General features: G+C 46.3%; 1 protein-coding gene, 1 long non-coding RNA gene and 1 other non-coding gene across 4 annotated transcripts; 2 read left to right on the top strand and 1 right to left on the bottom strand.

Annotated features, from left to right (window-relative positions):
- Positions 1 to 30,517: 30,517 nt before the first annotated feature.
- trnan-guu (transfer RNA asparagine (anticodon GUU)) lies at positions 30,518 to 30,591 on the bottom strand. The gene has a single exon. It is a non-coding gene; the product is annotated as a tRNA-Asn (tRNA).
- A 28,818-nt stretch (positions 30,592 to 59,409) lies between these two features.
- On the top strand, positions 59,410 to 67,575 carry LOC132808155 (uncharacterized). Of its 2 annotated transcripts, none has more exons than XR_009642043.1 (3): positions 59,410 to 59,494; positions 65,313 to 65,470; positions 67,526 to 67,575. It is a non-coding gene; the product is annotated as an uncharacterized LOC132808155 (long non-coding RNA). The 2 variants fall into 2 exon arrangements; XR_009642042.1 differs by lacking the exon at positions 59,410 to 59,494 and adding an exon at positions 64,177 to 64,255.
- Positions 67,576 to 67,850: 275 nt separating this feature from the next.
- Positions 67,851 to 68,747, top strand: LOC132808157 (zinc finger protein 239-like). Its single transcript, XM_060822025.1, has 2 exons — positions 67,851 to 67,887; positions 67,921 to 68,747. The coding sequence occupies exons 1-2, from the start codon at positions 67,851 to 67,853 to the stop codon at positions 68,745 to 68,747; spliced, it is 864 nt and encodes a 287-aa protein (XP_060678008.1).
- Positions 68,748 to 72,089: the final 3,342 nt, after the last annotated feature.

The following is a 72,089-nucleotide window of genomic DNA, read 5'->3' as shown; positions in this document are numbered from 1 at the left end:
TGGGAGCACAGAAGCAGAGTAGTGCTGCATGAGTATGCTGGGCAGATAACCTTGAGGTCGATGGGTCAAAATCATGTGATGTCTCTGTAAGCTGCTTTCATTTGCAAAGGTGCTCCGTTCTGTATCTTGCCTTTGCATCTGTTTCCCAAAAGCTTCTTCAATGGAGGAGTGGCAGCTGGAGCCCAGGGGTTCAACAACCCCCTGGAACTGGAGGAAGGTCCAAGCACCAAGAAGCGGGGGGTAAGGCTGGAGGCTGGATTTGCTCAAGGCTTGCATTTTTTACTCATTTAAATGGTACCTACTGTATGGGGCTATGGTTTACATTAAAACTGGAGGATCATATCAGAATGTTTATATTTAGCCGTGGTAGTTGGTAAAATACATTCTCTGGAGGAGCACCTTCTATGATGCTGCATTTCTTGCCTTCTGCCCTTCCTCCATTTCTTATCTCCCATCTTGATTTTAGATTTGTTTGGTCAAATTTAATTTCATATTAATCAGACTTGGTATTCACTGTGTGCTATTAATTTGTTTGTTCGAATATTGTAAGTCAAAATTAATGGTGTAATTTCATTTCTGATGTCAGAGTTTGACATTGAATGTGCAGGTGTGAATCCCAGTAAGTTGTGAAAATAAATCAAGAACTTGTGGTTTTTAACAAAAAGAGCAGTTCACTGATATTCATGGCATTGTCTCATTTGGGAGTGATGATTCAAATCTGACCATCAAACCGTTTCATGCAGTCACACAATTTAATTAAATTTTTCTTTAATTTAATGAAAGAAAATAACTCTGGCAGGCTAAGATTTATGCAATCTATTCATAAGTTAATGGCCATTGCTCGCAATATGGTCTCATCCACATTGGGGACACTGGATGCCAACAAGCGTAACGTTTCAGGGAACAGCTCTGGGTCACTGACACTAAACGACCAACGGCCCTGTGGCTGAACACTTAAACTCCCCCTCACATTCCACCGAGGACATTCAAGTCCTGGGCCTCCTCCACTGCCAAGCTCTTGCTCCCCGACGCTTGTAGGAAAAACACCTCATCTTCTGCCTTCGGAACCTCCAACCACATGGGATCAATGTAGATTTCATCACTTTCCTCATTTCCTCTCTCGTACCTTGTCTCAGATCCAACCTTCCAATTCGACACCAATCTCTTGACATGTCAAACCTGTCCACCTTGCTTCTCACCTATTTGCTCCACCCTCATCTCTGACTTATCGCCATCAATTGCTGCCTCCATCTATCTATTGCACTCCCAGCTACCTTCCCTCCAGCCCCACTTCCTTCCCATTTATCTCTCAGTCCCCTTGGGCCACCCTTTATTCCTGATCAAGAGCTTATGCTCTAAACCAAGACTGTGATGAAGCAACATCCTCAATAAATAGGAAATAGCTCCCAAGTCAGATTTCATCCCCTCTTCTGTTTCCCAGTTCTTTCAGAAATAAGAAAATTATTTTTCTTCCACTAGAAAATGGTCTTCCACTTTGCGCTGTCTGAAGTGTTATGCCACACCATTACTTCAGCCACCTTTTAAGAATCCTTTCAACCTGTTTTTCTAACAATTGTGGAGGTGACCAAAAGCAAGCATTTCACTCCTCCTTAATGCCCCATTTCGCCTCCTATCAGCCATTTTGTCATGTTGTCTATGTTACAAGCAGCCGAGTGCACTTGGTTTCTGAATTGAAATTGGCCATTGAAGTGAACAGGATTAATATTTATCGATGGCTAACTGTGTTTGCACTAACTGTAATTATCACCAATACCATGTCTTTTGTTCCACCAAAACTGGAAATAATGATCTGTATTTATATTGCAGTTGGGTGTAGAAAATCATTCCAGCGATCTTCACATTATTATAGTTTACCGAGGCCATAACAGCATTGCGCGGCAGTTTGATGTGACTAAAACTTGCATGGAAAGAATGTAGGTTGATGAGAAGTCAAAATGGCCGAGTCTCTGGCCACAATCGATCTGTCTGGCTTGGTTATATGAGTGGCGGCTCTTCAAGAGCAATTTCCACTCCATCACTTCAACCAGCAAGAGGAGATAAGTGTGAACACAACATTCCAACTGTGACATATACGCATTACTTCGATGTTATTGATCAAAATCCTGGAACTCGCTCCTGAACCTTCATTATAGACCACATCATATTTGTGAAGCAATTTAAGAGGCAGCTCACCACCACTTTTTCAAGGACAGTTTGGGAAGACTTGCTGGCCTAGCCAATGATATTCACATGATATTGGAGACAGTCTAACCGTATGGATACATGATTGGCTAACCAATGATGCAGCAGGGATAAGAGGCATGTTCAGGATCGCAACTTGTAACTAGCAATGTGGCACAGGGATCAGTGTTTTACAATTATTATTTACAAAAATTATTTACAATATGTATATGAATTACTTGGATAAGTGAAGTGAAAGTACTATTGCCAAGACTGCAGTAGAGACAGTTGATGGGAATGCAGGTGGTGAGGATGACATGGAGAGGGATATCGACAGGTTAAGCAAAAGGTTTGGGCCTTTTAGCTAAGGGAAGATATACTGGCATTGGAGGCAGACTAAAGAAGGTTGACCAGGACGATATCAGGAATGGAAATAATGTCTTATAAGGAGAAATGAATAGATTGGGCTCGTGGTTATTAGAAGTTAGAAGATTTCGAGGTAACATTATTGTCACAAACAAGATTCTGAGGAGACGTGACAGGCTAGATGTGGGAAAGGTTACCCTTGTGGGTGAGTTTAGAACCTGAGGGAATAACTTGCAAATAAGGGATTGCATATTTAGGACAGTTGTTGAGCCTGGATTGTTAAGTGCATTCAAAACTAACATTTTTTTTAATCAGAAAGGGAATTGAGGATTATGGGGAAACAGCAGGAAAGTGAAGTTGATGTTTCCCAGAATAATATTGGGAGACAAAGTGCGACATCCCATGAATAAATAAAGGAAAATATTGAGGAGAACACTTTCATTTAAGGGAAGACTGGGATCCAGTGATAATGATTGAGCAACCCAGAGATCAAGGTCTTCTGAGAACACAAATTGAAATCCTATCATGGCTTCTGGTAGAATTTATGTTCAACTAATTAAAAGATCTGGAAGTGAGAGTTTCTCTCGGTCTTGACAAACAGGAAACAGTTATTCGCTAAAATAATTAATTGCAGATGTTGGAGATCAGCAACAAAAGGCAAAATTGCTTGGGAAACTCAGCAGGTTTGGCAGAATCTTTGGAGAGATGTTTTGAATCCAGTCAAGTTTTGAAGGACCACTGGACTCAAAGCAGTAACACTGTTGTCTCTTCATAGATGCTACCAGAACTGTTGTGTTTCTCCAGAAACTTTTTTTAAGGCAGGAAACCTACCATTCATGAACCCTGCATGCATGTATGCATGTGCGTGCACACACACACACACACACACCCCTTGTGACTCCAGACCGACTATAATGTGGTTGACTCTCAACTGCCTTCTAGCATGTAGTCACAATTACTCTGTCCAAGGGCCATGAGGGTTAATGAGCAAATGTTGGATGTGCTCACAATTATCACATCCTACAAAATATTTTCTCATAACTGAAGAAAAACATAGATTCATGAAGGACAGCCAAAACAAACTGCTATGTGAAAGTCATGCCCAACTAACCTGATTTGCTTGTAGTTGTATTTTTTTTAAATCCTCTTCAGAGAGGACATTGATTACACCACTGTTGGAATACTGCATGCAATTCTGGGCTCTCTGCTACAGGAAGGACGTTGTGAAACTTGAAAGGATTCAGAAAACATTTACAAGGATGCTGACAGGGTTGGAGGGTTTGAGCTACAGGAAGAGGCTGAATCGACTGGGGTCATTTTCCCAGAATTTTTGTAGGATGAGGGGTGACTTTATAGATGTTTATAAAATCATGAGGGCATGGATAGGGTAAATTGAAAAGGTCTTTTCCCTGGGGAGGGCGAGTCCAGAACTAGATTGCATAAGTTTAAAGTTATTGGCAAATGGAGTTTAATATAGCTAAGTATGAGGTCTTACATTTTGTATAGTCAAACCAAGGTCGGATTTACATGGTGAATGGTAGGATCTTGAGTGTCGTTGAACAGAGAGATTTTGAAGTTCAGGTTTTGGCACACTGGACTTCATCAGTGATGGCATTCAGTATAAGATACCAAATTAGAGGAGAGACATGCACCAAATATTAACATCTACCAACAAGCAGCAAATCTTTTTCATATGCAGCATTTTGAACCAAGAGATCTCGGGTTACGGGTTTTTAGTTCCTAGAAAATGGAGTCGTGGGTAGACAGGGTGGTGTAGAACGCTTTTGGCATGCTTGTTTTCATTGGTCAGAACATTGAGCACAGGAGTTGGGACATCTTGTTGCAGCTGTCACACATGCCACACAACAACGAATCGCATGGCCCTGTTCCCCCCTCTGACTGGTTGTCACTTTGAATATCTGGGGCAAGATTAGACCCACACTCCTGTGTTTGGCTCATATGTACTTATCCAAATAATTTTAAACATTGTAACATTACCTGCATCCACCACTTCCTCTGACAGTTCATTCCATACCTTCAATGTAAAAGAGGTTCCCCCGCCCTCGTCCATTTTAAATCTTCTCCCTCTCATCTTAAAAATATACTCCCAAATTTTGAACTCCCTGGTTATTCAATTTATCTTTGTCCCTTATGATGTAACAAACCTCCATAACCTCCACCCACAACCTTCTACACTCCAGTGAAAAAAAAAGTCCCAGCCTATGCCGTCTATAAATCATTCTGGCAACATCATAGTTAAAAAAGGTGAGCTTTAAGAATTGACTGAAAGGGCAGTGAAGATTCAACCAGCTGACAGCGGATCTGAGATCACATGTAGATTAGATCAGATCAGATCAGGTTTGGACAGCAGGAAACCAGATAAGATTTTTACAACAAACCACAACAGTTTCATCATTAGACTTTTAATTCCAGATTTCTATTGAATTCAGATTCCACCATCTGCCGTGGCAGGTTATGAACCCAGGTCCCCAGAACATTACTTGGGTGAATAGTCTGCTGACAATAAAGGCGGCCATTGCCTCCCCTGAACACATTGGCATATTGTGTTATTGTGTTTAGAGGTAACAGAGGAGCAAGAGGTTTCAGCAGCTGCTAAGTTGTTGATATTACACAAGGGAACATCAGCGCTCTCAGTAATGGCACATACTGAAGCCAGGACACTGTATCAGAGTTGTGGGCTCGGGAACCATAAGCAAAAGGAATAGGAAAATGCCATTCAACCCCTTGAGCCGACTTCTCCATTCAATAGAATTGTGGCTGATTTGACATTCCCCACATGCACTCTCCTGCCCTTTTCCTGTAACTATTCATCCCCCAACTGATCATGAATCTATCGATCCTAGTTTTAAATGTAACATGAAGGCTGTCAACAGAGTTACTGGGATGGAGGAAGGGTGGCCTCAGGTCGAACTTGGGGACGAACACAATGCCTTCACACTTCACAATATATAACTAAGGGAATTTTTATAGTTTATAGTTAAAAATTCCTGAAGAAGGGCTCATGCCCGAAATGTCGATTCTCCTGCTCCTTGGATGCTGCCTGACCTGCTGCGCTTTTCCAGCAACACATTTTCAACTCTGATCTCCAACACCTGCAGTCCTCACTTTCTCCTCGTAAATTACAAAAGAAACCTAGCACAAAATACCAAAGCTTCCATCAACACCCTCTGTCTTCTACCTTCTATCAAGTTCTGTATCCAAATGGCTAGTTGTCCCTGCATTCCATGCGATTAAACCTTGCTCACCAGTCTCCCATGAGGACCCTTGATGAACGCCTTCCTGAAGTCCATATAGATCACGTCCATCGCTCTGCCCTCATCAATCCACTTTGTACTTCTTCAAAAACTCAATCATGTTCGTGAGACATGATTTCCCAAGCATAAAGCCATGCTGGCTATCCCTAATCAATTTTTGCCTTTCCAAATACATGTAAATCCTATCTCTCAGGATTCTCTCCAAAACCTTGCCCTTCACTGATGTCTGGCTCACCGGTCTATAGTTCCCTGGCTTTTCCTTACCACCTTTCTTAAATAGTGGCACCATGTTAGCCACCCTCTAGCCTTCTGGCACCTCACCTGTGACTATTGATGATACAAATGCCTCAGTGAGAGGCCCAGCAATCACTTCCCCAGTTTCCCACCGAGTTTTAGTGCACTCCTGATCAGGTCCTTAGGATTTATCCGCTTCAATGCTTTTCAAGATATGCAGCAATTTCCCATCTGTAATATGGACACTTTTTCAAGATGTCACCATCTACTTTCTCACATTCTATATCTTCCATGCCCTTGTCCATAGCAAACACTGATGCACAATATCCGTTCAGCATCCACCGCCACCCCCCCCCCCCCCCCCCCCGCCAATCTCCTGCAGCTCCAAACAAAGGCCGTGTGTGGAAGGGCCCTATTCTCTCTCTTGTTATCCTTTTGTCCTCAACGTATATATATAAAAAAACCCTTTGGGTTACCCTTAACTCTATTTTCCAAAGCTATCTCATGTCTCCTTTTTGCCCTCATGATTTCCCTCTTATGTATGCTTGTACTGCCTTCATACTCTAAGGATTCACTCGATCGCTCTGTCGATACCTGACGTATGCATCCTTCTTTATCTTAACCAAAATCTCAATTTCTCTAGTCATCCAGCATTCCCTACACCTACCAGCCTTTCCTTTCACCCTAACAGGAACATACTGTGTCTGGACTCTTGTTATCTCATATTTGAAGGCTTCCCATTTTCCAGCAGTCCTTTAACCTGCTAACAACTGCCCCCAATCAGCTTTTGAAAGATCTTGTCTAATACCTGAGTCTTCATCCAATTTAGAACTTCAACTTTTAGATCAGATATATTATTTTCAATCACGATTCTAACGTTAATAGAATTATGGTTGCTGACACTTAGGTTTTGTGCCCTCGCCAGTCTGTACATCCACATTTAGAATTAGAAAATTTCCTTGTACAGACTTAACAAATTCCTCTATTTGGCGGATAATTAAATGGGCAGGAGTTATACCTGGGGTCAACTCTTCCTTCATTCCCATCAACCCAACCCCATTCCCACCCCAATAGTCCAACGGCACTTTCCACTGCAACCACCGAATGTGTGACACCAGCCCATTTATCTGCACCCTCCTCACTCTCCAAAGGCCCAAACGTACCTTCCAGGTGAAGCGGCACTTTACCTGCACTACCCACAACCCAGTCTACTGCATTTGCTGCTCACCTTGTGGTCTCATCTACAATGGGGAAAACGAAGCCTAAACTGGGTGACTGCTGCACAGAACATCTACGTTCTGCCTGCAAAAAGGACCCTGAGATTCCAGTTGCCTGCTAATTCCACACCCCACCCTGTTCCCTGGCCGACATCTCTGTCTCAGGTTTTCTGTAGTGTCCCAGCGAAGCTCAGCACCAGCAGAACGAAGAGCACCGAATATTACACTTGGAGACAATCCATCCCTCCGGTCCCAATATCGAATTCAGTAATTCTAGGGCCTGAACTCCATAGTGTCCTCGTCCCTTCCATACAAACCACGCCTTGTTATCACATAGTCTGTCATTACACACTACTTATTCCTAGCCACGAACAGTCTCCATTCACCCTCCCACGTGGATCGTTATCAACTCCCTTTCCTGTTCAACAGTTCTTCCCTCGCTTTAGGGTCTGTCCTAATTTATGATTTACTGCATCCGCCTTCCTCCCACAATATCTCCTGCATATAAACCAACGTTTTCCCAATCACCATCAATTCTATGGAAGGGTCATCGGCAAATACTGTTTATTTTTTGTTTCTGATCTACAGCATCCACAGTTCCTTCAGCTTTTTATTGACGTCGAGTTGGAAATTGTTTCGAGAGACAGAATGGGAGGGAGGAGAGACAGAACAGACATGAACTGTTGATCTCCGTTGTTACTCATAACATAAAATCATTGTAGTGCGATCAATTCCCTTAAGCATGAATAGAGTTCCTGAGCTGTCTGTGAGTTTGTGGCACAATGGTAGCGCATCTAACTCCAGACCAGAAAATTGCGTGTTCAAATCGCATCAAGCTGATTGAAGCTGAAAATTTGTTGCTGGTTAAAGCACAGCAGGTGAGGCAGCATCCAAGGAACAGGAAATTTGACGTTTCTGGGCGGCACGGTGGCACAGTGGTTAGCACTACTGCCTCACAGCGCCAGAGACCTGGGTTCAATTCCCACCTCAGGTGACTGACTGTGTGGAGTTTGCACGTTCTCCCCGTGTCTGCGTGGGTTTCGTCCGGGTGCTCCGGTTTCCTCCCACAGTCCAAAGATGTGCGAGTCAGGTGAATTGGCCATGCTAAATTGCCCGTAGTGTTAGGTAAGGGGTAAATGTAGGGGTATGGGTGGGTTGCGCTTTGGCGGGTCGGTGTGGACTTGTTGGGCCGAAGGGCCTGTTTCCACACTGTAAGTAATCTAATCTAATCTAGTTTCGGGCCAGAGCCCTTCAGGAATGAGGAGAGTGTGCCAGGCAGGCTAACATAAAAGGTAGGGGGGAGGGGCGATGGAGATGTGATAGGAGGTCAAGGTGAGGGTGATAGGCCGGAGTGGAGTGGGGGCGGAGAGGTCAGCAAGAAGATTGCAGGTGAGGAGGGCGGTGCTGAGTTCGAGGGAATTGACTGAGACAAGGTGGGGGGAGGGGAAATGAGGAAACTGGAGAAATCTGAGTTCATCCCTTGTGGTTGGAGGGTTCCCAGGCAGAAGATGAGGCGCTCTTCCTCCAACCATCGTGTTGTTATGTTCTGGCGATGGAGGAGTCCAAGGACCTGCATGTCTTCGGTGGAGTGGGAGGGAGAGTTAAAGTGTTGAGCCACGGGGTGGTTGGGTTGGTTGTTCCGGGCGTCCCAGAGGTGTTCCCTGAAGCATTCCGCAAGTAGGCGGAATATAGAGGAGGCCACATCGGGTGCAGGGGAGCGCAATAGATGATGTGTGTGGAGGTGCAGGTGAATTTGTGGAGGATATGGAAGGATCCCTTGGGGCCTTGGAGAGAAGTAAGGGAGGAGGTGTGGGCGCAAGTTTTGCATTTCCTGCTGGACGTTGGGTTGGTGGGGGGTGTGGACCTGACGAGGGAGTCGCAAAGGGAGTGGTCTTTGTGGAACGCTGATAGGGGAGGGGAGGGAAATATATCCCTGGTGGTGGGGTCCGTTTGGAGGTGGCGGAAATGACGGCGGATGATACACTATATACGGAGGTTGGTGGGGTGGTAGGTGAGAACCAGTGGGGTTCTGTCTTGGTGGCGGTTAGAGGGGCGGGGCTCAAGGGCGGAGGAGCGGGAAGTGGAGGACATCGTCGATCACGTCTGGGGGGAATTTGCTGTCCTTGAAGAAGGAGGCCATCTGGGCTGTACGGTATTGGAACTTGTCCTCCTGGGAGCAGATGCGGTGGAGACGAAGGAATTGGGAATATGGGATGGCGTTTTTACAGGGGGCAGGGTGGGAGGAGGTGTAGTCCAGGTAGCTGTGGGAGTCAGTCGGTTTATAGTAGATATCTGTGTTGAGTCGGTCGCCCGAGATAGAAATGGAAAGGTCTAGGAAGGGGAGGGAGGAGTCTGAGACAGTCCAGGTGAATTTGAGGTCGGGATGGAAGGTGTTGGTAAAGTTGATGAACTGTTCAACCTCCTCGTGGGAGCACGAGGCAGCGCCGATACAGTCATCGATGTAGCGGAGGAAAAGGTGGGGTGTGGTGCCAGTGTAGTTGCGGAAGATGGGTGACTGTCTGTGAGGAGTTTGCACATTCTCCCAGTGTCTGCGTGGGCTTTCTCTGGGTGGTCCTGTCCAAAGATATGCAGGTCTGAGGTTTGATGAAGGCCTTCCTGCACTGAGAGCAACTGAACAACCTCTCCCCCATGTGGACCCACCAGTGGGCCAGCAGGTCAGAAGAAAGAGCAAAGCCCTTCCTGCACTCGGGGCAGAAGAACCGCCTCTCCTCGGTATGGACTCACTGGTGTCTCAGCAGGTGGGAAGAACTGCTGAAAGCCATCTCACACTCAGGGCATGAGAACAGCCGTCCCGGGTGTGGACCAACTGGTGTGTCCGCATGGCAGAGGAATCACTAAAGGCCTTCCCGCACTCAGGGCAGCAGAAGGGCCTTTCCTTTCTGTGGACACATTGGTGCTTCAGAACCCTTTCTAATTTCACAATATCCTTCTGAGAGGAGGGAATCCAGAATTGCACACAATATTCCAAAAGTATTCCACAATATTCCAGTGTCCTGTCCAGCCACAACGTAACTTCCCAACTCCAATACTCAAGTCAGAAGATTGCAGAAGTTTTTAAAACTCACAAAATCAAACATGAAAAAAATGGAAGGACAAACCGAATTTTTGAAGTCAACTTGGAAGCATCATTGAGAAATCGGCGGACTGGGTTTATTAGGTACCTGTTCTCCTTAAATACACTATATACATCTTTCTCATCGGCTCTTCGTTGTTCACAAAACCAAGCTGAGTATCCTTGATCACATTATTCCTATCCAGATGTTAATAAATCCTATCCCTTACAATTCTCTCTGAGACTTTGTCCATAACAGAAGTGAGACTCACCGGCCTATTGTTACTAGGGTTATCCCTACTCCCGTTCTTGAACAAGGGAACCACATTTGCTATCCTCCAGTCTTCTGGCACTATTCCTGTAGACAACGAAGTCATAAAAATCAAGGCCTATGGCTCTGCAATCTCCTCCCTTGCTTCCCAGAGAATCCTAGGATATATGCCATCAGGCCCAGGGGACTTAACTATTTTCACCCTTTCCAGAATTTCTAATACCTCTTCCCTGCATACCTCATAGCCATCCACTTTAATTAGTTGTGACTCAATATTCACATCCGCAACAATGTCCTGTTCCTGAGTGAATACTGATGAAAAGTATTCATTCAGTGTCTCCCCAATCTCTTCGGCCTCCTTGCGCAACTTCCCACTACTATCCTTGACTGGACTTATTCCTACCCGAGTCATTCTTTTATTCCTGACATACCTATAGAAAGCCTTTGGGTTTTCCCTAAACCTACCAACCAAGGACTTTTCATGTCCCCTCCTTGTTGCTCTTAGCTCTCTCTTTAGATCCTCCCTGGCTACCTTATAACTCTCAATCGCCCCAATTGAACCTTTCACGCCTCATCTTTACATAGGCCGCCCTCTTCGCTTTAACAAGGGATTCCAATTCATTATTAAACCACGGGTCCCTCACACGACCCTTTCCTCCCTGCCTGACAGGTACAAACTTATCAAGGACACTCAATAGTTGATCCTTGAACAAGCTCCACATATCGATTGTGCCCTTCCCTTGAAGCCTACTTTTCCAAGCCACGCATCCTAAGTTATGCCTCACCGCATCATAATTTCCCTGCCCCCCGCTATAACTCTTGCCCTACAGTGCACACGTAACCTTCTTCATCACCAGAGTAAAAGTCACCGAATTGTGGTCACTGTCCCCAAATTGCTCACCTACCTCCAATTCTAACACCTGGCCTGATTCGTTACCCAGAACCAAATCCAGTACGGCCTCACCTCTTGTTGGCCTGTCAACATATTGTGTCAGGAAACCCTCCTGCACACATTAGACAAACACCGACCCATCTAAAGTACTCAAGCTATAGCTTTCCTAGTCAATATCTGGAAAGTTAAAGTCCACCATAAAAACCACCCTATTACTTTCGCTCTTCTCCTGAATCACCCTCACAATCCTTTCTTCTACGTCTCTAGGACTATTAGGCCTGCAGAAAACTCCTAACAGGGTGACCTCACTTTTCCTATTTCTAACCTCAGCCCAAACTACCTCAGATGGCGAGTTTTCATCCATCGTCTTTCCACCGCTTAATACTATCCTTGACAAGCAGTGCCACACCTCCCCCTCTTTTACCCCCACCTCTGACACTACTAAAACATTTAAACACTGGAACCTGCAACAGCCAGTCCTGTCCCTGTTCTACCCATGTCTCCGTAATAGCCACAACATCGAAATCCCAGGTCCCAACCCACGCTGCAAGTTCACCTATCTTATTTCGTATACTTCTCGCATTGAAGTATATACACTTCAAGTCACGTTCCTGTTTAGAGGCACCCTCCTTCGAGATTGATGCCATGTTCCTAACCTCCCTACACTCAAGGTCCTGCACCCTAAAGCTACAGTCTGGGTTCCCATGCCCCTGCAGAATTAGTTTAACCACCCCCCACAAAGAGCACTAGCAAACGTCCCACCAAGGATACTGGTGCCCCTCAGGTTAAGGTGTAGACTATCCTGTTTATAGAGGTCCCACGTTCCCCAGAAAGAACCACAGTTATCCAGATACCGGAATCCCTCCCTCCTGCACCATCCCTGTAGCCACACATTTATCTGTTCTCTCTCACTATTCCTCAACTCTCGATCAAGTGGCACGGGTAACAAACCAGAGACAACAACTCTGTTTGTTCTAACTCTGCGCTTCCAACCTAACTCCCTGAAAGTATGCATAACATCCTCATCCCTCTTCCTACCTATGTCGTTGGTGCCAATGTGGACCACGACTTCGGGCTGCTCTCCGACCCCCTTAAGGATCCGGAAAACACGATCAGAGACATCACGTACCCTTGCACCTGGAGGCAACATACCAATCGTGAGTCTCTCTCGCCCCCACAAAACCACATATCTGTGCCCCAAACTATCGAGTCCCCAATAACTATTGCTCTGCTCTTTTCCAACCTTCCCTTCTGAGCATTGGGAACAGGCTTCGTGCCAGAGGCCTGAACCCCACTGCTTACCCCTGGTAAGTCGTCCCCCCTACAAGTATGCAAAATGATACACTTGTTCTTCAGGGGAACGACTGCAAGGGGTCGCTGCACGGGCTGCTATCTCCAAGTACCCCTCACTATCACCCAGCTGTCTGCAATCTTTGGAGTTGCTACTTCCCTAAAGCTCCGATCCATGACCCCCTCTGTCTCCTGAATGATTCTAATTTCATCCAACTCCAGCTCCCGTTCCCGAAGACGGTCTTGGAGGAGCTGGAGATGGGTGCACTTATGGCAAGTGTAATCAGCAGTGACGACCATGCCATCCCTCAACTCAAACATGTTACAAGAGGAACATTGCACTGTCTTCACTGCCATCCCTCTAAAAGTAACCTTTAAAGAAAACTAGGTCTGAAGAATAGAACAAGCAAAATGCAGCACTTACCTGCTTACCATAACGGATCTTATTATAAGGTTAGAGGAGGAGGGCGGATGGGAGGGACTACCCCTGTAGTGCCTCGGGTTACTCTCCTGCGCGTATAGGAAGAGAAACCTACCCAGGTTAGCTTGCGCTACACCAGCTTCCGGGTCCACTCCGCGCTTTTTTCCAATAAAGGCGCGCAGGAGAGTCCCGGAGATGTGACATGACTCTCCAGTCTCCCCAATGTTATAGAGCTCGCATCGGGAGCCATGGACACAAAAAAATTACATCGATGGATGTACCGGTGAAAGTCTTCTTCCTGCCGCAGCCCGGGTTTGATTCCCGTGCAGCGAGGCAATTTTCAGCAGAGCTACAAGGACGGACCCATGTCTCCCTGGTGGTCTAGTGGTTAGGATTTGGCGCTTTCACCACCGCGGCCCGCGTTCGATTCCCGGTCAGGGAAGCAGATTTCAGCTGGCCTACGGGCTGTTCATTCTTCTGAAATGCGCTGTACGGTTGTTTATTGATTTTCGTCGTTCCTGGGTGCTGCAAGTCACATCTCCGCGACTCTCCTGCGCACCTTTACAGGGAAAAAAGCGCGGAGCGGACCCAGAAGCTGGTGTAGCGCAAGCTTACCCGGGTAGGTTTTTTTTCCCTGCAGAGGCGCGCAGGAGAGGAACCCCAGGCAGTACATGGGTAGTGCCTCCCACCCGCCCTCCTCCTCTAACCTGATAATAAGACCCGTTGTGGTAAGCAGGTAAGTGCTGCGTTTTGCTGGTTCTATTCTTTAGAACTAGCATTTTTTAAAAGTTACTTTTAGTGGGATGGCCGTGAATGCAGTGCAATGTTCCTCTTGCGACATGTTTGAGGTGAGGGATGCCATGGTCGTCCCTGCTGATTACACTTGCAGGAAGAGCTCCTCCAAGACTGTGTTCGAGAACTGGAGCCTGGAGTTGGATGAACTTCGAATCATTCGGGGGCGGAGGGGGTCATAGATCAGAACTTTAGGGAACCAGTAATTCCAAAGATTGCAGACAGATGGGTGACAGTGAGGGGAACTTGGAGAAAGCAGCCAGTGTAGCGACCCCCTGCGGTCGTTCCACTCATGAACAAGTATACCATTTTGGATAATTGTGGTCGCGGGGGGTGACTTACCAGGGGTAAGCAATGGGGTTCAGGCCTCTGGCACGGAGCCTGTTCCTGTTGCTCAGAAGGGAAGTTTGGAGAAGAGCAGACCAATAGTTATTGGGGACTCGATAGTTTGGTGCACAGATAGGCGGTTTTGTGGGGGCGAGAGAGACTCACGATTGGTATGTTGCCTCCCAGGTGCAAGGGTAAGTGGCGTCTCTGATCGTGTTTTCCGGGTCCTTAAGGGGGTGGGGGAGCAGCCCGAAGTCGTGGTCCACGTTGGCCCCAAAGACATAGGTAGGAAGAAGGATGAGGATGTTAGGCAGGCTTTCAGGGAGCTAGGTTGGAAGCTCAGAGTTAGAACAAACAGAGTTGTTGTCTCTGGTTTGTTACCCGTGCCACGTGATAGCGAGTCGAGGAATAGTGAGAGAGAACAGTTAAATGCTTGGCTACAGGGATGGTGCAGGAGGGAGGGATTCCGGTATCTGGATAACTGGGGTTCTTTCTGGGGAAGGTGGGAACTATATAAACAGGATAGTCTACACCTGAACCTGAGGGGCACCAGTATCCTTGGGGGGACGTTTGCTAGTGCTCTTTGGGGGAGTTTAAACTAACTCTGCAGGGGTATGGGTACCTAGACTGTAGCTTTAGGGTGCAGGACCTTGAATGTAGGGAGGTTAGGAACATGGCATCAATCTCGAAGGAGGGTGCCTCTAAACAGGAACGTGACTTGAAGTGTATATACTTCAATGCGAGAAGTATACAAAATAAGGTAGGTGAACTTGCAGCGTGGGTTGGTACCTGGGAGTTCGATGTTGTGGCTATTACGGAGACATGGGTAGAACAGGGACAGGACTGGCTGTTGCAGGTTCCATGGTTTAAATGTTTTAGTAGGGTCAGACGTGGGGGTAAAAGAGGGGGAGGTGTGGCATTGCTTGTCAAGGATAGTATTACAGCGGTAAAAGGACGATGGATGAAGACTCGCCATTTGAGGTAGTTTGGGCTGAGGTTAGAAATAGTAAAGGTGAGGTCACCCTGTTAGGAGTTTTCTACAGGCCTACTATAAGTCCGAGAGACATAGAAGAAAGGATTGCGAGGATGATTCAGGAGAAGAGTGATAGTAATAGGGTGGTTGTTATGGGAGACTTTAACTTTCCAGATATTGACTGGGAAAGCTATAGCTCGAGTACGTTAGCTAGGTCGGTGTTTGTCTAATGTGTGCAGGAGGGTTTCCTGACATAATATGTTGACAGGCCAACAAGAGGTGAGGCCGTACTGGATTTGGTTCTGGGTAACGAATCAGGCCAGGTATTAGAATTGGAGGTAGGTGGGCACTTTGGGGACAGTGACCACAATTCGGTGATTTTTACTCTGGTGATGGAGAGGGATACGTGTGCACTGCAGGGCAAGAGTTATAGCTGGGGGCAGGAAAATTATGATGCGGTGAGGCATGACTTAGGATGCGTGGCTTGGAAAAGTAGACTTCAAGGGAAGGGCACAATCGATATGTGGAGCTTGTTCAAGAAGCAACTATTGAGTGTCCTTGATAAGTATGTACCTGTCAGGCAGGGAGTAAAGGGTCGTGTAAGGGAGCTGTAGTTTAATAATGAATTGGAATCCCTTGTTAAAGTGAAGAGGGTGGCCTTTGTAAAGATGAGGTGTGAAGGTACAATTGGGGTGATTGAGGTTTATAAGGTAGCCAGGGAGGATCTAAAGAGAGAGTTAAGAGCAGCAAGGAGGGGACATGAAAAGTCCTTGGTTGGTAGGATTAGGGAAAACCCAAAGGCTTTCTATAGGTATGTTAGGAATAAAAGAATGACTAGGGTAGGAATAGGTCCAGTTATGCATAGATGTGGGTAGTTGCGCGTGGAGGCTGAAGAGATTGGGGAGACACTGAATGAATACTTTTCATCAGTATTCACTGAGGAACAGGACATTGTTGCGGATGTGAATATTGAGTCACAATTAATTAGAATGGATAGCTTTGAAGTATGTAGGGAAGAGGTATTGGAAATTCTGGAAAGGGTGAAAATAGATAGGTCCCCTGGGCCTGATGGCATTTATCCTAGGATTCTCTGGAAAGCAAGGGAGGAGATTGCAGAGCCATTGGCCTTGATTTTTATGTCCTTGTTGTCTACAGGAATAGTGCCAGAAGACTGGAGGATAGCAAATGTGGTTCCCTTGTCCAACCCTGGTCTTTCAATTGATATCCTTCAGAAAAATTAACAAAGTAAGTGTGCTGTTAAATGAACATAGCCTAGGCACCAAATTCCTGTAACTGCCAGATGCCTTCTGATCACACGTTATCCAGGACACCAAAACTGAAAACTGTCATGCAGTCAGCCAGCCTTAAGAATCACCTAAGTGAAGCTTTCCTCCATACACAATGGCATAGAACAAAATGCTGTCAAAGATGCTGCAAATGGAGCTGAATCAAGGACATGAAAATGAAATATCAAGGCCGCTTGAGAAAAGAAAGCCATTTAAGTTCCTAAATGACTTCCTTCTATTCTATTAAATGAAAAAGATGACAAGAAATATAGAGTGTTATTAGAAGGTGAAACATATTAGTCATTAAACTTTTACAACAGTGAATAATATTAGATATACTCAAAGTGAAGCAACACGTATGTACTGTTTATAACAATGTGCTAATCCCTTAAATGCTGCTCAGTTCCATGAGAAACTACCCTTTTAATTGTATACGTGAGGAAAGAAGCTATCCATTTCCAGGGTGCAAATTGTATTCAAATGAATGTGTCAAATTAAGGAAAAAAGTGAAAATACATTTAAGAGGGACAGAGAGCATCTGAGCACCTTTGCAGAGTCTTGTACCTCCCTGGATTCACTGCAGTTGCAATAAGTGAACAGTTTTCCCCCCTCTCTCCCTCCCAAGATGAAGAATGGAAAAGGGGAGACATTGCTTTGCTCCTCGGTGTTGTCTAGAGGAGGGAGTTTTACTCTGAAATTGAATGAAGATAGAGCTTCATTCCGGACTGCAACTTCCTTCCATTGTCCAACATGTGAGTACGGCACTTTCTGAGGAGGAGAGGCTTGTCAGGATAGATGCCAATAAAATGCTTCCTTGTCAGAGAATCTAGAACTCGATGACACAGATTATAAATAAGGGCTTTCCCATATCAGGCAGAGTGAGGAATTTATTCTCTCTTCTTTATTGCAATGCTCCCACACAGAGAGTAATAGCGACAGGCTCTTTGAATGTATTCAAGGCTGAATTGAACTGAATTTTGAGTGACAGGGAATGAAAGGTTATTGAGTGCAGGTAGCAAATGAAGTTAACACTACAGCAGGACATGCATGATCTTCTTAATTGGAAAGTAAGCCTGATGAATGGCAGTGGCAAGAGATTTAACACGTTCCATGTGTGAGTGGTCCTTCAAACAGTTGTCGAAGCTGGACACATCATAGAGAAACCGTGGAAATGTGAGGACTGTGGGAAGGAATTCAAAATTCCATCTTTGCTTGAACGTCATTGCCATGGTCACACCGGGGAGCAGCCATTTGCCTGTTCCATGTGCAGCAAGGGCTTCATTCATTTATCCACCCTGGTGATCCACTGGTAGAGTTTCACAAGGAAAAGACCTTTCATCTGCTTCGTGTGTGGGAAGGAGTTCATTTATTTATCACCCTGGTGACCCACCAGCCGGCTCACACTGGAGAGAGGCCGTTCGCCTGCTCTAAGTGCATGAACGGATTAACCCAGTCATCCGCCTTGCTGATCCACCAATAGGTCCATACCAGGGAAAAGACCATCCTCCTGCTGTGTCTGCATGAAAGTATTCATTAATTTGAAGGTATTCAAACTGTGGTGGGCTGAATGTGGTCCGGAGTCCATGTGAGATCAGATGGTTCCATTGGCAGTTCTGAGGAATAGCTGATCCTGATGAAGGGCTTCTGCTGGAACATCGATCCTGATGAAGGGCCTATGCCCAAAACACCGATTCTCCTGCTCCTGGGATGCTGCCTGACATGCTGTCCTTTTCCAGCAACACACTCTCGACTATTAATGCTCAAGAGTGCTGACATTCACTGGTCAGTTGAGCACCTATTAAGACACACTTACTGATTTGGAACATGCAGTGGAGTCGGGAGATGTAGACCTGTCATGTTTGACTCTGTGAAGAAATCTATCCCATGGAAAGATTGGCTCCAGTTTGTCCCTTCCCCAGGAGGCTGTCAGGACGATAACATGGTAAACAGAGAATGCTTGTCCATTACTGAAGGTTGAACAAATTGGAAAAATGAGAGTTTCTGATAATGTCTTACAATCCTGGTGGCTTTTGGAGGTATTTTTGAAATTGTCATGGTCTGTGTGACCCACTGATGTTCCCAGAGTCTGAGCCAAACCACAAATGGTAGGATGGAGAAGAGAATGCAGACATGGGTTATATCCCTACCATAGAGTCACAGAACCTAATCACATGGAAACGGATCTTTCCGTCCAACTCATCCATGCTGACCAGTTATCCCAAATTGGTGAGGCCACTTCTGAAATATTGTGTTCAATTCTGGCCTTCTTGCTATCAGAAGGATGTTAGAGTTGAAAGGGCTCAGAAAAGATGTGCAAGGATGTTGCCAGGCTTGGAGGGTTTGAGCTCTAGGGAGAGGCATAGAGCCTTAGAATCATGGAGATGTACATACGGAAACAGACCATTCATTCCAAATTGTCCATGCTGACTAGACATCCAAACCTAAACTAGTCCCATTTGCCAGCACTTGGCCCATATCTCTCGAACCCTTCCTATTCATATACCCATCCAGATGCCATTTTGAATGTTGTCATTGTAGCAGCCTCCACCACATCCTTTAATAGCGCATTCCATACATGCACCACCCTCTGCGTGAAAAAGTTACCCCTTAGGTCCCTTTTCTCACCGTAAACTTATGTCTGCTAGTTCTGGATTCCCCCATCCAGGGGAAAAAAACCTTGTCTATTTCCCCTATCCATGCCCCTCATGATTTTATAAACCTGCATAATGTCACCCCTCACCCTCTGACACTCCAGAGAAAGTAGCCCTATATTGGTCAGAGCATTGAGTATATGAATTGGGAGGTCTCTGTCCAATGGTCACTTACTGTTCCCTTCAATAATTCTATAATTGGAAGTATATGACATAGCTAAAGGACAAAAATACAACAGATAATTGCATTTGAATCTCAGAGGCTAGCACATTGAATATATCACCATTTAATAACTCTTGATAGATCTCTGTCCCTTCTCAAGTTCCAGTCCTGATAAATGCCTTGCGGATCTGAAAGCCTTGAGAGACTGAGAGAATCTGAAACCCCTTCTATTTGATTCACTTCCTCTTTTTCCAACTGCTATATTGAATAGTTTTACACCTCCCTGTCTCCAAGCCAGGATGACGAATGCAAAGGGGAGACATTGATTTGTTCGTAGATGTTTCCCAGAGGGAGGGAGTTTCCCTCTGAAACTGGCCTCGACCCACGTTGTGACGTTCACGATGGAGGGCGGGGCGTCCTGAAGGAGCCAATAGGAATCGCAGCTCCGACTGGTGATGTCGCTGTGTTCTAGGTCCTTTTGGCCAACGGCCCGTACGTCGCACAAAGACATGAACCATACTTGTCGACTGACCAATTGCAAACCCTGGAGAACCAGAAAGGAGTCTGGTCCTCCTGCCAATCAGAGCTCACCTATTGTCTAAATGAGCTCGGGAAGCTGCTACTACTTCTCTAAATGAAGACAGAGCTTCACCCCAGACTGCAACTTCCTTCCTCTGTCCAACATCTGTGAGTACGGCACTTTCTTTCTACACCCTTCGCATCCTTTTCAATTTCTTTTCTCATTCTGGGGTTAAACTGATATCTCTGCCCTACCTCAGCTCCTCAGAGCACATCTCTGTTATGCTAATCCCAGTATACAGGCGTGTCAGACCGGTTCTGAAGCAGGTAAAACCAGGCCAGGTGGAGCCATTTCTGCTCTTCAAGACTGTTTTGAGCGCACTGACTGGTGTGTGTTCAGGGAGATGACAAATGATAGCGATTCCATCAATTTAGAGGAGTACATGGTGTCGGCTATTTCCTACGTTAGCAAGTGTACTGACGGTGTCATTTTGTCCAAGACCATCACTTCTTGCCCAACTGGAAGCCATGAATGACTGCAAAGGTGTGTGCAGTGCTGAGGGCCTGTGATTCTACCTTCATAGCAGATGACAAGGCGGGCCTGACAACAGTGAGGGCCAACCTGACCCGGGCATCAAAGAGTCAAAATGTGCATACACACAAAAAATACACAGCCACTTCCAGGACAGCAGTGATAAACTGAGCGTGTGGAAGGCCATCCAGGCCATCATGACCCACCGAACAGCATTGTCTGGTTGTGCTGGTGGTGCATCCCCACTGCTGGATGAGTTGAACAACTTTTTATGCATAGTTTGAGGCACACAATTATGTGGCAGCGAGGAACTCCAACTTCCCCGCCCCCCCCCCCAACCCACCTCCCAATTCAGTCTCTCACGACCAGATTGTGCAACAGTTTCTTCCCCCAAACCATCTGACTCCTTAACACTGTATGATTGGACTCTTTTTCTATCTGAAATTTTTTGCACAACTTCGAATTGCTGCTAAAAAAATGTCTATTCTTTATCATTATTTTATTATGCTGTAACTTGTGTGTTTTCTACTTCTGGTCCCTCGAAGTAGAGGAGATGACCGAAACATTGGAAGCTGGTGAGAGAGCGTTCTCAAAATTAATCCTGGGAATTGACGTGTTTGCAAATGATGCAATGTTGAGAAGCTTAGTTGAGCATTCGTTCGAGTTTGGAAGAATGAGAGGAGATCTTGAATAAATATCAGAATCTTAGTGGGCCTGAAAGGTTAGTTGCCAAAAAGGTAGTGTTCATTTGTGGGAGAGTCTCAGACCAGAAGGAATAGCCTCTAATCTTAAGTGTCTGCATACATATGATGGAGATGAGGTGGATATCTTCTCTCAGAGGGCAATGAATGACAGGGCTATTGAATTTCTATCACTAAGTATAGTCAAGGCAGATGGTGGGCAGAATTTTAGCCAATAAGTGAATCAATAATAAGGCATGAATGTGGATTTTTGGATTATAATATTAGACATTATGGTAATAAATGGTGGAGCAGATTCAATGGGCTGAATTGTCTATTTTGAATTTCTATCCTGTGCAGATGGTGATGCTTCCTGTAATCTCCTTTTACAGGATATGAGAAAGGGAAGGAGTTGCAGCCAGAAATATCAAAACAAGATCTGATAGAGACAATCATCATCAGCCTTTGAATCTCTCAGGATTTATTATTTCTCTGCTGCCCTGTCTGCTTCAAAAGGTTTCAAACATCAGTGAGACTGAGGCACACAGACCTGAGTGAGAGTGTCCCAGTGAACTGACTGTGGGAAGAGCTCTAAGCGGATACACAGCCTGAAATAGCAACATCCCATTTGCAGTGACAAGAGACAGAACACATTCCGTGTGTGAGTGGTCTTTCAACTGATTGTCAAACCTGGAGAGAGACCAGGACTTCCACATGATGGAGAAACCATGGAAATGTGAGGATTGCAGGAAAGAATTCAAATTCCTGTGTCTGCTTGATTCCCATCATCGTGGTCACACCGGGGAGAGGCCATTCACCTGCTGAGTGTATTGGGAAGGCATTCGTTCACCTATCCACCTAGTGACTCACCGGTGGGTTCACACCGGGGAGAAGCCATTCATTTGCTCAATGTGTGAGAAGGACTTCACCCATTCGACTTCTCTGCTAACTCACCAGTACATTCACATCAGCGAGAAACCGTTCTCCTGCTCCACCTGCAGGGAGCACAGATTCCTCTGCCCCGCAGATACACCAGTGTGTTCACACCGGGGAAAAACCATTTACCTGCTCAGTGTGTGGGAAGGCCTTCAGTCGGCCGTCCGATCTGATGAGACACCTCTTCAGCCACACTGAGTAGAGAGATTTTAAACTCTTTATGTAGATGTGACGTGTATTAGTATTCAAGATAGCACACATTCACTGGTCAGTTGAGCATCTATTAAGAGACTCTTAACAATTTGGAACATGCAGTGACATCAGGAGGTATATACCCGAAATGTTTGACTCTTTGAAGAAATCTGAGTTGGAAAGTGTGGCACTATAAGAAGTACAGCAGGTCACGCAGCATCCGAGTGGCAGGAGAGTTGATGTTTCGAGCATAAGCCCTACATCACATTCCAGTGCCATACTTTTTGACACTGACTTTCTAGTATCTGCAGTCCCTCGCCTCCTCTGAGTCTGTGACAAAATCTGCCTCGTGTAAAGATTGGCTCCACTTTCTCCCTTCCCAGTGAGGCTGTCAGGATGATTACATGGGTAAAAGAGAGAGCTCTTCCAGTTCTGAAGTTTGGACAATTAAAATTAGGAAAAATAAAGTTTCTTACTGCGGCTACAATCCTGGTAGCGTATGTGAGAAATGCCTCAAGATATTTGGACATTGTCAGAGTCTGGTGACCAACTGAGATCCATGGTTTGAACCACACAACAAGTGGCAGGATGGAGGGGGGAATGTAGACATGGGTTATGTCCCTACCATAGAGCCATAAAACTCCACTGCATAGAAACAGACCTTTCAGACCAACACGTCCATGCTGACCAGATATCCCAAATTGATGAGGCCATTTCTGGAACACTATGTTCAGCTCCAGTCTCTCTGCTTTGGGAAGGATTTAACACTTAAACGATTCAGAAAAAGTTTACAAGGCTGTTGCCAGGGTTGAAGGGTTTGAGGTAAAGAGAGAGGATGAATAGGCTGGGACTGGTTTTCTCTGAAGCATCAAAAGTTGAGGAGTGACCTTATAGAGGTTAATAAATCATGAATGGTATGGATAGGGTGAATATGATGTTGTTTCCCCAGTGTGGGCAAGTCCAAACCCACCCCACACCCCCGCCCCCAGATAAGGAATGGAAAGAGGGAGACATTGCTTTGTTCCCAGATCTTGCCCAGAGGGAGGGAGTCTCCCTTTGAAACAGGTAGATAAGATAGGGAAGAACACGTTTGGTATGCCTTCCTTTATTGGTCAGAGCATTCAGTGTAGGTGTCGGGAGGTCGTGTTGCGGCTGTTAAGGACGTTGGTTAGGCCACTTTTGGAATATTGCATGCAATTCTGGTCTCCTTCCTATTGGAAGAATGTTATAAAACTTGAAAGGGTGCAGAAAAGGTTTACAAGAATGTTGCCAAGGTTGGAGGATTTGAGCTATATTGAAAGGCTGAAATGTCTGGGGCTGTTTTCTCTGGAGCGTAGGAGGCTGTGGGGTGACCTTATAGGGGATTATAAAATAAGGGGCACGGGTAGGATAGAAATATTGGAACACAGACTTTAACCTCATACTTTCAATGCATTATTCTGAGCTGAGATGGCACCTATTGCTAAAGCTATCTTGAGAATGTAACTTTTAAAAAGTTGTGGGATTTACATATGAAGGAACCAAAACTAAATGTGATATTTTGAATTGGTGGAGGTAAAAGACATCTGATTCACTCATATCCTTTTTAGGGAAGGAAATTGCCGTTGTGGGAAAGGATTCACTCAGTTGTCCTAGCTGCATTCTTTACCCAGTCTGGCCTACATGTGACTTCAGACCCACAGCAGTATGGTTGACTCTTGATTGTCCCTCCTCCTCCTGGGGAGAAATCTTCCGTCTTCAGATCTTCAAATAATCTGTAAAAAGAGATTACAAAAATCATCACTGTCAGTCCAGGTTAGAAATTCCAAACAAGCAATTCTACTTTCCGCAAAAGATTCTTTTCTTTTTCCAAAAAATTTAAAGCATCATCCCACCCTCTCTCAACCCTCTATTCTCACTCCGCTCAAACTAATTCTCCTGACGGTACTGATTCAGGAACTTACAGAGACCGAAAAGTGAAAACATCAAGATAGACACCTCTGAATTTTGGCTACATCTACCTGAAAGCTAGCATCTTTCACGACATCTAGGAGTGAGTAAGTCTGCTTTTGGGAAGCAAAAAAAAATGTCAATTCAGGATGAACATTCAATGCAGCTTCTTGAGAAACCCCCAGACATGAAATGGTTAACATCTGGGGAGGTGGACGTGGGGAGCTGGAGGAAATGAGATATCAAGGCATTGGCACCGACACCAGACAGAAACTGAACATATAGGCATGGCAAACATTACGAGCAAGCCAGAGTCATAGAGATACACAGCACAAAAACAGGTCCTTCGGTCTAACTCATCTGTGCCGACCAGATAGCCTAAATTAATCTCGTCTCATTTACCAGTACTTGGCCCATATCCCTCTGAACTCTTCCTATTCATATACCCATCCAACTGCCTTTTAAATGTTATAATTGGAACTACACCCATCACTTCCTCCGGCAGATCATTCCTTACACTTGCCTCCCTCACACCAAACATATTAGCCTCCTGTTCTGGACTTCTCCCATTCCCGGGAAATGACCTTGTCTATTTACCCTATGCTTACCTCTCATGATTCGATAAACATCTGTAAGGTCAACCCCAGCCTCTGGTATACCGGGGAAACAGCTCAAGTAATGCACTACGTTTAGTTGTAGCTTCACACTCACCGAACCTTCCTCCCGTGTAAAACACTGTTTCCCTCCCCCCACACTATCCATGGGAAAAGCCAAGAGCTCTGAGATTCTGGAGTTGGGGGAATGCCACGTAGAATTCCTACAATGTGGAAATACGCCATTCAGCCCAACAAGTCCACACTGCCTGTCCAAAGTGTAACCCATCCAGACACATTCCTCTATCCCATTATTCCACATTTACTCCTGACTAATGCACACTGAGGGCCCGTTTAGTTCGGCCAACTCTCCAGAACATTTTTAGATTTTGGGAGTAAACCAGAGCACCCGGAGGAAACCCACGCAGACACGGCTGGGAGAACGTGCGGACTCCAAACAGACAGTCGCCCCAAACCTGGAATCGAACACGGGTCCTTGGTACTATGAGGCAGTGCTAATCACTGAGCTATCGTGCTACTACCGTGGGCAGAACGAGATGGGGACAGGGGCCTCTGTTAATTGTACCACACAATGGATTGTTGAGTAAGGATAAATCTCACGGGATCTCGGGAGAGCTAACCAACTGGGTACAAAATTTAGAAGCGCGTTGTTGTAGATGCTGGAATGCTTCTTGAAAACAACCAATGCTGGAGATCACAGTTGGTCAGGCAGCGCTGTGCTACTCTATGACTGGATAGTGTGGATGTGGAGATGATGTTTCCACTCGGAGAAGGGATGCCAAGTCATTGAGGGCATTTAATACAGAGATAGGTTCTTGATTAGGAAGGGGTCAAGGGTTATGAGGAGACGGCAGCAGAATGGGATGGAGAAACATATCAGCCGTGATCGACTGATGCAGCAGACTCGATGGGCCAAATGGCCTCATCCTGCTCCTGTATATTATGGTCTTAAAGCTGGGCAGATGACTTAAGGGGTTCTCACAAACTATTTCAGAATCCTGAAGAGGAGTTGTTGGACTCGAAACTTTAACTCTGCTTTCTCTCCACAGATGCTTCCAGTCCTGCTGAGTTTTTCCAGTGTTCTCAATTTTTGTTTCAGATTTCCATCATCCACAGTTCTTTGTCTTATTTATCACAGTCATTTCTTGCCCTTCCCAAGTGTTTGGAACTTCATCTCCCTGATCTACAAACTGTTCACTTACCGTAGAAATGACCACTACCTCCTTATCAGAGTAGATCACTTTGTTGCAAAATGATTGCCCAATTCTGTGACCAAAATAATTGCATTCGTAATTACTTACACCAGGGACTCTCAATATCTCAGGCAAGAACACAGCCAGATTGGTTCAGACAGTACATTTATGTGATTTGATACAATTCCTTATTCCCTACTTTACCAGGATGTTGCTGGGAATGGAGGGTTTGAGTTAAGAAGAAGCTGGGACATTTTTCCAACGGAGCCTAGCAAGTTGACAGATAACTTTATAGAGGTTTTTTAAATCAGGAGAGGTATAGATAAGGTGTCATTTTCAGGAGGCTCAGAATATTTTATTGCCCCAGAAGGTGTAAAAGGGGGTCAAAGCTTCAGCAGAAATCAAGCAGAGCTGAGAACAGACAACATCCAGCTCTGTGGGAACAGGGAGATCAGCTGACAGAGAAATCAGGACCTGAAATCCGAGTTGACATCAGACTACCGTGTTATCAGTGCTTTGATTAGCAGTGCCCATCCTCTACCGTTACTGAGCTTCCCACTCGTCTTGAATGCCACGTATCCCCTCGATATTCCGGATCCAATCCTTATCATTCTGAAGCTATATCTCTGTAAGAAGTCTCAGATCAGAATTATTCTCTTCAACATGTGCAGTCAATTAATTCGCTTTTGTTACAATGCAGCACACATTCACATACTGAGCTTTTAGTTTTAATTTTTGTGATGGTTAGAATCCAGTTTTGATTGCTAGGACATTTATTCTCCTTATCCCTTTCTCTCATTCTCTGATGTTTATTTTCCACATCACTCCATTTCTCACCGGCCTTGATTTGGATTGGCCATGTTAAATTGCCCAGTGTCCAGGGTTGTGCAGGTTAGGTGGGTTAGACATGGGAAACGCAGGGTTATCGTTTCAAAGTAATAGAAACAGTAGGCCATTTGGCCCATCGACCCTGCTCCGCCATTCATTAAAATCATGGCTGATCTATCAATCACCTCAGCTCCTCCTACTTGCATTATCCCAACTACACTTAATTCCCCTACCACGCAAAAACCCATGCAACAGTGTCTTAATGAAGCTGCTTTTACTGCTTCCTTGGGCACAGAATTCCATAGATGCGCCGACCTCTTGGAAAACCAGCTCCTCCTCATTTCTGTCCGAATTCTACTCCCCCCTAATCTTGCAGCCTAGTCTCAACCGCCAGCAGAAAAGACCTGATGGGATGGTGATGGTGGAATAGTTGGGAGGTGTGTCTGGTTGGTGTATTTTTGGAGGGCTCCGTGTGGACTCGATGGCCTGAATGGCCTGCTTCCACACTGTAGGGATTCAATGGTATACTGCAGCTATGTTTGCCCCAGATCACAGCACCCAGAATGCCCCATCTTCCACAAAGCGAAAAACAATTCCCACCCAGCCGTCTTGTATGTGTACTATCTAAATGCTTAATCATTTCTAGTGAATACAGCCCACACCTCCCACTGCTGCCAGCGACCTTTACAATGCTGATGAAACAATGCAATACCTGCAGTACTGAAAATAGTAAGGCTTCTAACGATACCAGTTACTGATTCACTGCACCTTCTGATTGACAGCATTGGAAATACAATGTTGGAGCCTGACAGAAATGAACAGTTTAAACAAAAACCGACCTAACCCTTCACTAGGCTCCCCGCTCAGCATACTGTACTTACTGCCGGTAAACCTTAAAACACTACATCCCCACAGTGCAATGAATTCCCGCTTTCTAACAAAGTCCTGGATGTCACTCACTCAGCTGCTATCTTACAAAAAAAATGAAGATTTATGCTCCTCGTAAGGGCAAAACATCTTTGAAAGCTGCTTCTGAAAGTCCACTCTTCACAGCGACATCTTTGCTTTCACCAAAGATCATTAGAGTCATGCAGTACGAAAACAGACCCTTCGTCCAACTCGTCTGTGCCAACCAGATATCCAAACTTAATCTCGTCCCATTTGCCAGCATTTGGCCCATAACCCTCTAAACCCTTCTTATTCATATACTCATCCAGATGCCTTTAAATATTGTAATTGTACCAGCCTCCACCATTTCCTCTGGCAGCTCATTCCATGCACACACCATCCTCTGCACGAAAATGCTACCCCTCAGGTCCATTTAAAATCTTCCACCCCCCCTCCCCTCACCTCAAACTTATACTCTCGACTTTAGGACTCCCAAATCCTGGGGAAAAGATCTCCGTTATTCACCATATACATGCCCCTTATTAACTTCGAATGGTCACAGACGCTCCAGGGAATACAGCCCCAGCCGATTCAGCCTCTCCCTGTAGATCAAACCCTCTAACTCTGGCAACAACTTCCTAAATCTTTTCCGAACCCTTTCACGTTTTATAACACCTTTCCGACGTCATAACACCTTTCCGACAGCAGGGAAACCAGAACTGATGCGGTATTCCAAAAGTGGCCTTTCCAGTGTCCTGTGCATCCACAACGTTACCTCCAAACTCCTATAACTCAGTGTTCTGACCAAGAAAGGAAAGCGTACCAACGCCTTCCTTGCTTTCATATCTGCTTGCAACTCCACTTTCAAGGAACTATGAACCTGCTTTGCAAGGTTTCTTTGTTCATCAACACTCCCCAGGAATTTACCATTAACCACATAGGTCCTGCCCTGATTTGCTTCATCAAAATGCAACAGCTCATATTTGTCTAAATTAAACTCCATCCGCCACTCCTTGGCCCATCGGCTCATCTGATCAATTACAATTTATGTCAAACTTTCTTTCCTCTCTTATTCCCTCAAAGCTGAAAATCTCCATCCTACACACTCTCCCTCCATTCTCACTTTGTTGAACCTAATCCCTGCTGTCCTCATCCTGAAGGGTCTGGTTCATGCTGAGTAACAGGCCCACACTCGGGGGGGGGGGGGATCTAACTGAAACGTACAGAATATTGAACATCCTGGACAGAGTGGGCATTGGGAAGATGTTTTCATTGGGAGGAGAGACTAATACCCATGGGCATAGCCTCAGCATAAAGGGAGAATGGGGATTAGGAGAAAATTTCTTTAGCCAGAGAGTGGTGAATCTATGGAATTCATTGTCACAGAAAACTGTGGAGGCCAGGTCACTGAGTATGTTTAACACTGGGATGGAGTATCAGAGGTTGAGAGTTGTGGGGAGAAATTGGGAGAATGGGGCTGAGAAACGCAACAGCCAGGATTAATTGGGAGCAGGAGTAAACCACATGATCTTTCCAGCCTGCACCAGCATTGAACACGTCATAACTGGATATGAATATACCTCCATATAAAGTGGATAGGCTGGAACTTTTCTCACTGGAACATAGGAGATTGAGAGGTGACCTTGTCGAGGATTATAAAATCATGAGGGATACGGATGAGGTGAACAACAGGTGTCCTTTCCCTCAGCTGGGGGTTTCAGGATCAGGGAAGCAAATATTTTGAGGTGAGTAGAGAAAGATTTTATGAAGGCAGGACAAGGATCTTTTTTTAAAGAGAGTGGTCTGACTGCAGAATGAATGTTCTGAGAAAGTCATAGAGTCATAAAGATGTACAGCACAGAAACAAACTGTTTGGTCCAACTTGTCCATGCCGACCAACTATCCCTACTCAATCTTGTCCCACCTGACAGCACACGGTCCCATATCCCTCCAAATATTTTCTTTTCATATACCTAACCAAATGCCTTTTAAATGTTGCAATCGTACTAGACTTCACCACTTCCCCTGGCAGTTCATTCAAAAAAGGCACCATCCTCTGCGTGAAAAAGATGCCCCTTAGATCTCTTTTGCATCTTTCCCCTCTAACGCTAAACCCATGCTCTCTCGTTCTGGATTCCCCAACCCCAGGGAAAAGACTTTGTCTATTTATCATATCCATGCCCTTCATGATTTTATACATGCACAGTTACAACGTTTAAAAGACATTTGGATAAGTACATGAATATGAAAAGTTCGAAGGTTTATGGGTCAAACACTGGTAGGTGGGACGAGTTTAGTTTGAGGATATACTCAGCATGGAGTTTAGTTTGAGGATATACTCAGCATGGATGAAGGGTCTGTTCAGTGCTGTCTGACTCTGTGACTGTCCTGTACTAGCCTTAGAACCATTTTCTTACCTCCCCCCAAAACCATCCACTTCTTTGTTGTTCAAAACTCAGATGAACTTAGCCTTGAATATGTTCAATGACCCCACTTCTGAACTCAATTCCTCTTCGTAATATATCACTTGCCTTGCTCATTGCCTGCTGCATCTGCCCGACAACTGGCATTGACTGGAGGGTCTCTGAGACCCCTTTGTACATCCTGACATTATTCCTGGTGAAAGGCTTGTGCCCAAAACTAACTGTCCTGCTCCTCAGATGCTGCCTGATCTATTGCGCTTTTCCTGTGCCACATTTTCCGACTTTCACCTCTTGTCCTCACTTTCTCCACATTCCAATATATCACCATTTAAACAATTCACTGATTTTGTTTTAAGAAAATCCAAACACTCCGCCCCTGGGTGGTCTCGAACCACCAACCTTTCGGTTAACAGCCGAACGCGCTGACCAATTGCGCCACAGAGACAGGTACCAGCGCCTTCAAAGGGCTTATGCTCGAAACGTCGAATTTCCTATTCCTTAGATGCTGCCTAACCTGCTGTGCTTTAACCAGCAACACATTTTCAGCTCTGATATTCTCAGGACATGAACTGATCTGAGACATTGAAAGAATTCTCTGCATATCAGGAATTCAAACCCCTTCACGGCTGGGGATCAATGAGAAAATTCGTAAGAGGCAAAACACTGAAACGCTCGGAGGGTGGTGGCCCCGGTGTAGGAGGGCTAGTTCCTTGTGACATAGATGTGCCTGCAGGTGGTGGGATCAGACTATCCCCGGTGTCTCCACAGTGAATGTCCAAGGCTTTATTATGGAAAAGTAAAACTGATAGAAGACAATGGTAATTCTGGGCGGGGCAGGCTGAATTATGAATTGAACAGTAGCTTCCTCAAAGAGACAGCGGGGGTGGGGTGGCCAATCCTGTCTCTGTGGCTCAATAAATCAGTGCGTTCGGCTATCACTCAAAAGGCTGGTGGTTCCAGACCAGCGAGGGATAGGGTGTTGTTTGTTTCTCGCTCCGACCGCAGCGAATTTCGCGTTTTTACTGGTGTCAGGAAAATGTTTCCCAAACGGAAATCTTCTCCACTGAGGAAGTACAAAGGAGTTTCTGAATTGATTGAATTTCTAACGGAAAGGACTACGGATGCTGAGAATCCAAGACAGAAAGAGAAACTGCTGGAGAAACTCAGCGGGTTTGGCTGTACCTGGAGAAGGAAAAAAAAGTTCTGAAATGTTGTCTCTGATTCTCTTTCCACGGATGCTGCCTGACCTGCTGAGTTGCTCCTGCAACTTCTGTTGTTGTTTTTAACTGAATGTCCATTTCATCTTTCGGGATGAAACACACAGACTCGCCATTTGCAGATATTTAATCCTTTCGAAACCTGTGAAGTGACTGGATTCAAACAAACTCTGCTTTGATTCACTCGTCTCAGCTCCACAGGCAGACAGACTTGGGAAGTGAAGCTGTCAGTGTGGTTCTGTATTGGTGGGCCGAGTGGTTAATGCGATGGACATGAAACCCATTGCGGTTTCCCCACGCAGGTGTGAACCCTGCCGACTACAGTTGAGAAACGTCGTCAAAAAGAAAGGGAGATTGCTCCACGTTTTTTTTAAAGATGCAAATCAGTGGAGGGGTTGAAATATTTCAATCACATTGGGACTGGTCGGGAATCTGCAACCCACCGCCTGTCAGGGTGGAACAAGCAGATACCCACAGAGCTTCTTTTGAGGCAATGAGTCAAGTGTTTGGAAATGAGACTAGAACAGTGAGGGACATGAAATCGTGATCGAAATGAAGCAGGCACCTGAGGACAAGGGTGTTTTATTTGCTAGTGAAAGATACTGCTTCACAAAGTTGGGACTATGGAAAGCATTCGGTTTGAAGCCAGCATTAGGTCTGAATTCCTGATCTGCAGGAACGAGACTCTTCACTGTCTCGCTTCAGTAAGTGTCCCTGAGAACATCGGAGTCAAGTCACAGCGCTGTCAGAGGAGAGGAAGCTGAAATAGCCCCACACGCTGCTCACGAGCACATTTGACTCTCCTTAACTCACCGCCCCAACCACTGTGGTTCCTGGGAGTGGAAAGGGAACAATCACCAAAACCCAGTCTCAGCTTTGTAAATCTTCAGAAAATAAGAAAACCGTACATCCCTTTGGATCTTCTATCGTGACATGACAGCGTTGATTTTAAATGGCTGTCCAGTCAGTGCCGATTCGTTTTGGCTGAAAAAATGTTCCTTATCTCATCCCAGCATTTCTTGGCACAGGGAACTGTGTGGCAGAGTTCATGTACATATTTTCTTGTATGGTATAATAGAAGGAAATATCCCAACAATTAAAGGGAGTCAGGGGGCTGAGTTGAGTATGGTTGCCATTACAAAAGAGATAGTGCTAGAAAAGTTAAAAGGTCTTAAAATTGATAAATCTCCTGGTCCCGATGGGATACATCCTAGAGTTATGAGAGAGGTGGCTGAGGAAATAGCGGAGGCATTGGTTGAGATCTTTCAAGAGTCACTGGAGTCAGGAAAGGTCCCGGATGATTGCAAGATGGCTGTTGTAATCCCCTTATTCAAGAAAGGATCAAGACAAAAGATGGAAAATTATAGGCTAATTAGCTTAACCTCGGCTGTTGGTAAAATTCTAGAATCCATCATTAAGGATGAGGTTTCTAAATTCTTAGAAGAGCAGAGACTGATTAGAACAAGTCAACATGGATTTAGTAAGGGAAGTTCATGCCTGACAAACCTGCTGGAATTCTTTGAACAGGTGACAAGTAGGTTAGACCAGGGAAACCCAGTGGATCTCGTCTATCTAGACTTTCAAAAGGCCTTTGATAAGATGCCTCACGGGAGGCTGCTGAGCAAGGTGAGGGGCCCATGGTGTTCGAGGTGAGCTGCTGGGATGGATTGAGGATTGGCTGTCTGACAGAAGACAGAGAGTTGGGATAAAAGGTTCTTTTTCGGAATAGCAGCTGGTGATGAGTGGTGTCGCGCAGGGTTCGGTGTTGGGGCCACAGCTGTTCCCATTATATGATTTGGATGAAGGGACTGGGGGCATTCTAGCGAAGTTTGCAGATGATACGAAGTTAGGTGGACAGGCAGGTAGCACGGAAGAGGGGAGGCTACAGAAGGATCTAGACATTTTGGGAGAGTGGTCCAGGAAATGGTTGATGGAATTCAACGTGAGCAAATGCGAGGTCTTGCACTTTGGCAAAAACAATAAAAGCATAGACTACTTTCTAAATGGTAAGAAAATTAGTAAAGCCAAAGTACAAAGGGATCTGGGAGTGCTAGTCGAGGATTCTCTAAAGGTAAACATGCAGGTTGAATCCGTGATTAAGAAAGCGAATGCAATGTTGTCACTTATCTCAAGAGGGTTGAAATATAAAAGCAGAGATGTGCTACTAAGACTTTATAAAGCTCTGGTTAGGCCCCATTTGGAGTACTGTGTCCAGGTTTGGTCCCCACACCTCAGGAAGGACATACTGGCACTGGAACGTGTCCAGCGGAGATTCACACGGATGATCCCTGGAATGGTAGGTCTAACATATGAGGAACGGCTGAGGATCCTGGGATTGTATTCATTGGAGTTTAGAAGATTAAGTGGAGACTTAATAGAGACGTACAAGATAATACATGGCTTGGAAAGGGTGGACACTAGGAAATTGTTTCCATTAGGCGAGGAGAGTAGGACCCGTGGACGCAGCCTTAGAATTAGAGGGGGTCAATTCAGAACAGAAATGCGGAGACATTTCTTCAACCAGAGGGTGGTGGGCCTGTGGAATTCATTGCCACGGAGTGCAGTGGGGGCAGGGACGCTAAATGTCTTCAAGGCAGGGATTGATAGATTCTTGTTGTCTCGAGGAATTAAGGGCTACGGGGAGAACGCTGGTAAGTGGAATTGAAATGCCCATCAGCCATGATTGAATGGCGGAGTGGACTCGATGGGCCGAATGGCCTTACTTCCACTCCTATGTCTTATGGTCTTATGGTATGTTGTAAATAACATACGTTTGCTGGTTGTTTGTACTGGGTATTTCTGGTTCATTAGCCACTGTTTAATGCTGAGAGGGTTGAGTTGTCTGGACATCATTTCACAGATGTCTTTAATGTAAAGTAATGTGGCTAGCGTTTCTGCAGATGTTGTGTCTGCTTGTGTCAGTTTGTTGATGTGAAATTGGCACACTGGGTTTATTGGGTAGGCAAAATTGAGGACTGCAGATGCTGAAAACCAGAGTTTAGATCAGAGTGGTGCTGGAAAAGCGCAGCAGATCAGACAGCTTCCGAGGAACAGGAAAATCGACGTTTCGGGCTAAAGCCCTTCATCAGGAATAGAGGCAGGACGCTTCCAGGGGTGGCGAGATAAATTGGGGGGTGCTGGGCCGAAAGTAGCAAAGAGCACAATAGGTGAATGGTGGTGGGATGGAGGTGACAGATCAGAGAAGAGGGTGGAGCGGATAGGTGGGAAGGGAGATTGGCAGGTAGGACAGTTCATGAGGACAGCGCTGAGCTGGAAGGTTGGAACTGAGGTAAGGTGAGGGAGGGAAAATAAGGAAACAGATGCCCTGGGGTTGAATTCATCCCTGACGGAAGATGGGGCGTTCTTCCTCCAGGCATCGGGTGGGGAGGGAGCGGCGATGGAGGAGGCCCAGGACCTGTATATCCTCAGCAGAGTGGGACGGGGCGGGGGAGGTTGAAATTTTGGGCCATAGGACGATGGGGTTGATTGGTGCGGGTGCCCTGGAGATGCTCCCTCAAGCGCTGTGACTTGACTCTGCGAGGAGTCTCCAGTCTCCCCAATGTGGAGGAGACCGCATCGGGAGCAATGGATACAAGAAATGACATTGGTGGAAGCCTTCTCACAACCGTGGCGTGGGTTCGATTTCCGGGCAGGAAAGCAATCTTTAGTAGAGCTGTTGACGTACATGGACATATCCCTGGTGGTCTAGTGGTTAGGATTCGGCGCTTTCACCGCTGCGGCCTGCGTTCGATTCCCGGTCATGCAAGCAAGTTTCAGTGGATATTTTGGCTACCCACTCTCAGTTACATCTTGGTCTTGGTAGTTACTGGGTGCTGCAGTGTGTAATGGCTCGTTGAAATAGTGTCCTGATTCAGTTTGTTTGTATGTGTAGGGGTGATTGCTTCTGTAGCTAAGTACTTAGTTCGCGTGCGCTGTTTTCCTGTTAAGGCTGTTTTGAATTTACCATTGACTGCTCGCTCGACTGTGACATCTAGAAATCGCACTTTGGTGTTGTTCTCCTCTTTTGTGAATTTTATGCCAGTAAGGATATTGTTGATGGTGTTGTAGGTTTCCTCTAATTTGTTTCATTTTTTCATGACAAAAGTGTCATCACTGTGGCGGACACAAAGTTTGGGTTGGGTCGTTGGAAGAGCTGTTTGTTCGAGTGTCTGCATTATTGCTTCTGCTAGGAATCCTGATACTGGTGGTTTATTGGTTATTTCCTTTATTTGTTTGTAGGGCTTGTTACTGAATATGAAGTAGGTGGTAAGGCACAGTTCCACGAGGTTGACAGTGCTATCTTTGCTGATGAAGTTGGTGCTGTGTTTGTGTCTTTGGTTCTTCGAGTAGTGTCTTCAGTTTTCTTTGGCCACGTTGATGTTAATGGATGTGAACCGGGCTCTATGTCAAAGGACAGCATTATTCCATCCTCTTCTATCTTAGTGTCTTTGGTGTTCAAGAATTCTTGGATGGAGTAAATGGAGTGCCGTGAATCTTCGACTTGGTGTTTTAGTCTTCAGTAGATGCCTTTGAATAGTCTGTGTATTGGTGTTCCAAGTAGTGAGACTATGGCCTGAGGGGGGCTCCTGGTTTGAAGAGGAGCAGAACAACAACAAAGTGCCATTCTTAGTTGTCACAGTAGAGCGAACAGTCAATGGGGAACTTCAAACTAGCGTCTACAGAAAAACAACACACACAAACCAGATACTTAACTACAGAAACAATCATCCCAACACCCACAAACGAAGCTGCATCAGGACATTATTTCAACAAGCCACTACACACTGCAGCACAGAGAAACTACAAAGAGTACAAGAGAAATACGTATATAGAGTATTTAAGGAGAACAGGTACCCAATAAACCCAGTCCGCCGATTTCTCAGTGATGCTTCCAAGCTGACTCTCAAAACTTCGGTTTGTCCTTCCATTCTTTCATGTTTGTTTTTTGTGGGTTTTGAGAGGTTTCCCAATCCTCTGACTGTGTATTGGAGTTGGAAAGTTATGTTCTGGCTGTACAGGACATTGGTTAGACCACTTTGGGAATATTGTGTGCAATTCTGGTCTTCCTCCTATCAGAAGGATATTGTGGAAATTGAAAGGGTTCTAAAGAATCAATGGGTCCACAGAGGGGAAGAAGCCCTTCTGCTGCCCTGAGTGTGGGAAGGCCTTCAGTGATTCCTCTGCCCTGCTGACGCACCGGTTGGTCCACACCGGGGAAGGCTGTTCTCCGGCCACAAGTGCAAGATGGCCTTCAGCTGTTCTTCCCACCTGCTGAGACACCAGTGGGTCCACACCGAGGAGAGGCCGCTCTTCTGCCCCGAGTGCAGGAAGGGCTTTGCTCTTTCCTCCGACCTATTGACCCATTGGTCAGATGTCGTTCAGTTGCCCTCAGTGCAGGAAGGCTTTCAGCAATTCCATGGCCCTGCTGAGGCACCAGTCCGTCCACACTAGGGAGAAGCTGTTCTCCTGCCCCGAATGTGGGAAGGTCTTTACCCGCTCCTCCACACTGCCGAAGCACCAGCTAGTCCACACATGGGGGGAGGGAGGCGGGGGAGGGTGGGGTTTGGGGAGGCCATTCTGCTGCCCTAAGTGCGGGAAGGCCTTCAGCAATTCCTCCGCCCTACTGAAGCACCAATGTGTCCACACCGGGGAGATGCCCTTCTGTTGGCCCGAGTATGGGAAGAGGTTCATGTTTTCCTGCAACTTGCAGAAGCACCAGCGGGGGCACCAGCGCTCCCAGCAATCAGATCCTACCGGTGATGCTGCCTTGGGAACCCCCCAGGACTGAATCTCCTGCCAGCTCTGACAGTGGGTGCAGTGGGAGAGTAGGCGGGCTGTTTTTGTTTCTGATGGACTGCAATTGCCTCCCCCACCCCCCACAACCACAACCCCATGGTGGCTCAGGGTGTGCACTGCTGCCTCATGGCACCAGGAACCCAGGAATAATTTCAGCCTTGGGGGTCTGTGTGCAATTTAAGGATTTGTAGGAAAATGGATCAGAGTGGGTTAGTCTTTGGAAGATCAGTGCAGATGTGTTGGGCTGAAGGACCTGTTTCCACATTGTAGGAGTTCTTCGAACCTCTGAGCTTTGCTTTCAGTGGACACTGCTGCTCATTGAGCCAGGGACTGTACATTGCCAATGAAATGATCCAGAGAATCCTAAGACTGCAAGACCATTGGAGCAGAAGTTAGGCCATTTGGCCCGTTGAGTCAACTCTGCCATTCGTTAGTGACAAAAGTAGTGCAGATGAGATTAACTACAGTCTGGAAACAGGCCGTTCGTCCCAACAAGTCCACACCAACCCTCCGAAGAGTAACCCATCCAGACCCATTTCCCTCTGACTAATGTACCTAACTCTATGGGCAATTAAGCATGGCCCATCCACATGACCTGCACATCTTTGGTTTATGAAAGAAAACAGGTCCACCTAAAGAAAACCCACGCAGACACTGGGAGAATGTGCGAACTCCTCACAGACGGCCACCCAAGGCTGGAATCAAACCTGGGTCGCCGGTGCTGTGAGGCTGCAGTGGTAACCACTGAGCCAGTACATATTGCAAACCGATGTAGGCAAGCAGGAGGTTGGGAGAATACAGCAAGCCAGGCAACACCAGGATGTGGAGTAGTCAGCGTTTTGGGTATTAACCCTTTTTCAGGACTGAAAGGTTGACTTCTCGATGAGAAACGACTTACGGGAATGTTGCTGGGGGTTGGAGGGTTTGAGCTACAGGGAGAGGCTGAATAGGCTGGGGCTGTTTTCATTGGAGCATCGGAGGCAGAGGAGTGACCTAATAGAGGTTACAAAATTATGAGGGGCATGGACAGTGTAATAAACAAGGTCCTTTCCCTGGGATGGGGGAGTCCAGAACCAGAGAGCAGACATTTAGGGTGAAAGGCGAAATTAAAGGGACAACTTCTTCATGCAGAGGGTGGTACACATATGAAATGAGCTGCCAGAGTATATGGGTCAGGTGCTGTCAAATGGGACTAGATTAATTTAGGGTATTCAGGTCAGTATGGACAAGTTGGACCAAAGGGTTTGTTTCAATGCTGTACATGTCTCTGACTACTGGTCCTGATGTAAGTTTAAAATAGAGTCCAAGTAACATTGAATTTTTCAGTCTTGTTGAGCTCACCTCCTGAAAAGTTTTAAATGAATCCCTCCGAACGATACTGTTTAAAAATGCTGAGTTGGGCAAAGTATCCCATCAAGTTCAACACGAACCCAGAGTTGAAGAAGTCAGAAGTCAGAACATCAAGGGGACCAAACCTGATCACAATATTCCAGGTGCAGCCTCATCCACGTCCTGTATGACTACAACTTAACTTGCCAACATCTGTACTCAATTCCCTAACTGATGAAGGCCAGTGTGCTGAAACCTTTCCTCACTGCCTTGTGTACCGATGTAATCAGAGTTTAGGACCTACTTTAATCTGATCCACAATCCAGCTGTTGGGTGCCCAGAAGCAGAGTAGTGCAGCGGGAGTGTGCTGGGCACATGACCCAGAGGTCGATGGGTCAAAACCCTGTGATGCTGTTGCTCAATGTCTCTGTAAGCTGCTTTCATTTGCAAAGGTGCTCTGTTCTGTATCTTGCCTTTACACCTGCTTCCCAAGGCTTCTTCAGTGGCGGAGTGGCAGTGGCAGCAATCCCCCGGAGCTGGAGCAAGGCCCGAGCTCCAAGAAGCGGGGGGTCCGGCTGGAGGCTGGATTTACTCAAGGCTTGTATCTATTAACTAATTTAAATGGAACCTACTGTATGGGGCTATGGTTTACATTAAAACCGGAGGATCATGTCAGAGTGTTTGTTTATATTGAGCAGCTGTAGTTGGTAAAATACACTCTCTGGAGGAGCACCTTCTATGATGCTGCATTTCTTACCTTCTGCCCTTCCCCCATTTCTTATCTCCCAGCTTGATTTTATGTTTTTTTGGTCAAATTAATTTCATATTAATCAGACTTGGTATTCACTGTGTGCTATTAATTTGTTTGTTCGAATATTGTAAGTCAAAATTAATGCTGTAATTTCATTTCTGATGTCAGAGTTTGACATTGAATGTGCAGGTGTGAATACCAGTAAGTTGTGAAAATAAATCAAGAACTTGTGGTTTTTAACAAAAAGAGCAGTTCACTGATATTCATTGCATTGTCTCATTTGGGTGAGATGATTCAAATCTGACCATCAAACCGTTTCATGCAGTCACCCAATTTAATTAAAGTTTTCTTTAACTTAGTAAAAGAAAATAACTCCAGCAGGCTAAGATTTATGCAATCTATTTATAAGATTATGTCCATTGCTCGCAATATGGTCTCATCCACATTTAGGAAACTGGACGCCAACTAGCGGAATGTTTGAGGGAACAGCTCTGGGTCACAGAAACTAAACGCCTGTGCTGAACACTTTATCTCCCCCTCCCCTTCCATCAAGGACATGCAAGTCCTGGGCCTCCTCCACTGCCAAACTCTTGCTACCCGACGCTTGTCGGAAAAATATCATCTTCTGCCTTGGGACCCTCCAATTACATGGGATCAATGTACATTTCATCACTTTCCTCATTTCCTCTCCCGTACTTTGTCTCAGATCCAACCTTCCAATTCGACATCAACCTCTTGACCTGTCATACCTGTCCACCTTGCTTCTCACTTATTTGCTTCACCCTCATCTCTGACCTATCACCATCAATCCCTACCTCCATCTACCTATTACACTCCCAGCTGCCTTTCCCCCAGCCCTACGTCCTTCCCATTTATCTGTCAGCCCCTTTGGGCCACCCTTTATTCCTGATGAAGAGCTTAGGCTCTAAACCAAGACTGTGATGAAGCAACATCCTCAACAAATAGGAAATAGCTCCCAAGTCAGATTTCATCCCCTCTTCTGTTTCCCAGTTCTTTCAGAAATAAGAAATGTCTTTTTCTTCCACTAGAAAGTGGTCTTCCACTTTGCGCTGTCTGAAGTGTAAAGCCACACCATTACTTCAGCCACCTTTTAAGAATCCTTTCAACCTGTTTTTCTAACAATTGTGGAGGTGACCAAAAGCAAACATTTCACTCCTCCTCAATGCCCCGTTTCTCCTCCTATCAGCCATTTTGTCATGTTGTCTATGTTACATGCAGCCGAGTGCACTTGGTTTCTGAATTGAAATTGGCCATTGAAGTGAACAGGATTAATATTTATCGATGGCTAGCTGTGTTTGCACTAACTGTAATTATCCACCAATACAATGTCTTTTGTTCCACCAAAACTGGAAACAATGATCTGTATTTATATTGCAGTCGGATGTAGAAAAATCATTCGTGCCAGAGGCCTGAACCCCATTGCTTACCCCTGGTAAGTGATCCCCCCAACAAGTATCCAAAATGGTATACGTGTTCTTGAGGGGAACGACCGCAGGGGGTCGCTGCACTGGCTGCTTTCGCCAAGTCCCCCTCACTGTCACCCATCTGTCTGCAATCTTTGGAGTTCCTACTTCCCTAAAGCTCCGATCTGTGACCACTCTGCCTCCCGAATGATTCTAAGTTCATCCAACTCCAGGTCCAGTTCCCGAACACGGTCTTGGAGGAGCTGGAGATGGGTGCACTTCCGGCAAGCGTAATCAGTAGGGACGACAAGCAATGCCACACCTCCCCTTCTTTTACCCCCACCTCTGACCCTACTAAAACATTTAAATACTGGAACCTGCAACAACCAATCCTGTCCCTGTTCTACCCATGTCTCCGTAATAGCCACAACATTGAAATCCCAGGTACCAACCCACGCTGCACGTTCACCTATCTTATTTCATACACTTCTCACATTGAAGTACATACACTTCAAGTCACATTCCTGTTTAGAGGCACCGTCCTTCGAGATTGATGCCATGTTCCTAACCTCCCTACACTCAAGTTCCTGGGCTTTATTGGCAGAGGAATTGAGTTCCGGAGTCCTGAGGTCATGTTGCAGTTGTATAAGACTCTGGTGAGGCCTCATCTGGAGTATTGTGTGCAGTTTTGGTCGCCATACTATAGGAAGGATGTGGAAGCTTTAGAACGAGTGCAGAGGAGGTTTACCAGGATGTTGCCTGGAATGGTAGGAAAATCTTATGAGGGAAGGCTGAGGCACTTGGGGCTGTTCTCATTGGAGAAGAGAAGGTTCAGGGGAGATCTGATAGAAGTGTATAAGATGATTAGGGGTTTAGATAGGGTAGATACTAAGAACCTCTTACCGCTAATGGAGTCAGGTGTTACTAGGGGACATAGCTTTAAATTAAGGGGTGGTAGGTATAGGACAGATGTTAGGGGTAGATTCTTCACACAGCGGGTTGTGAGTTCATGGAATGCCCTGCCCGTATCAGTGGTGAACTCTCCTTCTTTATGGTCATTTAAGCGGGCATTGGATAGGCATTTGGAAGTTATTGGGCTAGTATAGGTTAGGTAGGATTCGGTCGGCGCAACATCGAGGGCCGAAGGGCCTGTACTGCGCTGTATCCTTCTATGTTCTATGTTCTAAGTTCCTGCACCCTAAAGCTACGGTCTCGGTTCCCATGCCCCTGCAGAATTAGTTTAAACTCCCCCCCCACCCCCAAAGAGCACTAGCAAACGTCCCACCAAGGATACTCGTGCCCCTCAGGTTCAGGTGTAGACCATCCTGTTTATAGAGGTCCAACCTTCCCCAGAAAGAACCCCAGTTATCCAGATACCGGAATCCCTTCCTCCTGCACCATCACTGTAGCCACGCATTTATCTGTTCTCTCCCACTATTCCTCAACTCGCGATCAAGTGGCATGGGTAACAAACCAGAGACAACAACTCTGTTTGTTCCAACTCTGCGCTTCCAACCTAACTCCCTGAAAGTATGCATAACATCCTCATCCCTCTTCCTACCTATGTCGTTGGTGCCAATGTGGACCATGACTTCGGGCTGCTCTCCGACCCCCTTAAGGACCCGGAAAACACGATCAGAGACATCACGTACCCTTGCACCTGGAGGCAACATACCAATCGTGAGTCTCTCTCGCCCACACAAAACCACATATCTGCGCCCCAAACTATCGAGTCCCCAATAACTCTTGCTCTGCCCTTTTCCAACCTTCCCTTCTGAGCATTGGGAACAGGCTCCGTGCCAGAGGCCTGAACCCCACTGCTTACCCCTGGTAAATCGTCCCCCCTACAAGTATCCAAAATGATACACTTGTTCTTCAGGGGAACGACCGCAAGGGGTCGCTGCACGGGCTGCTATCTCCAAGTACCCCTCACTATCACCCATCTGTCTGCAATCTTTGGAGTTGCTACTTCCCTCAAGCTGCGATCTATGACCCCCTCTGCCTCCCGAATGATTCTAATTTCATCCAACTCCAGCTCCCGTTCCCGAAGACGGACTTGGAGGAGCTGGAGATGGGTGCACTTATGGCAAGTGTAATCAGCAGGAACGACCATGGCATCCCTCACCTCAAACATGTTGCAGTGGAACATTGCACTGTCTTCGCTGCCATCCCTCCAAAAGTAACCTTTAAAAAAGACTAGATCTGAAGAATAGAACAAGCAAAATGCAGAACTTACCTGCTTACCATAACGGATCTTATTATAAGGTTAGAGGAGGAGTGCGGGTGGGAGGGACTACCCCTGTAGTGCCTCGGGTTACTCACCTGCGCGCATTTATAGGAAGAGAAACCTACCCAGGTTAGCTTGCGCTACACCAGCTTCCAGGTCCACTCCGCGCTTTTTTGCAATAAAGGCGCGCAGGAGAGTCCCGGAGATGTGACTTGACTCTAAGTCTCCCCAATGTTATAGAGATCGCATCGGGAGCAATGGACACAAAAAAAGTTACATTGCTGGATGCACCGGTGAAAGTCTTCTTACTGCTGCAGCCCGGGTTCGATTCCCGGGCAGCGAGGCCATTTTCAGCAGAGCTACAAGGGCGGCTTTATGTCTCCCTGGTGGTCTAGTGGTTAGGATTTGGCGCTTTCGCGGCCCGGGTTCGATTCCCGGTCAGGGAAGCTGTTTTTAGCTGGCCTACGGGCTGTCCATTCTTCTGAAATGCGCTTTACCGGTTAGTCGGGATAGTGCAGTTTGGTGGAGCTGTGATCTTAATGAATGACGAAGTAGGCTTGCCCAAATGGTCTACTCCTGCTTCTGTTAATTTGAATCTGTAGCACTGTATTTCCAGCGGCGGGAGTTTTCCCATGGCACAAAGGTGGTTTCCTAAAATAAATTTAAACCCCTTGCTTTGCTTGAACTCAAACTGCATTGACTTGGAGGAGAGTGGGATTTGCAAAGTGCCCTCCCCTCCACACGTGCCTCAACTGCAGGACAGCTGTCCGGCCCGCCTCCATTGTTGACGTCACAATGCGGATGCAGCCCTGTCAGTTTCAGAGTGAAACTTCCTCCCTCTGGGCAATATCTGGGAGCAAAGCAATGTCTCTCTCTTTCCATATACCATCCTCCAGCAGCGAGGGGGGAGGGGAGGTACGGGTGGGTGAAACACTATTCATTTGTAGCAACTGGAGTGAACCCAGGGAGGGAGCAGACACTCCAAAGGTGCTCAAATACTTTCCATCTCTCTTAAAGCTATTTTCCTCGTGTATTCCCTCAGTTTGGCACGTATACAGTTTGCACCCTCGAAAAGGATTGCTCCTTTACTCATGTTCACAACTAAAAAGTTAGATTCCCAAGGAACTGGGCAGCATTTAAGGGATTGGCATATTATTAAAAAAAGTGTAGGACACCGACTGCATGTGGCTCGTTCGTCTAGCGGTGGGATTCTCACTTCGGGCCTCTTGATGCGTGGTCGTGTGCCAGATCCCGCGTTCAAATACTGGACGAGTCCTAGCTTCTTACATTATCTTGTGCGAAAACGGATAATCAATTTTCTCAAAAAGCAGCTTCGTTAAACGAGATCCGACTTCCTGAATCAGGGATTGGGCAGAACTACCATTACAATGAACGTGGCAATGGCAGCACTTATTCAAAGCGAAAACAAGTTTTAGTTCACACAGAGGATGGTGGGCGTTTGGAACGCGTTGTCAGCAGAGTGGTAGAGGCAGGCACGGTAGATTCATTCAAGATGCGTCTGGATAAATGCATGAGTGGGTGGGGAATAGAGGGATACAATACTTAGGAATTGACCAACTGGTTTAGACAGTACATTTGGATCGGCTCAGGCTTGAAGGGCCTGTTCCTGGGCTGTAAATTTTCTTTGTTCTTTATTCTATATGGTGTATATCTGATATTGTTGGCTGTTGTAAAAGTTTGTTTGAAATTATTATTCACCTTCTAATGTAATAATGGAGTTACGTCCTTTTTTGTAATTATTTTTTATTTAATAGGCCAGCAGGAAGTCATTCAGCAATTTTACTGCCTTTCTTTTCTCAAGCAGTCTTAACATTTCATTTTCATATCCTTGATTCAGCTCCATTTCCAGCATCTTTGGAAATGGAGTTTATTCCATGTTATTGTCACTGAAATGAAGTTTTCCTCCATACATACCGAACCCTATCTGGCTGCATGAGAGTTTTCAGGTTTCTGTGGCCTGGATAATATGTGATCAGCAGGCATCTGGCAATCTACAGGAATTGCCACCTATGTTATGTTCATTTAACTGTACTGACAGTGATCACTTATTTTGTGATTTTTCTTTGCAGGAAGACGTGCAGAAAGAAATCTGAAAGCAAATGATACATCAACTTCTGACAGAGCCACTTGATTCATTGGGCCTTGAATATCAGCAGCCATTCCAATCAAGAAGACATGTTTGCGTGAAAGATTTTGGACACTGGTGTGGCAGGAAGAATACTGAGACACCCGAGTGAGGGAGATTCAGTGCGCTGACTGTGAAAAGTGCTTCAAACCATTTACTCAGCTTAGGGGAATCAAATTCTCACCCCTCACGGTGGGGATAGACTGGTAATTTCAAACCCAGAGTAACACAAGGAAAGCTCCTTCAATGGGGAAACCGTGGAGATGTGGGGACCGTGGGAAAGGATTCCCTTCCCCATCCGTGCTGAAAACCCACAGACTCATTCACACAGGGGAGAGGCCATTCACCTGCTCAGTGTGCAGGAAGGGCTTCAGTCGGATCAGCCATCTGCAGGCGCACGAGTGAGTCCACAAGGGAGAGAAGCCATTCACGTGCCCCATGTGCGGGAGAGGGGTCACTCAGACAGCTGCACTGCTGTCCCACCAGCGGGTCCACACCGGAGAGAGGCCATTCACCTGCTGTAAGTGCCGGAAAGGATTCACCTGCTCCTCCCACCTGCGGAGGCACCAGTGAGTTCACGCGCCATCGCAGGGGGATTGAACGAACGATGGCCGAGTGCCAAGTGCTTATGCACGAAACGCGATTCTCCTGCCCCTTGGATGCTGCCTGACCTGCTGAGCTTTTCCAACACCACGCTCTCGACTCTGATCTCCAGCATCTGCAGTTTTCACTTTCTCCTCGAGGGCAAGGTTGGACTTGTCTTTTATTCACTCATTCACTCCTTACAGCCTCTCCTTTGTTGTGGCCTAACTGCACATACATCAATGCAAGTTTCAGAAAGATTTTTGCAGCTTTCTTTTTGAAAAAATAACATTCTTCCCGACTTTAATGACGTTTCTGAATATACAGTTTTAGTTATTCTCAATTTTAAATATCAACTATTTCCCACATGCCGTGTTTCCCAGGTAAAGTCATCACCATCCATTCTCTCTCTCCCCTGAGAAACACTTCATACAGCGATCAAAGAGGGCTGAGGCACGAGAAAGGACGATTGTAGGGGGGGGGGATAAGGGGTTCGCTGGTGATGGTGGAGAAAGGAGGGAAATGGACAGGGGAATAGACTGTGGTTCAGAGGGTTGGGGAAGAATAGAGGTGCAGTGTGAGGAGAGAGAATGGGCAGGGGGCAGTGAATGGGGAGAAAATGGACAGGGGGCAGAATATGAAGAGAGAGACGGCACAAATGCCACCTTCTCCAGGCCTGGTGTCAATGTCCAACGAACTGGAACCCACTCCTCCCACATTTCTCAATATACACGTGGCTAAGGCAATGGTACCATATCATCATTCCAGGCCATTCACACCGACCTTCCCAACAGCATCCCACTTCGACTCACTCGATTACGCTACAGCCCTGCAGTTCCCCATGGCTATTTCCTGATGAAGGGTTTTGCCCGAAACGTCAATTCTCCTGGTCCTCAGATGCTGCCTGACCGGCTGTGCTTTTCCAGCTCCACACTCTCGACTCTAATCTCCAGCATCTGCAGTCCTCACTTTCGCCCAGTAAGGGGTGAATGTTCTATTCCTAGTCTTTTAGATCTTTCAAAATCTTTCTCCCACACCCTAAGCCTTTACCCTCTAGTTTTGGAATACCTCTACCCTGGGGAAAGGACAGAAACGTTGAGCAGCCAGACAAAATGCAAAAGAAATAAAATGTAGAGGCACAGGGAAAAAAATCGGCAAAATAAAATAGCGTCGGCATTTGTCTCCCGTATTCGCATTTGGACGCTTAATATTTGTTGTGATCGGGAGGTGCCCGTGTTGGACTAAGGTGTACGTGCTCAACGTTGGACTGCTGTGCTGTATCAGAGTTGAATATTGTGGCGCTGGAAAACCACAGTAGGTCAGACAGCAACTGAGGAGGAGGAGGGTTGACGTTTCGGGCACGAGACCTTCATCAGGAATGATGTGTGGATCGACAAAGGGGCCTCAGTGTCCTTCTACACCAGTCACTGCCAGTTGTCAGAAAGTGCAGCAAGCAATGAACAAAGCAAGTGGTATATCAGCGAGAGGAATTGAGTTCAGAAGTGAGGATGTCTTCCTACAGTTAGGTCGGTTATTGAATTTATTCAAGGCTGAGTTCATGTGACTTTGAAGAACAAAGAAGTTATGGGAGGAGGCAAGAAAATGGTTTTAAGACCAGTACAGAGCAGTTACAGAGTCATACAGCACAGAAACAGACCATTCAGTCGAACACGTCATGCTGATGGTGTTCTGAAACTAACCTGGTCCCACCTGCCAATGATTGGCCCATATCCCTCCGAACTTTCCCTATTCATGTACTTATCCAAATGCCTTTTAAACTTTGTAACTGCACCTGCATCCAGCAACTCCTCTGGACATTGATTCCTCACACAATCTACTCTTTATCTTTTAGAAAAAAGGTGCCCCTCATGTCTTTTTAAAATATTTCTTTCTTCACCTTCAAAATTTGCTCCCTAATCTTGAAACATCCACACTAGGGAAAGAATACTTGCCGTTCACCTCATTTATACCTCTCATGATTTTATAATCCTCTCTAAGGTCACCTCTCAATCTCTGATGCTCCAGTGAAAAAAGTCTCAGCCTATCCATCTAGATGCAGGTATGTTTATATCCAGTTATGAACTGTTCAATGCTGGTGCCAGCTGGAAATATAAATGACCTATTCCTGCTTCCAATTCTCTCACTGTGTCCAGGACAGCAGGAGACCATACAACATAGGTGCAGAAATTAAGCCATTTAGTCCATCAGATCTGCTCCACCATTCAATCACGGCTGATATGTTTCTCAACCCCGTTTTGAAATATGGATTTTGGAAAGGCAGATCAGGGCAGGATCTACACTTTTAATGGGGAGTGTTGTTGAATAAACATACCTTGGAGTGCTGGTTCATAGTGGAGTCGCAGGTAGACAGGATAGCAAAAAAGGTGTTTGGTATATTTGCTTTTATAGGTCAGTGCATTTCAATATAGATGTTGGGAGGTCATGTTGCGACTGTAAAGGACATTGATTAGGCCACTTTTGGAATACTGCATTCGGTTCTGGTTTCGCTGCTACAGGAAAAGTGTTACAAACTTTTGCAAGGATTTGGAAAAGATTTACAAGGCTATTGCCAAAGTTGGAGGGTTTGATCTATCTGGAGAGGCTGAATCGGCTGGGTTGTTTTCTCTGGATCATTGGGGGCTGAGGGGTTACTTTATAGAAGCTCATAAGGAGCATGGATAGGGTGAATAGCCAAAATCTTTTCCCCAGAGTAGGGGTTTCCAAAACTAGAGGGCATAGGTCTGAGGTGAGAGGGGAAATATTTAAAAGGAACTTTACAGGCACCTTCCTTACGCAGAGGGTGTTGTGTGTATGGAAAGAGCAGCCAGAGGAAGTGGTGGAGGCTGGTATAATTAAAGCATTTTAAAAGGCATCTGGTAATAGGGAGAATTGAGAGGGATATAGGTTATGTGCTGACAAATGAGACTATGTTAATTTGGGATATCTGGTCAGCACGGACAATTTGGACTGAAGGAAAGCAGAAGTGTCATTGTGAAGATTGGACTTTCAGAGCAGCTTTCAAGGATGTTTCATCCTTACTGGGAGCAGAAGCTACAATGAAATCTTTAATTTGTGAGACAGCAACTGAGTGAGTGAGGACATTCAGAATATTGGTGGAAAGTGGGAATTTGTTTTAATGTGGAGTTGAAGTGATTGAAGTAAAGTGTGCTGACAGGGAACCTAGTGAAGGGTTAGGTGAGTTTTTGTTTTAAACTGCTCATTTCTTTCAGCCTCCAACATTGTATTTCCAATGCTGTCCATCAGTGGGAGCGGTGAATCAGTAACTGGTAGCGTTAGAAGCCTTACGATTTTCAGTACTGCAGGTATTGCATTGTCTCATCAGCTTTGTAAAGGTTACTGGCAGCAGCAGTCTGTTACTGTTGCGGTAAATCATAGAATCACTACAGCGTGGAAGCAGGCCATTCATCCCATCAAGTCCACACTGACCCATCCAACGAGCCACCCAGACCCACGCTATTTAGTCGTTTCTGCCGGTGAGTGAGACTAGGTCACAAGATTAGGGAGTAGGTTTAAGACAGAGGAGAAGGAACTGCTTTTCCCGGAGAGTGGTGAATCTATGGTAATCTCTGCCCAAGGAAGCAGTAGAAGCAGCCATATTCAAGACATAGTTCGATGGGATTTTGTACGGTAGGTGAATTTAGGATAGTCAGGATAATGCAGGTAAGAGGAGCTGAGATGATGGATAGACGAACCATGATCTTAATGAATGGTGGAGTAGCTCGAAAAACGAAATCGCCTACTCCTGCTTCTATTACTGCGAATGTATAAACATGCATTTTCATGGCCAATCCGAATCAAGGCAGATGAGCAACGTAGTAATGTGGAAAATGAACATCAGAGAATGATAGAAAGGGACTCGGAAAGTAAATGTCCCAGTCCAAAGATGTGCAGGTCAGGTCAAATGACCATGCTAAATTGTCCATAGTGTTAGGTTCATTAATCAGAAAGAAATGGGTCTGGGTGGGTTACTCTTCAGGGTGTCGGTGTAGACTTGTTGGGCCGAAGGGCCTGTTTCCACACTGTAGGGAATCTAATCTAATCAATCAAAACTGGATTCTACAGAACACAAAATTTGAAACTGAAGACTGTATGGCTGAATGTGTGCTGCAATGTAACAAAACTGAATGAATTGACTGCACACATTGAAGAGAATAATTAAGATCTGAGACTCCTTACGGGGACATGGCTTCAGGATGACAAGGATTGGATCTGAACATTGAGGGGGCACGTGGCATTCAAGTTGAAAAGGAAGCGAGGTAAAGATAGAGGGTTGGCACTGCTAATCAAAGCACTAATAACATGGTACTCTGGTGTCAGCTCGGATTTCAGGTCCTGATTTCTCTCTCCTCTTCTCCCTGTTGCCACAGAGTAAGATGTTGTCTGTTCTCGGCTCAGCTGGCTTTCTACTGAAACAATGAGCCCCTTTTACACCTTCCAGAGCAATAAATCATTCAGTCGAACAAGGCCCAATCCAAATATTCTCAGTTTGATAACCATCCAGACTGAGAGAGTCATCTGTGCAGGGAATAAAACAAGAAAAATGAAACAAAATTAAACATAATTGCACATTTGGTGCTTAAAGTGTGTTAATTAGATAGTAGAACAGAATTAGGGGTCTCCCAGGATTCTTATCATCCTCTACTTGAGGAATTCTCTCTCCCTAACAATATTTATATCAACAGAAATAAAACATTTGTTATGAAATAGACATAGAGATATACAGCACGGAAATAGACTTTTTGATCCAACACATCCATGCTGACAAGATGTCCTATATAAATCTAGTATCCCATTTGCCAGCATTTGGCCCATATCCCACCAAACCTTTCCTATTCACACACTCATCCAGATGCCTTTTAAATGTTGTAATTGTACCAGCCTCTACCACTTTCTCTAGCCTATTTACCCTATCCATGCTCCTCATGATTTTATAAATGTCCATAAGATCACCCCTCAGCCTCCGACCCTCCAGGGAAGCAGCCCCATCCTATTCAGACTCTCCTTCTACCACAAACCCTCCAACTCTGGCGACATCCTTATCAAGCTTTTCTGCACACTTTCAAGTTTCACAACATCGTTCCTATCCTATCGTAGGGAGACCAGAATCGAATGCAATAATCCAAAAGTAGCCGAACCAATGTCCTGCACTGGGGCACTGACTAATAAACGCAGGCATATCAAACACCTTCTTCACTATCCTGTCTATGTGTGACTCCCCTTTCAAGGAACTATGAACTTACCATCGAGCCATACAGCATGATCATGGACCTTTGGTCCAACCAGTCCATGCCAAACATAATCCCAAACTAAATCAGTCTCTCCTGCCTGCTGTTGGCCTGTATCCCTCCAAACCTTTCCTAGTCATGTCCTAAAACAAATGTATTTTTATTGTACCCGCATCCACCGCTTCCTGAGGAAGTTCATTGCACACATCAATCACCATCTGTGTAAAATTAGTATTTGAATGGCAAGGACGAAATGGTTTATGAAAATAAACAGCTTCTACCAAACCCACTACAGCATGTATGGTAGGAACTCTGGAGTCTTTCAAATCGGTATTTCCATGGAGTGGAGGGGGGGAGTAAAGTGTTGGATTCACAGAGGTGGGCCTCTTCTGAGAGTGTAAAACTAAAATTAAACCCCGTGCTTTGCTAGAACTCAAACCGCATTGACGTGGAGGAGAGCGAAAGGAGTTTGCAAAGTGTCCTCCCCTCCCCATGTGCTTCAGCTGCAGGGCAGCGCAGGCGCAGTGCGTCCCCCCACCCCATTGTGGACGTCACAACGTGGAGGCAGCCCTGTTAATTTCAGAGTGAAACTCCCTCCCTCTGGGTAACATCTGGGAGTAAAGCAATGTCACCCCCTTTCCATTCCTCATCCTGGGAGGGGAAGAGAGAGAGGCATGGGGGGAGTGTAGGGTGAGGTGGAGACTGTTCACTTGTAGCAACTGGAGTGACTCCATGGAGGGAGCAGGCTCTCCAAATGTGCTCAGATGCTCTCTGTCCCTCTCAAAGGTATTTTCCTTGTGTATCCCCTCAGTTTGGCACGTACACAGTTTGCACCTTGGAAAAGGTTTGCTTCTTACCTCATCTTCAGAATTATAAGGGTAGTTTCTCATGGAAGTATTTAAGGGATTGGCACATTGATTTCAAATGTTGATATATGTTGCTTCATATGGTGTATATCTGATATTGTTGGCTGTTATAAAAAACTTTGTGGCTATGATTTTACACCTTCTAATGCAGTAATAGAGTTACATTCTATACTTGTCTTTTTTTTTATTTACTAGGACAGCAGGAAGTCATTCAGTAACTTCACTGGCTTTCTTTTCCCAAGCAGCCTTGGCATTTCATTATCATATTCTTGATTCAGCTCCATTTCCAGCACCTTTGTCGACAGCTTGTTCCAGGTTATTGCGATCTAAATTAAGTTTTCCTCCATACACACTTAAGACTATCTTGTTGCATGAGGGTTTTTTGTGTCCTGCATAATATATGGTCAGCACTCATCTAGCAATCTACAGGAATTTCCACCAATGTTATGTTCATTTAACAGTACTGACAGTGATCACTCAACTTGTGATTTTTTTTTGCAGGAAGACATGCAGAAAGAAATCTGAAAACAAATGATACATCATCTTCTGACAGCGCCACTTGAGTCAATGGGGCTTGAATATCAGCAGCCATTCAATTCGAGAAGAAATGTTTGTTTTTGTCTGTGTGAGAGATTTTGAACACTGGTATGGCAGGAATAATACCGAGACACCCGAGTGAGGGAGATTCAGTACGCTGTCTGTGAAAAATGCGTCAAACAATTTACTCAGCTTGGGGGATCAAAATCTCACCCCTCACAGTGGGGAGAGACTATGCATCCATTCTGTTTTTAATTTCAAACCCAGTGCGACACAAAGAATGCTCCCCTTATGGGGAAACCATGGAAATGTGGGGACTGTGGGAAAGGGTTCCCTTCCCCATTGGGGCTAGACACCCACAGATGCGTTCTCACTGGGGAGACGCCATTCTCCTGCTCGGTATGCGGGAAGGGATTCAGTTGGCTGTGCAGCCTGCAGACACAACAGCGAGTTCACACCAGGGAGGGGCCGTTCATCCGCCGCCATTGTGGGAAATGATTCATTCAGTCGTCCCACCAGCAGACACACCAGCAGGTTCACAGCAGGGAGAGGCTGTTCTGCTCTCTGTGTGGGCAGCGATTTATCGATGCATCCCACCTCCTGAAACACCAGCGGGTTCACATGGGGGAGAGGCCGTTCACCTGCTCTGAGTGCAGGAGGGATTTGTCGATTCTTACACCTTGCTGACCCACCAGCAGGTCCACATCGGAGAGGCACCATTCACCTGCCCTAAGTGCGAGACGAGCTTCAGTCATGTGGGCAACTTGTGGAGACACCAGCTGATCCACACCAGGGAGAGGCCGTTCACATGCTCTGTGTGCAGGAAGGGGTTCACTCAGACATCTGCACTGTAATCTACCAAAGGGTCCATATCATGGAGAGGGCGTTCATCCGCTGTCAGTGTGGAAAGGGCTTCACCCGCTCCTCCCACCAGCGAGTTTTGGAATTTTTTGAGGAGGTAACTGAAGATGGACAAGGGAGATCCAGTGGATGTAGTGTACCTGGACTTTCAGAAAGCATTTGATAAAGTCCCACATAGGAGGTTAGTGAGCAAAATTAGGGCGCATGGTACTGGGAGCAAAGTACTGACTTGGATTGAAAATTGGTTGGCTGACAGGAAACAAAGAGTAATGATAAATGGTTTCCTTTCAGAATGGCAGGCGGTGACCAGTGGGGTACCGCAGGGATCAGTGCTGGGACCACAGCTTTTTACAATATATATTAATGATAGGGTGGCAGGCTTTGGTTCATTAATATGTAAATCCCAGAACTTGTTTGAAGCACATTCTCGTCACAACGTAAGGTCTGTATCCCAATCTTAAGTGAGACTGGTTCGATTTCCAAAGTAGGAATTTATAAAATCTCACATAGATTGACTGCCTGTAGATTGTATTTGGCTCAAAAAGCGGACAATGTATCTGCAAATACAAAATCACACCAAAGCCTTATATGTAAGTGTACATGCATGAGAGTGCGTGTGATTGTGTGCATGCTTGATAAAGTGTGTGAGTGATAGAGTATCAGCCTGTGAGAGGGTGCATATGTGTGTGTCTGAGAGAGGGATCTGTGTGACTGTGAGAATGTGTGCTTTGTGTGGGTGTGAGAGAGCGTGGCAGTGAAGTGGGGTTACCTGTCATGTGACATGAATCCAAGGTCCTGGTTGATGCCATCCTCATGTGTGGCCTCTGCTGCGCCACTAAAACTGAATAAGCAATTACATAGCACACATTGGAGAGGGCAGGGTGGGACTTGTCTTTCGATTTGCAGACGGTGGGAGGTTCTGGGTGCTGGAAACTAGGGAAAACACATGCTGGAGGACCTTCAGCACAGAGACATGCAGCTGGAAGCCAGGCTGCAAACACGTTGGGGGAATCATCAAACCCCCTACACTGTGGAAACAGGCCCTTTGGCCCAACAATCCACACTTACCCCCCCCCTTAGAGCATCCCACCCAATAACCTCCACAGCTAATCCCTCAATTTAGAACACCCAATCCACTCTAAGCTGCACACCTTGGGAGGAAACCAGAGCACCCAGAGATTGGGAGAGGGGGGTAGGAAAGTGCAAACTCCACACAGACAATCACCCTGAGGGTGGAATCGAACTCAAGGCCCTGGCACTGTGAGGCAGCGGTGCTAACCACTAAATTGCTGCCGCGCCGCTGGCAGTCTTGGACTGAAGGAATCGATTGGCTTCATGCCAGTCCTCGTGACACTCCAGGTAAAAAATGAGGTCTGCAGATGCTGGAGATCACAGCTGAAAATGTGTTGCTGGTTAAAGCACAGCAGGTTAGGCAGCATCCAAGGAATAGGAAATTCGACGTTTCAGGCATTAGCCCTTCATCAGGAATGAGGAGAGTGTGCCAAGCAGGCTAAGATAAAAGGTAGGGAGGAGGGACTTGGGGGAGGGGCGATGGAGATGTGATAGGTGGAAGGAGGTCAAGGTGAGGGTGATAGGCCGGAGTGGGGTGGGGGCGGAGAGGTCAGGAAGAAGATTGCAGGTTAGGAGGGCGGTGCTGAGTTGAGGGAACCGACTGAGACAAGGTGGGGGAAGGGGAAATGAGGAAACTGGAGAAATCTGAATTCATCCTTGTGGTTGGAGGGTTCCCAGGCGGAAGATGAGGCGCTCCTCCTCCAGCCGTCGTGTTGTTATGTTCTGCCGGTGGAGGAGTCCAGGGACCCGCATGTCCTCGGTGGAGAGGGAGGGAGAGTTAAAGTGTTGAGCCACGGGGTGGTTGGGTTGGTTGGTCCAAACATCCCAGAGGTGTTCTCTGAAGCGTTCCGCAAGTAAGCGGCCCGTCTCCCCAATATAGAGGAGGCCACATCGGGTGCAGCGGATGCAATAGATGATGTGTGTGGAGGTACAGGTGAACTTGTGGCGGATATGGAAGGATCCCATGGGGACTTGGAGGGAAGTGAGGGAGGAGTTGTGGGCGCAAGTTTTACATTTCCTGCGGTTGCAGGGGAAGGTGCCGGGAGTGGAGGTCGGGTTAGTGGGGTGTGTGGACCTGACGAGGGAGTCACGAAGGGAGTGGTCTTTGCGGAACGCTGATAGGGGAGGAGAGGGAAATATATCCCTGGTGGTGGTGTCCGTTTGGAGGTGGCGGAAATGACGGCGGATGATACGTTGTATACGGAGGTTGGTGGGGTGGTAGGTGAGAACCAGTGGGGTTCTGTCTTGGTGGCGGTTGGAGGAGCGGGGCTCGAGGGCGGAGGAGCGGGAAGTGGAGGAGATGCGGTGGAGGGCATCGTCAATCACGTCTGGGGGAATCTGCGGTCCTTGAAGAAGGAGGCCATCTGGGCTGTGCGGTGTTGGAACTGGTCCTTCTGGGAGCAGATGCGGCCGTGACGAAGGAATTGGGAATATGGGATGGAGTTTTTACAGGGGACAGGGTGGGAGGAGCTGTCGTCCAGGTAGCTGTGGGAATCAGTCGGTTTATAGTAGATATCTGTGTTGAGTCGGTCGCCCGAGATAGAAATGGAAAGGTCTAGGAAGGGGAGGGAGGAGTCTGAGATAGTCCAGGTGAATTTGAGGTCGGGATGGAAGGAGTTAGTAAAGTTGATGAACTGTTCAACCTCCTCTTGGGAGCACGAGGCAGCACCGATACAGTCATCGATGTAGCGGAGGAAAAGGTGGGGGTTGGTGCCGGTGTAGTTGCGGAAGATGGACTGTTCCACATATCCTACGAAGAGACAGGCATAGCTGGGGCCCATGCGGGTGCCCATGGCAACTCCTTTAGTTTGGAGGAAGTGAGAGGATTGGAAAGAGAAGTTATTCAGGGTGAGGACCAGTTCAGTCAGTCGAAGGAGGGTGTCAGTGGAAGGGTACTAGTTGGTGCGGCGGGAAAGGAAGAAGTGGAGGGCTTTGAGTCCTTCGTGATGGGGGATGGAGGTGTACAGGGACTGGATGTCCATCGTGAAAATAAGGCGTTGGGGACCGGGGAAGCGAAAATCCTGGAGGAGGTGGAGGGCATGGGTGGTGTCCCGAACGTAGGTGGGGAGTTCTTGGACTAAAGGGGACAGAACCGTGTTGAGCTACGCGGAGATGAGTTCGGTGGGGCAGGAGCAGGTTGAGACAATGGGTCAGCCGGGGCAGTCAGGTTTGTGGATTTTGAGCAGGAGGTAGAAACGGGCGGTGCAGGGTTGTGGGACTATGAGGTTGGAGGCGGTGGATGGGAGATCCCCTGAGGAAATGTAAAACTTGCGCCCACACCTCCTCCCTCACTTCCCTCCAAGGTCCCAAGGGATCCTTCCATATCCGCCACAAGTTCACCCATACCTCCACACACACATCATCTATTGCATCCGCTGCACCCGATGTGGCCTCCTCTATATTGGGGAGACGGGCCGCTTACTTGCGGAACGCTTCAGAGAACACCTCTGGGACGCCCGGACCAACCAACCCAACCACCCCGTGGCTCAACACTTTAACTCTCCCTCCCACTCCACCGAGGACATGCAGGTCCTTGGACTCCTCCACCGGCAGAACATAACAACACGACGGCTGGAGGAGGAGCGCCTCATCTTCCGCCTGGGAACCCTCCAACCACAAGGAATGAACTCAGATTTCTCCAGTTTCCTCTTTTCCCCTCCCCCCACCTTGTCTCAGTCGGTTCCCTCAACTCAGCACCGCCCTCCTAACCTGCAATCTTCTTCCTGACCTCTCCGCCCCCACCCCACTCCGGCCTATCACCCTCACCTTGACCTCCTTCCACCTATCACATCTCCATCGCCCCTCCCCCAAGTCCCTCCTCCCTACCTTTTATCTTAGCCTGCTTGGCACATTCTCCTCATTCCTGATGAAGGGCTTATGCCTGAAACATCGAATTTCCTATTCCTTGGATGCTGCCTAACCTGCTGTGCTTTAACCAGCAACACATTTTCAGCTGGTGACACTCCAGCCCATTTGGGGAATTGAATTTGCTTCCACAGAGTTTCCACGGTGCAGGGGTCATTGCATCTCAGCAGCTTCAACGATCCAAAGAAGGGCTCGTCTACAGTGAGAGCACTAGTCCACATTTCGCTACAGAGTTAAAGTTCTGGGCACAATCAGAACACTCCCACGCAGGCTGCGTGTAATCACGGGGCTTCTCAAGTCACGTTGATGTTTGAAATAATTTCCCCTCCTGGATTCAAACGCTACTGATATTCAGGCCCTGAGTAAATTTCTTGTGCACGCCTGAACAGCAAATCCTCATCTGCTAATACCTTGAGAAAACAGATCATTGCTGTCATTGCAGGGCAGGAAATAGGATAGGAGAATTCTAGTTTGTACCGAACAGCCTTCCCTATCTCCTACCCAAAATCTCTGTCTCCCAATTCCTCCACCTTTCAATGGATTCCAACTCGAATTCATCCTTCCATCCTCCTGTTTTTGCCCAGCTCCCCTCATCAGAAAGCGCTGACTCTCAGTTCAGTTTCTTAGTCTCTTCTTGCTATTCCCAGTATATTGCCCACATCTTTATTTAGTTTTTAAAGCAGAAAGGCAGTGGTTTGCTGATGCCAGGATCTGAGGGTAACTACGCTCACGCTCCAGATTCCCTCTCGCGTCATTCACAACAATCTGCACTGCACATGTGCAAAGAAGGGGATGCTGGGAGTGGGTGGGACGCATTCACCAACTCCCCATTCAATCAAGATCCAAGCATGCCCACAGCGCCCCCTGTCGATTCTCTCTCGCTATCCCTAGCTTCCCCCCTCACACACATGCCACCCTCTGCACCTCCGTCCATTCTATCTCCATAGTCTCTGCCCCCTGTCCAGTCCAGTCTCTCGTCCACCCTCTGCCTTCTTCCAACCAGTCCCTCTCTCCACATTCATTCTCTCTCTCCTCCCACTCTCTGCCCCTCTCCATTCTCTCTCTTCCCCCACCATCTGCTCTCCATCCATTCCCTCTCTCTCCCCCATCCACTCCTAACATTCATTGTTGCTCTCTTTCTCCCCCACCCTCTGCCCCCTTCCATTCTCTCCCCACCCACTGGCCCACGTCCGTTCTCTCTCCCCACACTCTGCAACCCCATTCTCTCTCTCTCTGTCTGACAAATGCTCTGCCCCCCACCCTGTGCACCCCAAGGGTTTCTCTAACTCCAATGCTCTGTCCCCGTGTCCATTTCTCTTGCTCTCTTCCCCCAGCCTCTGTTTCCCATCCAATTTCTCTACCCCCACCTCCACCCTCATCCTTTTTTGTGCCTCGAGCCCTCTTTGATCCCTGTATCAGCCCTTCTAAGGATAGAGAAAGAGCGGATGGTGATGACTCTACCTGGGAGATGGGAGGGGGTGGTATGAGAAATGGCTGATCTTTAACATCGAGAATCGCTAAAATGATATTTTCAAAAACATCAGTAAAGTTTGAAAGCAAATTCATTTTTTTTTAAAAGTGGCAGACGTTTTTCTGAAACTTGCATTGAAATCTGTGCAATTAGGCCACAGTTGAGAACAGGCTGTAAGGATGGAATGGCCAAATCCTCGTCTTGTGAAGTTGGTTCAGGTTAAGTAGAAATAGAGTTATAGAGTTGCAGAGCAGGGAAACAAACCTTTCGGTGCATGCCAACCACATATTCTAAATTAATCTAGTGATCCATTTGCCACCATTTGGCCCATATCTCTTTCAACCCTTCCTATTCATATTCCTATCCAGATGCCTTTTAAATATTGTAGTTGTTCCAGCCTCGACCACTGTCTCTGGCAGCTCATTCCATACATATACCATGAAAATGTTACCAGTTCGGTCCCATTTAAACCTTTCCCCTCTCACCCTAAACCTATGCCCCTCCAGTTTTGGATTTCCTCTCCCCTGGGGAACAGACATTCAAAAGTTGAGCAGCCAGACAAAATGTAAAAGGAATAAACTGTTGAGCCCCAGGAAAACAAAAGAAGTGTGGCTCCAGCCTGTTTCTCTCTCCGATTGGCAGTTGGACCAGCATCTCACCGGGCATACTGCGCATGCTTTTCGATGTCAGGAAGCATTGCGCATGTACGCTGGTGTCAGCAAAATACTGCGCATGCTCTTTGCTGTCAGCGGAAACGGCTCGCAACATTCTTCTGATCGACCAATGGGAAGCGCTGGAGGACCGGAAGGAGTGTGGTCCTCCTGCCATTGAGAGCCTCCCCCCATTGTCTGAATGCGGCACTTGGACCATGAGCTTGTGAAGGTGTTGCTGCTCCTTGCTCTATGAATGAAGATTGAACTTCATCTCAGATTGCAACTTCTTTCCTCTGTCCAACATCTGTGAGTACAACACACTCTTCTCACCCCCTTTTCCATTTTATTTTTTCACTCTGGTGTTCAGTTCTTGACTTGCAGCAAAGTTGGTTCAGGTATGTGTCTTAATTGGCAAACACATGGTAAATGTAGTAACGCAGTGTGAAGTTATAGCCTTTCCTATGAAATAAAAACAGAAAGGAGGTACATTGTTTAAATGGTGATATATTGGGATGTGGAGTAAGTGAGGACTGCAGATACCGGAAATCAGAGTCGCAAATTGTGGCGCTGTAAAAGCACAGCTGGTCAGACAGCATGCGATGTGCAGAACAGTCAACGTTTTGGGCAAAAGCCCTTCATCAGGAATGATGTATGGATGTACAAACGTGCCTCAGCTACCTTCTACTCGGGCTTTCTACTCCAGTCAATGCCTGTTGTCAGATAGGTGCAGCAAGCAATCAGCAAGGCAAGTGGTATTAAGTTCAAAGTGGGTGTGCCTTCCTGTAGTTAGGGAGATATTGAATATACTCAAAGCTGAGTTCATCTGACTTTTAAATCTCAAAAATAGTTATGAGGAAGGCAAGAATGTTTTTTAAAATATTTTTATTAGAAACTTTTTCAAATCTCTCACAACACCTCACAAAAAAGAACAATACCAAAATACAGAAAAATAGCAGTACAACAATGTCATATTATGATACTATTAATAATGAGCTACCTATTATTCTACTAGAACCAACTTAGCTTAAACTAAACTACAATCAAATTGAATAAAAACAAAATTAAACATAATTTAAGTTAATTTGAATTCTATCACATTACTTTTATTCTATTTTACTCACCATACCTCCATTAAGGCTCCAATCCATGGGAGCACCAGTTATTGCACCCGTATTCTTTTCACCCAGCCTTGCCCTCCCAGGGCCCCATGAGCGCCCAGACTGATTCCCACAGCTATACCATAGTCCTAATTAATACTGCTGATCAGTCTGCATCAATATAATTTAGAAAGGGCTGCCACGTCTTGTAAAACTATTGTTTTGTGGTGCACCATATTTGTGAGGTCATCTTGGGGGCGGATGCTCCATCACCAGCATATGCCAGGCCATAAGCCCTGGGGGTTTTTCCAATGTCCAATTCATTATAATGTTCTTCCTTGCACAGTGCGTAAGAATGTTACACAGTCTGTTCCTGTGTTCTCCGAGAGAAGGCAAATTTGGCAACCCCAGAAGAAGAAATACCAGATTCACTTTAACTTCAATCCCCCAGGATGTCCTTCAGCTCCCTTACTATAGCACTCCAGTATCTCTGGATCTTACAACATGACCAATAGCAGTGTGTGAGTGCTTATACTAATGTTACATTTGGGACACCCTGGTGATGAGCCTCTCTTGAACCTAGCTAGCCTCTCTGGCGCCACGTAAGCCCTGTGTAAAATCTTCAATTGCATGCCCTGTGCTTTGTTACATAAATTTTCCTTACATTTTCCCATATATCTTGCCATACTTCTAATGAAATATCCTATCCTAGCTCCCGATTCCACATCCTAGAGAGTCCCTCCACATCCCCTAAGGTATGTCCCTTCTGTAAATGATAAAACGTACTAACTGAAAGAGCGCCTGTACACCAGAGTACTCTTTACTCCACATTTGACCTGTAATGCTGAGCCAGGAGTGAGGTCTTCCTCTGTATATAATCCCTTAGCTGAAAGTACCGGAAAAGGTCCCTATTAGACAATGCATATTTCTGACTTAGTTGGCTAAATGACATTAAGACCTAACTCTCAAATTAATCTTCCCTACAGGAGATTTCCTTATTCTCCCATGACTTAAAGCCGGAGTCCTTTGCCCCAGGTTTAAATTCTTGGGCTGCCACCAGTGGGGTAATCAGCGAGGTCTTCAGCCAAATGCCCTTGTCTTGTCTCATTATCCTCTAGGCTTTCACTGTATTTAAAATGATTGTACTCTTACACTGCTCAGTCTTGGATTTCATCTTATCAATGAATAATAGATTAACTCGGGGACATCCCGACTGCAATGCTTCAACGTCAAGCAAAATCGACCCCAAGTCCCCCTGTGCCCAGTCACCCACATATGCTAAGAAAGCGCTTATTTGATATCTCTTCAAGTCCAAAAGGTCCACTCCTCCTCACCCTGTGAGAGCTGCAATTTGGTAAACTTAATTAGGGGGCGCCTGCGACACCAAATAAAAGAACCTAGCCAACCATTGAGCCTCAGTAATACTCATCTGGGTAGCAACAACAGGAGCATTCTCCTGGGGTACAACAGGCGAGGAAGAACATTCATTTTAATCAGAGCTATTTGGCCTAACCATGATAACGGTAATCCGTCCCACTGCTGCAAATCCTGCTTTATCCTCCCCAGTTATTGTACATAGTAACTTTATACAGCTGGTGGAAGGCAGAGGTAATAAAAATTCTGAAATACAAAATCCCTTTTGACGACCATCTAAACAGGAACTGCATTCCATCCTTCAGATCAGACACCTCCACTAATTCCTCCCCACCTCTCCCACCCCCCCCCCCCCCTCCGCCCAAACCCTTCGGCATGGCTTCTGATTTTGTAAAGTTGACCCTGCAGCCTGAAAAACTTCCAAATAAATTAATTGTTTGAATCAATCGAGAATCAAGATTGGCCAAGAACAAAAGGACGTCATCAGCATATAGGGTAATCTTATGTTTCCCCCATTCCCACTCCTTCAGGATCCACTATTTCAGGATCCCTCCTGATAGCCTCAGCTAACGGCTCAATTGCCAAGGTAAATGGCAGCGGTGAAAGAGGACACCCCTGTCAACTACCTCTCCCACTATTAAAGTTATCTGACTTAGTGCCGTTTGTGATGACTGCTGCCTTAGGATCATTATACAATACCACCACCCATCTGGCAAAGGTTGTCCCCAGACCAAAGCGTTTGAGGATCCCAAACAGGTACAGCCATTCTATCTGGTCAAATGCCTTTTCTCCATCTAAGGAGGCCACCGAACCCAGGATCAACCTTTGCTGGCATTCCTGCACCATGTTCAGTACCCTCCTGATATTGTTGGAGGAGCTATGGCCCTTAACAAAACCCATCTGATCTTCTTTCATAATACAGGACAACACCTTTTCCAACCTCAGGGCCAGCATTTTGGGTAGAATTTTAAAATCTACATTCAACAGTGAAATGGGTCTGTATGAAGCACATTCTTAGTGCTCTTTCCCCTTCTTTAAAATGAGGGAGATATTAGCCTCCCTAAGAGAGGGCGGAAGATAATCCTGTGCATATGAATAGCTGTACATCCCCAGAGGTGGATCCACCAATACATTTATAAATTCCTATAGAATTCACTTGGGAATCCATATGACTGCGATGCTTTGCCACCTTGGAGATGCTTTATTGCATCCTGCACCTCCTCTATCATCATAGGCGTATTCAATAGGGGAACCTGTTCCGCGTTTATACGAGGGAGGTGCAGGATCTCAAAAAAGGCCTGCATTCTCACTGCACTGTGTTCATCTCCCTCTGACCGATATAACTCTGCAAAGTATTCCCTAAATCTAACATTAATCTTCTTTAACTCACGGGTAACTGTGCCAGCCTTCTCTCTAAGATATAATAGACTGGGAAGCATTTTTCTTTCTGGCCAGATATCTACCTGGCTTATCTCCAAATTCAAACAATTTTTGTTGAGCAAAGCAGACCTTTGTTTTTCCCAGTGTGTGCATTCAGTTGGGAGCAGCCAGAGAGCTGCAGCTTCACCAGTGAAGGCTTATTATCATATCCTTCCTCAGCTATCTGCAGACGGGTCTCCAGCATCTGTTGTTGCCCCTTCCTCTGCATCCTTCTAGTTGTTAAAAAAAAAAATCAGGCCTCATAAATATGCCTTCGTGGCCTCCTACAGTATTTCCGGATTACTGGCCGTATCTGAGTTGATATTCCAGAAAGCTCTGAACTCTTGTGATGTACTCAACAAATTTGCTCTCCTTTAACAGAAATGGGTCCATGCACCAGTGCTGTACATCCATTCCACCACTCTTGGTTTTACCGTCTAAATACACTGGCACATGGTCCGAGACAGCTATATTGCCAATTTCACAAGCCAATATTCTGTCCAAACAATCCAATGGCATTAAAAAGTGTCAGTTCCCATGTGGTACTTGTGTGGGTTGGAAGAGAAAGTAAAGTCTCTTCCATTAGGGTGGAGATGCCTCCACACATCCATTAATCCCAACTCCTCGCACATGTCCACCAACTGCTTAGGTTGCGCGGGTGTACCTGCCCGGCCCCTTGGCACCCTGTCTACCTCAGGGTCTATTAGGCGATTAAAATCCTCTCCAATGACCATGCGGCGTACCCCAAGACTCATTAATTTAGCAACTGCATCAATTAGAAATTTAAGAGGGTGCACCGGAGGGACAATACACATTCAGGACACCATACTCTTCATCATGTATTAGAGCTTTAAGAATGACGGACAGTCCATATTCGTCCTTAATTTGCTCAATTTCCTGGAAAGGGAGGTTCCTTCTTACCAGTATAGCCACTCCTCTACACATGGAGCTAAAAGAGGAGAAGAATACCCGATCATAACCTCCTTGCTGCAGTTTCAGATGTTCCTTATCAGTTAAATGTGTCCACCCTTTCCTTCCTGAGGCTTGACAGCACCTTCTTTCTTTTTAATGGGGGAATGGCTCCCTTTTACATTCCAGGTGCACCACCTGAACGAATCACTAGCCATTGCCATCCAGGGATGCCCGTGGTTTCCCAAGAGGAGGAAGCTTATCTGAGGTGCGGTGAGCAACAAAGACATTAACTCTATAAAGTCTAAAAACGGCTCCTATTAAAAACTACTATAAATAAAAATGTAACCACCACATATAACTTGAGCAAACACTCAAATAACGCCCAATTATTGATTAGATTACTTACAGTGTGGAAACAGGCCCTTCAGCCCAACAAGTCCACACCGACCTGCCGAAGCGCAACCCACCCAGGCCCATTCCATTACATTTACCCTTCACCTAACACTACGGGCAATTTAGCATGGCCAATTCACCTAGCCTGCACGTTTTTGGAAGGAAACCGGAGCACCTGGAGGAAACGGGGAGAATGTGCAAACTCCACACAGACAGTCACCTGAGGTGGGAATTGAACCCGGGTGTCTGGCGCTGTGAGGCAGCAGTGCTAACTGCTGTGCCATCATGCTGCCACGGTGGAGATCTCTTCCCCCTCAACCCCCACCATTGCCACCATCCTGGCTCCTTCCCACTGAGGCTGTGCCCCAAACGCCAGGCAATTCACAGATTGAAAAAACATGTTATTTACATTCTGAAGCCCATCTCCCCACACCCCTTTTCCATACATCTTAAACACAGGTATAGCCACCCCCAATCCAAAAACAAAAGGACAGCAGTTTAAAAAAAATGGCTCCAGACAATACCTAACTGACCGATATACTAAATAATTCTGTCAAGGCAGTACGTATAAAGCCGATAACCACAAAAAAAGGGGCAAAAAAGTAGCATTGTCTGGAATGATGTCTCTCCCGCCTTCACCGCGACTCGATTTCTTTATTTCAGAGAATTCGCAAAGTCCTTTTCTGCGGAATCAAAATGATATACCGTCCCTCCGTGAGTGAAACGCAATACGGTCAGGGACCTCAAGGAATATTATATGTTCAGATCCCTTAATTTTCTCTTAACTTCATCAAATGCCCTTTTCTTAATCCAGGCTCCTGAGAAGTCCTGAAAATATATTATTCTGAGCATTTGTACATTAGAGCCTGTGGATCTCTTCCCAGTCTTCTTGCTGTTTCAATCACTAACTGTTTTTCTTTATCATGCAGGAGGCGCACTCGGACCACGCAGGGCTGCGGGTCTGACCCGGACCTGCACATTGTGATCCAGTGTGCCCGCTCCACACTCAACAGGCCCGACTCCAACTCCAGCCCCAGGAATCCAATAAGGTCTTCACCTTCCTCGCGTTCCGGAAGACCCACGAGCTGTAAGATTTTTCTTCTACTTTAGTTTTCCAGGTTGTCCACTTGCTCCTGAAAGGCCCGAACCTGGTCTTCCAGCGTTTGGATCCTTCCTCCTGAGACCTCCGCCACAGTCTCCAATGCCATGGTCCTCTCCTCCACTGCCTATTCTCTTCGGGCCAACACGTGAATTTCCTGTCCATGCTTTTCCAGCGTGGCAGATAGTGGTTCCACCGCTGCTTCAATCTTTTCTCAGAGATTGGCAAACACCGAGAGTAACTGCTGCTGTCCCGTTAAATCCAAAGGGATTGCCCTGGAAGTTTGAGCAATGGCTCCAGGCACCCACGATGTAGTTGGGGAGTGCCCTACCTGCTGCACGCCTTTTGGTCCCTTTCCTTCATTTGCTTTCATTCTGGTCCTAAAGCTGTCAAACCACAATTATAGCAGCTCCAGACGTTCAGTAAGTTTATATTAGCAATTTTTTTCTCCTATGGATGGTTAATGAGGGGGGGGGGGAGGGGTAAAAGTCCACCTTGCCGGGGGTATGGCACAGAGCCCAGCACAGCAGACCACTCAAACCACCGCCATCTCGGATTTCCAAGAAAATGGTTTCAAGACCAGTACAGAACAGCTACAGAGTTATACAGAAGAGAAACAGACCCTTCGGTCCAACTAGTCTATGCTGACCAGGTTCTCAAACCCAACTAGTCCCATCTGCCAGTGATTGGCCCATATCCCTCCAAACCTTTCCTATTCATGTACTTTTCCAAATGTCTTTTAAACATTGTCACTGTACATGCATCCACTACTTCCTCTGGACACCCATTCCACACACAAACCACTCTCTGTGTGAAAAAAATGGAGCTCTTCATGTCTTTTTAAAATCTTTCTCCTCTCCCCTTCAAAATTTGCTCCCTAATCTTGAAAGCCCCACCCTAGGGAAAGGACACCTGCCTTTCACCTCATCTGTACCCCTCATGATATTATAATCCTCTATAAGGTCATCTCTCAATCGCCTCTGCTCCAGTGAAAGAAATCCCAGTCTATCCACCTGGCTGTAGGTATATTCATATTCAGTTATGATGTGTTCGGTGTTGGTGCAGGCTCAAATGGCCACCTCCTGCTCCCAATTCTCTCACTCTGTATCCAGCACAGCATTGGGAGATTGAGAAAGGGGAGGGATAAATATCTTGTTTGTTTTTACTTTCAAAATGCACTTGATTCCCACAAATAAAAGTAACAGGTACAAGTACAGTACATGCAGTATTCTTCATTGCAGCTTCAAGGTTTTGTGTCCTCTTCTTCCACTTTGGCTCCAGCACATTTGGCTTCCTTCCCCACCCCCACCCCTACCCTCCCCATCCCCGCCCTGAGCCGTGAACCTAAGGGGCAATTCATGCAGAAGATGGCGCGTGTAAGGAAATAGCTGTCAGAGGAAGTAGTAAGTGCTGGTATACTAATGACACATTTAAAAGGCATCTGGATAGGTTTATGAATAGGAAGGGTTTAGAGGGATATGGGCCAAATGCTGGCAAATGAGACCAGATTTGGTGAGGATATCTGGTCAGCATAGACAATTTGGACCAAAGGACCTGTTTCTGTTCTGTATATCTAGATAACTCTGGTTTGTTCAGTTTCTCTGTGGTGTCATAGCCTTGGTGTCTCATTCCAAGACTCCCCCACCCCGTGGGGGCAAGTGAACCATTTTGTGTCTGATTGGTTGTCAAGAAGTTGCATTGCAGGTTCATCCTGAATTTACACACTATATTTTTGCTTCCACAACTCAGACCTGCTCACACTCAACAGTATCCCAATGTCGTGGAAGATATTAATTTTCAGGTGGAGGTATCCAAAATTCAGAGAGATGTCAGTCGTGATTGTTTGGCTCTTCTGTCCCTGTCAGATCCTGAATCAGCACTTTCAGGAGAATTAGAATGGAGTGAGAAAAGAGGGAGAGAGTGGGATGGTGCTTTCAGTTTTGTGGAATAACAAATGAAAAGAATGTTCTGCAGAAAGTAGAATTGCTTGTTCTGAACTTCTACCCTGGACTGACAGTGATGACTTTTGTAATCTCTTTTCAGAGTATTTGATCTGAAGGTGAAGTTTCAAAATCAACAGATGAACCATTGACTGTCCTGCTCCTCGGATGCTGCCTGACCCGCAGTTTCCGACTCTGATTCTCCAGCATTTGTGAGTCACTCAATCCATCCGGACTGCAACAATTTTCGACTCTGATCCAATTGGTTCCTGTTTCAGTCCGTTTTCAGCATCAGTGGGACTGGAAGAGAGACCCTACTGTTGCAGCAACACAGAGTGAGGAGCCTGAAACAGTTATCTGGCCTGGAAAGAGGAATTCAAGGCTGGGAGAGGACATACACGCATTTGTGTGCAACTGTAGCTTCGGCCATGGAGAAACCATGGAAGTGTGGCGACTGCGGGAAAGGTTTCCATGTCCCGTCTGCCCTGGAGACACATCGGCGCAGTCACACCAGGGAGAAGCCATTCTCCTGTCCTGAGTGCGGGAAGGCCTTCAGTGATTCCTCTGCCCTGCTGAGGCACCGGCGGGTGCACACAGGGGAGAGGCCCTTCAGCTGCCCTGAGTGCAGGAAGAGCTTCAGCGATTCCTCCGCCCGGCTGCGGCACTTGCGGGTGCACACAGGGGAGAGGCCCTTCAGCTGCTTCAAGTGTGGGAAGACCTTCAACGATTCCTCCGCCCTGATCAGGCACCAGCGGCTGCACACAGGGGAGAGGCCCTTCCGCTGCCCCGATTGTGGGAAGGTGTTCACTCGCTCCTCCCACCTCGTGATTCACCGGCGGGTCCACACCGGTGAGAAGCCCTTCCCCTGCCCCAAGTGTGGGAAGGCCTTCAGCGATTCCTCTGACCTGCTGGCCCACCGGCGGGTCCACACTGGCGAGAGGCCATTCACCTGCTCTGTCTGCGGTAAGTGCTTCACACGCTCTTCCGACCTGCTGAAGTACCAGCATGTCCACACTGGGGAAAGGCCCTTCAGCTGCTCTGAGTGCGGGAAGGGCTTTACTCAGGCCTCCCACCTGCTGACACACTGGTGGGTCCACACTGGGGAGAGGCCGTTCACCTGCCTCGAGTGCGGGAAGGGCTTTGCTGTCTCCTCCAGTCTACTGACGCACCAGCGGGTCCACACTGGGGAGAGGCCGTTTGCCTGCCCTGCGTGTGGGCAGAGGTTCACAATGTCCTGCAGTTTGAACAAGCACCAGCAGAGGCACCAATGCTCCCAACAATCAGATTCTGCCGGTAACGCTGCTGAGGGTCACCCCCAGGACTGAACCTCCTTCCCTTTCTCACAGTGGGGGTAATGGAAGAGTTGGTAGTCTTTTTTGTTTTCTACTGGGGAAGTGGAGGGGGAAGGGGGGCGTGGTGGCTCAGTGGTTCGCACTGCTGCCTCATAGCGCCAGGGACCCAGATGTGATTCTATCCTCAGGGTAACTGTTTGTGTGGAGTTTGCATGTAAGTTCCCCCCCTTGTCTGCGTGGGTTTCCTTTGCGTGTTCCAGTTTCTTCAAAACGTGCACATGTTTTGGGGAATTGGCCAAGCTAAATAGTCCCACAGTGTTCAGGAATGTGTAGATGTGCTGCATTAGTTAGGGGTAAGTGCAGAGTGATAGGGTAGGAGAATGTGTCTGGGTGAGTTATTCTTCAAAGGGTCGGTCTGAACTTGTTGGGCAGAAGGGCCTGTTTCCACACTGTAGTGATTGTATGATTCCATGAACATTTCTTCCAGTGGGCACTGCTGCTCATTGAGCCCAGGACCCGCACGAACCTAAGACCATTGGAGCAGAAGTTAGGATATTTTGACCCATTGAATCTGTTCCACCATTTGTTCGAGACAAAATAAAAAACTGCAGATGCTGGAATCTAAAATAGACAAGCAGGGGCTGGGCACAACAAGGCAGGCAGCACCAGGAGGTGGAGAAGTCAGCATTTCAGGGATTATCCCTCCGGACTGAAGAAGGGTTCTACCCGAAACGTTGACATCTCCATCAGAAATGATTTATCAGGATGATGTTAGAACTAGAGGACATAGGTTTAGAGTGAGAGGGGAAAGATTTAAAAGGGACTGAAAGGGAAAACTTTTCATGCAGAGTGTGGTGCGTGTATGGAATAAGCTGCCAGAGGAAGTGGAGGAGGCTGGTAGAATTACAGAATTTAAAAGACATTTGGTTGGAGACGTGAATAGAAAGGGTTAGAGGGATTTGGGCCAAGTGCTGGTAAATGGGACTAGATTAATTTAGAATATCTGGTCAGCGTGGACGAGTTGGACTGAAGGATCTGTTTCTGCGCTGTACCTCTCTATGACTACCGGTCCTGATGTAAGTTTAGAACTGAGTAACTTTGAATTATTCAATCTTGTTGAATTCACCTCCTGAAAGGTTTCAAACGAACCCCTCCAAGCGATATGATTTAACTACACCAAGTTGGATAAAGTATCCCATCAAGTTCAACATGAATGCACAGTTGAAGAAGTCAGAAGTCACACAATACCAGGTTACAGTCCAACAGGTTTATTTGAAATCCCAAGCTTTAGGAGCATTGCTCCTTCATCGGTGCTGCTCCTTCATCACTTCACCTGATGAAGGAACAGTGCTCCGAAAGCTCCTGAATTCAAATCAATCTACTGGGATTCTCACCTGGTGTTGTGTGACTTCTGACCTGTCCACCCCCTGCACCTCTGCATCAGAGTTGACAAATGAGATCAGATTTTATTCAGCATGATTTAGTGAGATATTCACCTGGATGTCCTTATGCCTGAAACATCGATTCTCCTGCTCCTCGGGTGCTGCCTGACCTGCTGTGCTTTTCCAGCACCATACTCTCAACTCTGATCTCCAGCATTTGCAGTCCTCACTTTTTCCTGGTTCATGTGGAAACTCAACACTGTCAGAGTGACAAAGAGACGCCAGTCATAGAGTACTATAGCACAGAGACAGGCCCTTCAGCCCAAACCGGTCCATGCTGACCAAAATGTTTGTCAACACTAACCTCATTTCCCTGCACTTGGCCCATATCCTTCTCAAGCTTTCCTATCCATGTATTTGTTGAAACACCTTTTCAATGTTGTTGATGTACCTGCTTCAACCACTTCCACTGGCAGCTGTTTCCCCAGGCGAACTAGATTCTGTAAATATTTTGCCCCACATCTTTTCTTCCATCTTTCTCCTCTCACCATAAAAACGCATCCTTGGTCTAGAAATCCTCCCCCTAGGGAAGAGACAGCTACCATTAACCCAACTCTACCCCTCATGGTTTGAAAATATTGCCTCTCAACTTCCTCAGCTCCACTGGAAAAACATCCCAGCCTAAATTCTAATTTGATAATAATGGCAGTGATGATTTTGGCTGTGTGTGTGTCAAGGATCTCTAATTTCTAAGCCAATGCTGTGCCTCTTAAGTTCACGTCATCTTAAAACGAATGGCACCCCATTCATTTAAAATGTCCATGTTTTCTGTGCAAAGTGAGTCCTGGTCAGGAAATAGGCAGCAGTGTCTTTTATTCCCGTAGACTGCTCTGTTTTGAGATGTATGAGTAAATCTTCAGAACAAAAGATTAATGCAGCCTTTATTCATGTCTCATTATTAAAAACACTTTCTCCATTTACAGATGTGATTGAGAAGCTTCTTCCAATGAATCTTTGACTGATAACAGCATTTGTCAGGCTTTTGAAAGTCACTGTAGCTCTGTCACAGCACATGGGAGGGCTATTTCAGACACAACGCATCATGCAGAAAATTCTCCCACATTAGTCGAGTAAAGTTGACGTCTTTTTAAGACATTGTGAAACTTGAAAGGATTCAGAAAAGGTTTGGAAGGACGTTGCCAGGGCTCCAAGGTTTTAGCTTTATAACAGTATTGATGACATTCTCTTGAATGCAATGGAGTCAATATTAATCCCAGCCTCTTGGTGTGGTTGTGGGTGAATCACCTTAATTTGGCTCCTGACTCAGAGACCGACAGAGAATCAACTGCTGAAACAATGATTTGCACTTTATTGCACGTAGCAACCACAAATAAAACCCCTCAAGTTCATTCAGCTTCACCCCCCAAACTTGGCTATCACCCAGTTGATGGCTGAATTTAACTGGGTTTCCACCGACAGTGCCCATCTCTGGAAGTGTCCAGAGGTTTGATGCAGTATTATTCGTCTAAGTACTGCTGCTGCAGCATCGTTCTAGAGTTGAATTTTGGTGGCATATCCTCATTTTCAAATCTGTGGTGTGACTTTTTTTTAAAGACTAACATCACCTCCCATTGCTGGAGACCTCAGCTCTGTAGCTTACCTTCTTATCCTTGAGGGTTAGCTGTCTGTTTGAAACAGCCTGCTCTGCAATTAACCCCTCGATGTCAGGGCTTTCCTTCCACAGGCAGAATTAATTGTCCTTTTGTCACACCATTATTAAACAACATTATCTTGCCTGTCCCAAGAAACAACTTATTGTTCCCAGGGATGGATAACTAGCAGAAATTAGTCCATTTATCGTATTGAATCTGCTCTGCCATTCAATCATGGCTGATATGTTTCTTAACCCCATTCGCCCTGTAACCTTTGAACCCCTTGATACTCAAGAATAAGTGAATGGTGGAGCAGACTCAATGGGCTGAATGGCCTAGTT

The sequence above is a fragment of the Hemiscyllium ocellatum genome (assembly GCF_020745735.1).
Source record: "Hemiscyllium ocellatum isolate sHemOce1 chromosome 27 unlocalized genomic scaffold, sHemOce1.pat.X.cur. SUPER_27_unloc_34, whole genome shotgun sequence".
In the NCBI taxonomy this organism is placed as follows: domain Eukaryota; kingdom Metazoa; phylum Chordata; class Chondrichthyes; order Orectolobiformes; family Hemiscylliidae; genus Hemiscyllium; species Hemiscyllium ocellatum.
Note: the sequence above shows the minus strand (reverse complement) of the source record. Positions and strands in the feature narration are given on the sequence as shown.

What these genes read in the sequence shown, in the direction of transcription:
- LOC132808157 (XM_060822025.1), top strand. Translation starts at nt 67,851, where the DNA reads ATGGAGAAACCATGGAAGTGTGGCGACTGCGGGAAAG. An exon ending in GTGTGGCGACTGCGGGAAAG is followed by an intron (nt 67,888 to 67,920) that starts GTTTCCATGTCC and finishes TGGAGACACATC; the next exon opens with GGCGCAGTCACACCAGGGAG.